The sequence below is a fragment of the Conger conger genome, chromosome 1 (assembly GCF_963514075.1).
Source record: "Conger conger chromosome 1, fConCon1.1, whole genome shotgun sequence".
NCBI lineage: Eukaryota > Metazoa > Chordata > Actinopteri > Anguilliformes > Congridae > Conger > Conger conger.
This window is the reverse complement of record NC_083760.1, coordinates 32,167,336-32,239,424: the sequence shown is the minus strand read 5'-3', so window position 1 is coordinate 32,239,424 and position 72,089 is coordinate 32,167,336. Positions and strand designations below refer to the sequence as shown.

At 41.3% G+C, this 72,089-nt stretch overlaps 1 pseudogene; it reads left to right on the top strand.

The window, feature by feature from the left end:
• The first annotated feature begins 58,996 nt into the window (after nucleotides 1–58,996).
• Nucleotides 58,997–61,906, top strand: LOC133123359 (uncharacterized protein K02A2.6-like; annotated as a pseudogene).
• Nucleotides 61,907–72,089: the final 10,183 nt, after the last annotated feature.

Here is a 72,089-nt window from a genome sequence, read left to right as displayed (position 1 = left end):
CTAGCCACCCCCTAGCTGCACAATGTCAGCATTAGTGTGACTACCAACTTTTAATAATAGCTATTATTAGTAGGCTAGTAGCAAGCTGTAATATATGAAATGATACCCACCCAGCCTATACTTGTGCTAAAACCATTAATCAACCATTAGACTAAATAGAGTGCTATCACCCCAAATGAAAAACCTTTAGAAGTTGGCTATATTGAGCATGAATCCTGGGTGATTTATTTGTGTCATGCAAACACGGAGAAAAAAAAATAAAAATAAAAATGTTTGATATCAGCTTTCAGAATTTTGACATCAAATTTCAGGTTCCAGAATTTGATAACAATTTTCCCAAACTTGATATCAAATTTCATGAAACTTCATAAGCTGAATGAACTGGAAAATGAGTTTCTGTGAATATCAGTTGAAATGGGGGAAAATGTGCAAGCTTGGGTAATGTAAATGTTCTCATTAAAAGCAAAATGGTTTAATGTGTAAAACCCCACGCTAACCCAATGACGGAATCTAGCGGGGGCCGAAGGGGGTTTTGCGTGCTTGTCCTTCTGGCGTTGCTGGGAGAACCTCCGTACAAGAACAGAGCACAATTATGTTTAAGAATATACTGGGTCCGTTGTGGATTGACCTGCCCCATATCCCGCTTACAGCTGGCCAGAAACGGATCAGTATAATTCTTAATATTCTCCGTTCTCAAACGGGGCCGTATTGTACGCTTAGTGGTTACTATAGTTTTACTCGTTTATCTGACTCCATTTAAAATATAATTTAGAAATTTGGGTTTGCAACTTACGCGGACCTCGGGAGTGAGTACATTCGACTTGTACCTGCGCCACCATTACTCAATATATGCTCCCGGGATTAGCATTATTGCTGAAATCTCAGTTCGGTGGAGAATTCAGAGGCTGAGGGTCCAGTCAACACAATACATGCAAACCTGCTATGATAGTTGCGAGCCCAGGTCGGCGTAGCATTAACTGGGCTCCTTACAGCTAATTTGATTGGAACAGGCGCCGTAACACCCAGGGGTTCCCTTCGCATCAAATTACAAGAGCCGTGCGTCACCGATCCTTTAATGGGCAGGAACTTGCTGGCCTCACAGCTTAGAACTACCACAGGTGTACCAAGTCGCCGATCGGTCGGTCTTGAGCCACCATTTCCCCCTGAGTATTCAGTTGTAATTTAGGCTGAAAAAGGTACAAGATGAACTGAGAGTCATGGAGATCACGCAAGTTACAAACAAAATAGTTTATTCACAGGTAGGTTATTAGCTTCCTGATACTTACATACATGTACAATACGCTGTGTGGGAAGTCGAATACGATCTTCCCAGATTGGTCTGTCTCCCTTGCTTTTATGCCAAATCATACGTTTGAAACCAGGCGGCAGTGCCATAAATCAACCTGGAGGGGTGGTCAAATCTGGAATTTAGACCCCCACCCTTGGGGGTTGTTGAGTAGGGAAAATGAGATGATTACCAAGAGAGGACATGTAGGTTTTCCCTTGAGTTACTGAAACTATGGTTTATTAAACTCCATTTGGTATGAAATGTATCTCATCCGAATTCCTTGATTTTACCAGATCACATCCATACCAAACAGATTACCCTTATGTTTTATTATGTTGCAGTTATCATGAAACTTCCCTCCTGATTATCCATTTTACATGCAATCCCTGTTACCATTACATAAGACTTAATGCAATAATACAAGGATCACATGGGCAATGTTTAAGGTTTTACCGGGTCTATTTACTATCTTAATAGCAATTTTGAATATTTAATCTAGGAGAACAGTCACCAGTGTAATGGCAGCAGTGCCCAAATGAGGGCACTGTGGCATTGTCCGGAGTCTTCCCCCTTGGAAGTGACCAGGTACGGGGTCACAAGGAGGTCACCAATGTTCTGGAGGATTCTTTTCCCATGACCCAACTGCCCTTGGACCACTCATAAACCCCAGCTCTCAGGCCCCTCACAAATGGCAGCCCTTCCTGACCTTCCACAGGCCGCGCCAGATACAACTCAATAATTATCCTTGTAAAGCGCAGGTGTGCAAAGCACTTGAAACAGAGGAGTAAATAATTGTGAAATTGTGAAAAATCATGTTTAACAAAGACTTTTCTGCATTCATATTAAAAGAGCACTGTCACACTTAAAATCACCATCATTATAGCCATTTCCTAAATATGGGGCAAAACGTCTAAGGGCAAACCTTTAAGGGTGTTTGGCTTGAATCTCCAGCCTGTGTTTCCCAGAAGGTAACAGCCACCCATCCAGGCGATCACATGACACTCCCACAAAAATGCAGTAACGTTAGCATACAAATATCACATAACCTAACTCGGCTAGCCTGAGCAATATGACGGACTGCTCTGACTTCACCGACAAGCTTTTCTATTTTGATGAAGAAACACAACCTTACAGTTTCAAACCGGAATTTACAGAGGGAGAGGGAGAATTGCGTGAGTGAGACAGACAGCAGAGGACTAGGCAGCCGAAGCTAACAGATGTCTACCGAGACGGAAAGCCTTTGCTGCCACGAATGGGAGAGGGCAACAGGTGTTGACAGGGACACAGAGTTTGCATCACTGCCAGTAATAACTTTGAACCAGCAATAGGAGCATTAATTAGAAGTATCCACAACTAACATTTTGATACAGCTTGTCCTCTAACTCAGAGCAGTTCTCATACCATTCAGGTTAGCCAAGGTAGGTTCCATGATATCTGCATGCTAACTTTACTGTATTTTTGTGGGAGTGTCATGTGATCCATGACACGACACATGACATGGCTCAGGCAGTAAGAGCAGTCGTCTGGCAGTCGGAGGGTTGCCGGTTCGATCCCCCGCCCAGGCTGTGTCGAAGTGTCTGTGAGCAAGACACCTAACCCCCAAATGCTCCTGACGAGCTGGTTGGCGCCTTGGATGGCAGCCAATCGCCGTCGGTGTGTGAGTGCATGTATGAATGGGTGAATGAGATTCAAGCTAACATCACAGGACACGTTTGCTTAGAAGTTGCCACATATTTAGGAAATGGCTACACTAATGGTGTTTTTAGAATGGCCTACACACATAATTTTAGCATTTATTCCAAATAATCTCAATTGAAACAAGTGACAGTGCTCCTTTAAATAACACCATTTTCTTATTTTTTGACTGTAGCTCTAAAACGTGGCATTAAATAACAAATTAAATCAAATAATCATATCGTTTTCTATCAATTGGTCCATTGTTTATATGATAATTCTACAATAGGCTTTATTGAATTGTACTTTAACTGGTTAAATATAAGTGGGCAGAGTGCACACGGAACACTTTTGCTTGTGTGTCAGGCACCAGAACACTGACCCAATAGCAAGACCACAGGCGACAAAATCTTTTAGATTTTGGGCAGATCAGACAGGCAGAGGTCGATTTCCAGCAAACGGTAGTAATAGAGATAAGGCAGTTTGAAAACGAAAGTCCAGGCAAATGTTTGGTACATGGGCAAACAGGTACAACCGGGATAATCCGGAGAATAGTCGATATAAACACAGGGTTGGTAACACACGGGCAGTCCAAACAAAAACAGAATTCAAAATGAAAAACCGAGTCCAAACACAGAGGGTCAAAACAGAACAAGCGGGTATGGTGGTCAAAGACATAACTGGTCACAACAGGTATCAAACAGTCAGTAACACTGGAAAGTAAGGCTCATGACAATCTGGCAACAAACTTCTTCTTCTTCTTTTGGTTTTATGGCGGGTGGCAACCATTATTTATAAGGTGCATACCGCCACTTACTGTACCATTGTTTGTAGTATGGTATATTGCTCAGGACTACTTTATATCATTATCACTCACTAAATTTTATGGTATAATCTTATCTCCTTCAGATATTCTACAACCGCTTTCTGTGTGTCCTGTACCCCACTACCTGTTGTTCCCAGAATACCCACAAGATTCCATTCTCTTCCTGCCTTACCTATCTTTTGCGCTAGTCTTATCCTCTCTTCACTATATTTGACATTGCATGAGTACATGTTCTGCATTCTCTGTTCTTTTACCTATTAAATACAATGTTTTATTAATCCTGTGTCTAGTTATAACGGTTTCCTCCCTTCTACTTCCTCTAAACACAAACTGTTCATTGATGGTTTTCTGCACGCTATAATATTTCCTTCCGCTGTTGTCCCTGTACCATCTATCCTGCCATTTCTTCATTGTTTCTTTCTTTTCTCCTTTGCCAAAAGGTATATCAATGACATCTCTCATCCTGGTTGCTTTTTTGGCTATTTTATCTGCTCCTTCATTCCCTTTTATGCCCACATGAGCAGGTACCCAACAGAATCACACTTCTACCCCAAGATTATTTATTCTGAATAAACTTTGCTGGATTTCCAGCATTAAATCTTCCCCAGTGGATTTCATATTTTGTATACTGAAAAGTACTGCTACCGAATCAACACAGCATACCACTCTATCTGGTCTCACTTCCTCCACCCACTGTAGGCCTATGATAGCCGCCATCATTTCTGCTGTATAAACTGACATCTGATCTGGTATTCATTTCCCTATACTAACATTCATTGAGGGTATATATATTCCAATGCCTTCTTTATCCTTTTCATCTTTGGACCCGTCTGTATACATATCTAAGTAATTATAATATCTGCTTCTTATATAATGGCTTAGGCCATAGGTATAAACTTGAAACTTGAAGTGGCTCTTCCCATTCTCTTTTTATTTCAAGTATGTTTATTTCTATTTTGGGTCTTGGAAATAGCCAGGGGAGACGTTACTAAGAGGGGTAGGGCAGTTAAAACAAATATTTTCCAGTCTATTCTCCTCTGATTTAGCCAAATCAATTACCTTGGAATCTGCTGTATTCCCAACATTCTTGCATTATGCTCTTGGTAGAATTTCCATTGCCGCTCCCCCGTAGACGGCTCCAATACGTAAGCATAAGTTTCTCTCTTCTTAGATTTACGGGTACTTCTCCTAATTCTACCTGGATTGCCGTAGTTGGTGTTGATCTCATTGCACCGCACAAATTCTCAGTGCTTTTTTTATCACTCTATCAATTTGTTTAAGTGTATTTTGGCTGCCGCACCATATACAAAACAGCAGTAATCTATTGTCGACCTCATCAGAGCCCTATATACATACACCAGTGCTTGTTTGTCAGCTCCCCATTCTTGCCCAACTACCACTCTCAATACATTTGGCAACAAATTACACAAACAGAGGAGTTTTTATACACAGGTAATGAGAGGGAAATGACAATCAGGTGTGGGGAAAAAAATCAGGAAGTGGGAGACAGGTGAAACGAAAGACAGGGAATGAATGAACTGACAGACAGACTACGGTGTGCACAGAGGCTAAAAATAAATGGAAACCCAAAAGACTTAGACAGAACAGATAACAGAAAACAGATAGAGTGTTGCAGTCAAAATGCATCTTTTGTTGGTAAGCCAGTAAAAACAGTAGTTCCAGTGGGTTCCAGAATTATTGGAACCTTTGATGAATATGCACATAAAGTGCTGTAAACTAAAATATAATACAGTTATTGATATAAGCTTTATTTTCCAACATGCATAAAGCAGTGTGATGTATTAATGATTCAATAGAATCAATTAAAAAAACAGTTATTGGCACCCCTGGTTTAACCACTGGTTTTTCATGGGATTTAAATCTGGAGACGACCATTGCAGAACAGGTTGTTGTTTGTATTTAACCATTTCTGTGTGGATTTTTATGTATGCTTGGAGTCATTGTCATGTTGGACAATCTACCTATGACCAAGACTCAGCTTCCTAGCAGAGGCAACCAGACGTTCTACCAAGATTTCCTGGTACTTTGGTGAATTAATTCCCTCGACCACTGGCAGAAAAAAAATCTCCAAAACATCAATGACCCACTTTTTGACAGTAGGTATGAGGTGCTTCTCCTTGTATGCATTCAATTTTTCCACAAACATGTAGATGGTGTGTATAGCCAAAACATTCAATTTTGGTCTAATCTGACCTTAACACCTTTCCAAAGAGTTTGCTGGTATGGAGGTGCCATTTTGTATGTTTCTTTTAGACTTGGTGACTATTATTCCTTACTGTCCATGGGGATAATATGCACTTGCTCTCATTTTCCCATATGTTTGAACATAAAATATAGATTACTATCTGTTGTTTATTATATGCAGCCTTTTTTTCTACATTTTCATTAAGGGTGCCAATAATTATGGGGCCCACTATATATTTTAAACTAAATTATTTTGTCAGTAAGTGTAAGCCCCATCTACTGCTTAAATAATTTGCAATCCTGGCTTTTGCACTCCAAGCTAATACATTTTTACTTTGACATTATCCTCCCACGCACTATTAGCAGTTAATGCAGTTTGAGACTGGAATTGTTTTCCAGCTTGACATCTTGCTTCGTTTGGCTTTGTAAAAAAAAAATTATGTTAACCCATGCAACTGATGCAGTTTTATACAATTATGGAGTTGAAAGGAAATAGATTTATAAAAAGCTGCATTTAGTGGCATTGCAAGATTTGTATTGAACATGCATTTGGAATGAATTGGGCTTAGCACTGTATAAGGGCACACAGAGTTCCGCTGACATTATTTTCTCACTTTATTTGTTGTATGCATGAAAACTAACTATGGAGTGAAGAATTGCAATGACATCTCCAGAATTATGAAGCTGACCTACTTTACAGTGACAGGACTGAAACATGGATGGATTTTAAATGAACTGTGTTTTTGTTTTTCTCCAGGAATGGAGAAAATGTTCCCACATATTGTACATAATGCATGACTTTTTTGGAAGGCATAGGCCCCCACAAACTGAAGCTGAATCACTGTCCCCTCATTTTGGACAGCTGATAAAATATCCAATGTTTCCTAAGCACTGGGACCTTTTCTGGGACTTATTTTCTGTCTGCAGAGAGATTGAATTTTCTATGATCCCGTGTCTAGTTTCAATGCTTTATTGAAAACATCTCATTTAGGTCAACCACAGCTTTTTCTTGGAGCTCTACTGACAATTTCACCTGGAAACCAAACAATACTTTACTACATCATTGCATGGCAATTAGAAAACTGGGGGTTTTGATTAAATTTGGACCATACACTTTGAAGCTAAACATAGCTTCATAAAGCTCTGTGGTATACCACTTAAATATCTGGTTAACTGTGGCATTTAGACCCAAACAATGCTGTATCATAGTTTTCCATCAGAAATACAATGTAATTTTTAGTTACATGGGAGGGAGCTTCTACGACAATCTTCAGCAGTGCTCGAAGTACACTGAAATGTTTTACCCCATTTTTGGTTAAGATTGAGCTACCTCGTTATAGATCTGGGAAGACTGTAATTGTGCTGCCCTCAGTTTGGATTAGAAATCCAATATTTTCTGCCAGATTCCATTATGCCAATTATTTGCAAGAGTGCTGCTCCAGTAGTAAATCAGGGAGGAGGTGGAACCAGAGGGAGGCAGCCCAGAGAGCACTTGAACATAGAGACATGGTTGGCCAGGTGTAAAAGGGAAGGGCTGGGCTAGGATCAGGGCTAGGTTTATGTGTAGTTGATTTTTAGTGTAGGCTGCGGAAGTCTTTGTTTTCCCAGTTTCTTATTTCCAGGTCTGAGAGTTTTTTTGTTTTTTTTTCCCGCAGGGTTTAGTTATGCATTATTGTGTCTGCTTACACTATCAATTCTTGTTACTTTTTTGTGAACTCCTTAGTCTTAGTCAGGGTGTGCTGCTGGGGTTATTGCTCAACTCTGGGTCTTTAAGTTGTGACATGTAACACTGTTCTAGTAGCTATACAGCCATAAATTAATCCTGCCGGGGCTATTTTTTTGTAATCCCCAATTGTGCCCCTGTTACTCCCAATTGCTCTCTTCCCTAACAGCCATCTCAATTTCTCCCTCTCCGTACTGCTGGCAAGGCTCTTTAGCTCAGGTAAATTCGGTCGTCTGACAGTCAGAGAGTTACCAGTATTCCCCATCCTGTGTGTGTCGAAGTGTCCCTGAGCAAAACACCTGACCCCCAATTGCTCCCAACAAGCTGATTGGTGTCTTATATGGCAGCCTTTCGCTGTTGGTGTGTGTGTGAATGGGTGAATGAGAGTCACCCATTCACTTTCCCATTAAATTTATTGTAAATTGCTTTGGATAAAAGCACAATATAAATTCAGTCCATTTACCCAAATCCCGAGAGTTGTCATCTGGACTATCCCACTGTTGCTGTCTATCCTCCCCTTTGTCGCCCCTGCCTTCCTCCGTCGTCTGTTGCTCCTCACCATCGCTGCCTGGCCCCACTCACCATCTGAGCCACCACCTCAGGACTGTCACCGAGCTGCGGATAATTTAATTAATGTGAACATTGACAGTGACAGTTCAACTGGCAAATATGATCATTAAAATCCACACCCTGAGCCGGCCAGAAGAGGATCGGCTCTCCGCTTGAGTAGGGTTCCTCATCCCCAAGGATTCTTCCTATATGCCACCACAGAATTTTTCCTGGCCATTGTTTCCCTACTGTTTCCCCACTCACTTTCTCTTGTGTGGGGTTTAGGCCAGGGTTTTCTGTGCTGTGGCAATTGTTTGTAATATGCACGATACAAATACATTTTGATTGATTGTTTAATCTAAATGGCAATGTATGTCTACACAGACATGTCTACAGGGACAGATTTCAGGGAATGGTATTGATATTAATGATATTCTGTTTGCAACTATGCAATTCCAGATTTGTGGGTTCTTGGACCTTTTGTTTGGCTAACCAGGTTTTTATAGTACATTTCAGAATTTATAGGTAGTTATTTATGTATATATTATTTAACCAGGAAAAAAATGTTTTTTTTTTTTTTTTTTTCTGCTCCTAGCTCCACCTATCGGGAGAGGCTACGAAAAGAGGTGAGAAAAATAAGTGAAGATGAGAACATGAATTAGGCAAATGGAATGTACTTGCTCCTTCAAATGGCAGTTGGAAGCCGTGTCAGTTACAAATATGTGACGCTTTCCGAAAACAAAGGGCTTCCGCAAAGGATGCGTTCATGTTTCCTTGCTCAAAGGAAAGTTTGAGAGTTTCTAACTTTTACCTCTAGCTCCTAGAAGGAGCATTTAATGGGTTGGAATGTCCTCAAATACACAGATTTCAGTGTCCCTGGTGTACTAGTTTCATGGGTGATGGTGAAATATTGTTCAAAATTAGTTGTGTTGGAATGGCCCTCAATCGATTTCTGGGTCAGTAGGAAAAGGGGTGAGAAATATGATTGGAAAGAGCCCATGGACTTCAAGGGTTAAGGACTGCTGGGTTTCCACCCTCCGTTCACCTTGGACTCAGGTGTGAAGGCAATCTGGCCAATCCAGCCAATAGTTAATCACCTAGAAAAAAATAAAACCAGGGCCGGTTTTTGATTCAAGGTTCAGATTTGAGTATCCATGATCAATGGTATTATATTTCTACATTTTGTGGTTTATCATCAAAGTATAATGATGTATGCTGGTTCAGCTTTTTGCCAGAATGCTTAGCATTGTGCAGTATGAGCAAAACAATTCAACTGAATATTAATAAGCACTTAAAACATTTACATCAATGCTCCTATGAAAGGGCTGTTTCAGTGGAAGCACCATGGCTATATTTGCTATTTTTCAGTTGTACAGTAGCTGTACCAGCAAATTCCCTTCAAGCTTTGATAAATGTACACAGCCAAATTGATTAAATATAGTGTGATTAATAATTTCATAAAGATTGTTATGCATTTAGACTGTCAAAGAGATGACATTGTTAAATCAAGTCAACTGCAGCAGGTGCTCCAATATATGAGAGCCTTGTTGGGTTTTTGTATTTGATGACACTACAGGGACAGGCCTGTGCAGCAGCTTTCTAGGACACCTGGCAAAAGGACGTTACAGATGGTATTCGAACAGTCCTATGACGATGGAAATTACATATAGGGAGGTAGACAAGAAAAAAAAGAAAAAAGTAGCATTGCACTCAAGGCCAATCAATGCCATATGTGTTCTATAGAACAGTTCTACGCACAAGCTATTTAATGCTAATGCTGCAAAATCAATAGGACATTTTGGGCTCAAGTAAAAGGCACCCACCCCGATGTTACCACACCACCGCCATCCATAATCACATACTGTTCATAACATGGGACCTGTTTAAATTGTACTGAAACACATTATTCCATAAAGAAACCACAGATTTGATGTAGTAATGCAAGTCAGTGGAAGTAATGCAGTTAGTCAGTGCTCAGTTGTTTTGACCAATTACATTAGATCAGTGGTTTCTTTGAGAAAGAAGGTTAGGAAGGATGCAATTTAATGACATTTAAGCAGATTATACCTTTTCAGTATTTATACTTCCTAAGTGTGGCATGGCTCTACAGATTGTATCACCTCTGTCTACAATATCAATTCACACAGACATCACATAGACCTTAGTCTTCAATCTTCAGGAATAACAAAACATAAAACACATGCAATAAATAATTGAAATGAATAAAAAGGAATAAATTGGCCTATGTAAAGAAAACATCTTGCACGCCCACACACACGCACATAATGTAAACACACTCATATATTTGTTACATCTATGCGTATGGCTGAAAAACTGATCCAGGGCAAGGGAGGTGAGAAGTATTTTGCCTTTCATTGGAGACAGGTGTATTTGCCTCTTCCAGCAGTGTCTGTGCTGCTTCTTATTTCCCCAATCAAAATTGATTGAATGATCGACTGAAACTTTTACAATAATACACTTTTAAACATCACATTTTTAGAAAACTGGCTATAAAGAAAACGGGGTGACTAATCACAAAACTATGCAAAACGTAACTACCTGCTTCAGAAATTCATTTCTAATTTGTAAATTGTGCATGACGGAGATAACATTGTTTTAATGAAAATTTGACTTGCTTGCTTGAAATTGCAGCGTGAAGTCCTACTGACTTACTTCATAGCTTTTTGACAGATATATAAAAAGTAAGTAATTGTTGTTTAAGACAGTGCCTAACTGAGTGATATCATCATGGGGCTGGGGATGGGTGCTTTTCAGTAGTTGTACCATTTGGAGGGCAGAGTACGTTTTTAATTGATAAGGTGTATTTCTTTGTGGATACTACTTTACATTTCCCTCTATATTAGATAGAATTCCAATAACAAATAAAGAAAAAATAAAATACAATTAACATTAGCCAAAAAAGGGCATTTTTTGACTCTGAGGGCAAAAGAGCAGTGGCTCAAGCCCCACTTGGACCCTATCTGTGCACGTGCCTGCTTTTGTTCAGCGTGGACCAAGCTGGAACATTCCCGTAAATGTCCATTTTCTGTTCCATTAGTGGACATTGCACGAACAGTATCAGCTTCAATGGAGATACAAAGATAGAGATGAAGACATAAAAATAGCAATAAAGCACATATTGCTAGAGGAGTTGCAGGAAAAAAGCATTTGTTGATGGAGGGTGGGGGGCAGGGGGGTGGGCAGCACTATGCCATTCAGACTTTTCACTTTTTTGGCATGTGACTGCTCATGAGAATACCTGTCACTGTCATATCAGGGAAGCAATGCTTTTCCACCTTGAAACTGATGAAGACATTTTAACGTCAAAAGTGTCACAAATGTTGCTGACAGGTTTGTCACAGATATCAACTGCTAAACTCTTGACATGGAAGTTATCAGGTTTTGACTAAGTAAAATTTCATTGGTTAACACTTGGAATAAGTTATATTTTAGAAAGTATAACTTTTACAATTGATAATTTAACCCCGTCCACTCTGCCTACTTTATATATGTGCCACTTGTACACATATGTAAAGTCGTTCTGGGTCCTTGACGTAGAGATTCCGTGCTAAACTATAAAAACAAGGCACTTTGTAATTTTTTATTTTAGTGTAACTTTTGTGTACACTGTATATACATGCCTTGACATAAATTTCTGAATGGTACACACATCTTCTTTAATTAATTTTTTCAACCATGTGTGTGCAGTGAATCGTTTTTGCGATATAGACACTTTTATAGGACTAATGCAAAATAGGTGGGAATTGCTCTCTGGGGGGGGGGGGGGGGGGTGAGTGGAAAGGGTTAAATGTTTTGAATTAACACCATTGCCACATTTTGATAGTTTTATATATAAATTTTTTGTTGTTCATTTTCAACAAGATGCAAAGAATACTGTTGCTGGTGTGCATTGATTTCAACTGCCAAATATGACAGCCATCAGTCTTTCCCTATCACTTGTGATGAAGTTAAAGAACACATTTGGAGGTTTTTTATTTTTACCATTCCGCCTTGCAAAACCTTTCTACATTAGATCAGTGATATCCTTGGGTTCGCTCCTCTTCAGTTCAGACGACAGGTTTTTGATGGGATTTAAGTCCCATCAATGGCCATTGCAGAACATGGATTTTTTTTCCATCCAAGGGAACAGTGCACACTTGTGTCCTCTTCCTGGCAAGTTTGCAATCATTCCATATGTTAATTTTTGTTTTTTTACTATTGCCCTTACATTGATAAGTGGTATGTTTAACCGTTTACATATTATTTGTACCCATTGCCATACATGATTGTCAATTCCCATTTTGAATTGACAGTTCTTTGGCTTTTCCCATGCTGATGGATGACAAAGGGATTTTGCATGCTAGTAAAATAGGAGGTGATGGAAAGACACGATATGGTTCCTTTAGACTGAGATGAACAAAATTAACTAACCACATTTTGTTTGTTTGGGGTGCCAATCATTTTGACACCTACAGCGGGGTCCAAAATTCTGAGACCACTTTGAAAATCTAGGTTTTGTTTTCATGTAATCCTGGAAATAAACAGAAAGGGTTAGGATTTTGAAAGAATTAAAACAAATGAAAGTTACTTCAGAGCTTTGCAGTCACCTGACCTCAACCCCATTGAACATTTATGGGGGCACTTGAAGACTGACAAACGCCAAGCATTCAGTAACATCACAAGATGCTCTTTGGAACATTGTCAAATAATGCTGGGATTACATGAATCATCATGGTTTTATCAAATTTGTGGAGTCCATGCCAGCTTGAGTGCCATGTTGCCATTAAAGCATAGAAATTCAGAAATTTTAATTTTAACTTTTTCACTCAAATTGTTATGCTGACAATATTAGTAGTAATTAAAAAAGTTTGTATTAAATTAGAAAAGAATGCAAAATAGAAGCATTTTCACCAGAATTTTGTACCCCACTGGATCTGTGGCAAGGGTGTGGTTTGCGGGAAGGAAGCAGGGAAATTCGAGGACCACACACCAGTAGGCACATACCTGGACTACACTGGGAATTAGTCCAGGCTTTTAAAATGTGTGCTTCTTTCCGCAGTAGGTAGCTGAGACTGGGGAACCTCAGTCTGTGAGAGCTGTTTTCATGAGAGCTGCAAGTGAAGCTTTACTTTACCTTTATTATTTTAGGCATTTTATTTTCATTGGGATCTTGTGACTTGAAGGCAGAAGACGTTTTGTTGATTTACTTACTTGTTTATTTACTCTCTCTCTAACAAAATAAAATGCCAGTGCAATCCGGACTTTCCATAAATCCCTTAGTCCAGCTCATCTGTCCTCTCAGCTGTGTCACAGCATGTGATACTATGATTTTCAGAAAAATTAGATTACTTTATAAAGGTATATAGTTTTCTCTTTTTTTTTCTTTTTTTACAACAAATCATGACAAGACAATAATACAGGTTACACACGAACAAAAACAGAGCGTACAGATACAGAGACGCGCAGTGCTGGTGTAACATTTACTTTGAACACTTTGAGTCAGGTCCACTGAATATGGCAGAAAGGGCTGCCATACAGTGAAGAATTTCGGAGTAGACCCTCGCACAGTATACTTCATTTTTTCTCATTTAAAAAAATGCATGATGTTACAAATCCATCTCTCAGAGGCAGTTCAGCAGAAGTAAGTGTCTCACAAGGAGAGAGTCATAGGCCAAACAATCTGACTGGGGTTTAGCAACATTCGCTGGCACCGTTACACCAAAAAATCAGTGGTGTAGGGTCAATTGAAATGGTTATTATTTTGGAAAATTCTTCAAATATAGATGCGCATAATGAGGTTAGTGGTGGAGTGTCCACCACAGACCAAGGTAGAATGAATCTGATTCAGTATCTTCAGGGTTACAATCCAGAATTAAATCAAGTGAAGTCTTAGGTGGTATGGAGATAAAATGACTGAGCACAAAATGTCTAACCTGTCTAACCGAAAGGAATGGGATGTGGGTAAAGGAAGTTTTGCTTGATCAAATGACATGAAAATGCCATCCTTATATAGAGAACTGGTATTCAAAATGCCATTTTTGTACCATTGGTTAAATGTATTATCTGTAAGGGAAGAATTATTGGCTACAGGGGCAAACATAGACTAGGAGGCAAGTCCAAAGCATTTTCTGAACTGGGACCAAATCATTCAAGAATGCAACACAGCCGGATTTTGACAAGACTGCGGGATATGCAAAGGAAGAGAGGGGCACAAGGGCCATAAAGCCACAAAACCTTAATTCAATGTGTAACCAGTCAGGGGTGTCAGGAGACATCCCTGCGCCAGTAAAGTAAACTTAATATTCGCAGCCCAGTAATATATTTGGAAATTTGAAAGTGCCATTCCATCAAATGGCTTTAGTCTTTGTAAAAAGGCCCTATGGATGCAAGGTATTTTGTTACTACAAATAAAATAAGAAATAAGGCTATATTTTTTAAAATTGCTTTGGTGATAAAATACACTGAAAAAGATACAAAAACTTTGGTAGAATATTAATCTTAACAGAGTTAATTTGTCCTGCCAATGACAAGGGGACCAATGGTAAAATCTTGACGAATAGAAATGTAATTTGTAATTTGTAAATAGTTGTGAGTGGAATTTTGTGACTGATACTCCATGATAAGTAAATTGTTTTGCATTATTTTGAAAGGTAACATGTGAAAAGGGGCCTGGGTATCACATTTATTGATGGATGGAATATGAGGCAAGAAGAACATCATATGCATATAATGATATTTTGTTTTCCCGCTTTGCTCTAGTTATACCTTTAATGTCTTGGTTTTGCCTAATGGCAAATGCAAGGGGTTCCATCACCAAGGCAAAGAGCAGTGGGAACAGCGGACAACCCTGTCTTGTTCCATGCTCAAGTGAAAAGTATGGTGAAAATGCATTGTTTGTTCTAAGTGAAGCAAGGCGAGAAGAGTATAATAATTTAACCCAATAGATGTAGGAAGACTCAAAACCAAATCTGTGTAAAACATAAAACAAATAGTTCCACTCTACTTAGTCAAATGCTTTCTCAGCATCCAGAGAGAGAAGTACCTCTGGACACCTGGAAGACTAAGCTGTGTACAGGATGTTAAATAGCCTCAGATAACAAATTTTATTTATTTTTCAGATAAAACCAGTCTAATCTGGGGTAATAAGTGTGCATAACACAGATTCAAGGCAGAATGCTAATCAGGCAAAAGGCTTATCAGGTAAAATGGTGAACAAGTTAGGGGGTCTTTCACTTTTTAAAGGCAGGGATATAGAAGTCTGTGAGTAATGGAGAAGGTTTGGGAGAGAATGTCTTATGAAAATCAGTTGTAAAATCATCTGGGCCTGGGAGTTTCCCACTTTGCATGGATGTGTGCTGAGGTTATTACCTCAGGAGTGATGGGGTCATCTATGAGTGCTTTGGAGTCATCAGCCACCGGTGGAGACCATAAAAAAAAATGTCCATCAGAGGCAAAACTGGGACACATTTAGATGTGTAAAGAGTAGAATATAAACCAGTAAATTGCTTGTTTACATCCATTTGGTTGGATAGAGTCAATTTGATAAATCAGATGACTGACTGGTTTCTTAGTTGACGCGCCAGAGCTGTGCTTGGTTTGTCATTATATTTTTACATCTTGTGCCTTGCCTTTAATAAAGCCTATTCAGCCTGTCCAGTGGAGAGTAAGTCATATTATGACACATCATTCGCTTATTATCTAGCTCTGGAGTGAGGTTTCTACAATGTGATCTGTCAATTTCTGAGATAAGCTTTGACAGATCTGATAATCTTGACAAACGTGATTTGTAGATGAAGGCATTATAAGAAATAATCTGACCCCGCACATGTGCTTTTAATGTTTCCAAGAGTAGAGATGGGGAGGTTTCAGTATGTGAATTAGTTTGAAGGAAAATCTATTTTAGCATTAATAAAAGCAACAAATGATGTAACCGACAACAAAATTGAGTTGAATCTCCAATGTCCTCGGTCAGGTCTGCTATTGGGAAAAGATAAAACCAATATGAGGGGGGCATGGTCCGAAGTACATGACTATACAATGAAGAGCATCTCTTTATGTAAAAAAAAAAGAAGTAATTGCCTGTTTTCCCATATGTTTGAACATAGCATATACACTCAGTGAGCATTAGCAGTGAGTATTTTTAAACCTTTTTTTTTTTTTACTTATTCTGCTGCTGTAGCCTATCCACTTTGCGGTTTGATTCATTGTGTGTTGAGATGCTCTTCTGCATAGCACTGTTGTAATGTGTGGTTATTTGCATTACTGTCTCCTTCCTGTCAGCTTATTGCCCTTCTCCCCTGACCTTTCTCATTGACAATGCCCACAGAGCTGCTGCTGACTGGATGTTTTTTATTTTTCACACCAGTTTCAAGACTGTTGACTCTAGACTCTATAGACTGTTGCGCGTGAAAATCGCAGGAGATCGGCAGTTACAAAAATACTCAAACCATCCTGTCTGGCATCAACAATCATTCCACAGTCAAAGTCACTTCAATGACATCTCTTCCCCATTCTGACATTTGGCCTGAAAAATTCAATTTTATTTGTATAGCGCTTTTTACAAAGGGCCTTTGTCGCAAAGCAGCTTTACAGAATTAGAAACCGGGCCCCAAGAGTACGCCTCGGGCAACAGTGGCAAGGAAAAACTCCCTGGAAACAGGAAGAAACCTTGAGCAGAACCTGACTCAGTAGGGGAACCCATCTGGTTGACACCGGTTTGTAGAAACAATGGTTTTAAACAGAAAACCAGATTAAATAAAAGTACATAAATGTCCAATAACTTGAAGCACAGATGGCAGGAACACCAATTGGTGGCACTGTCAGGCAAGGGGACAGCCTTGGTGCTACAGCTGAATCAGCAGTGGCAGGAGGGAGTTGTGCGGCTGGTCTTGGGCTGGAGCTCCAGGCCAGGAGGGGGTGCACAGGAAAGTTGGGCTAGCGCTCCGGGCAGGTGCCCAGAGCGGTTAGAAGAGGAAAGTAACATTGTTAAAAAAAAAAAACAGCTGATGCTTTTATGCATTTAGTTGCTGCCACATGAATTGCTGATTAAATATTTGCATTAACAAGCTGGTGTACAGGTCTATCTAATAAAGTGATCTAATGAAGTGTGTATATTATTGTCTGTGTTGTTTATTATGCATAGCCTTTTTTCTTCAATTTTCTCAAGGGTGCCAATACTTTTGGAGCTGACTGTATTTCATGTTATATGTTACATTTAATGTTTCAGCCTTTTTTTAAAAGATATTTTTCAGGCCTTTTTCAGCTTTATTGGTCAGTATATAGTATAGAGAGACAGGAAGAATGGGAGCGAGAGAGGGGAAGACATGCGACAAATGTCGGACGGTCGGATTCGAACCGCCGACGTCGCGGCTCGCAATGAGCATGCGGTCAGTGCTCTACAGGCTGCGCCACCGAGACACCCTGTTTCAGCCATTTTGCTTTTGAAGATGAAATGATATGCACACTGCAAACTACCTCTGGTATACCATTGGTGGAGAGTGTATTGAGAATGCAATGCATTTTTGCTTGGAGGCAACTCCATATTAGCTCGAGGCACCAGATTCACAGCACCTGCGTGTGACAAGGATGATGTTAGTTGACATTCATCACATTGACAGTGGCCTTGTTTAAATCCATTACTTTCTGTTTACAGAGTGCAGTACCATTTCACTGTTGGTGTACTTTCCTGAGACAGTGTATTAACTGGACCATTTGCTATTGCGTTGGCTCTCAGTTTTTCACTGTCTGCTAAACTGTGATAGACTACCACTAACTTTTTTTAAACTTATTTTTTCCTTGTTTTTCTCCATTCCCCTGTTTTTTACAAATGCAACCAAAGTCAGGTAGGCATACACTACGACCTCAAGTGCACCTAGCCAGGCTTTATATTCTGCACTCCACAGCTGTGTGGTTACAGCACTGGAGAACTGCACCATCTATGCAGCAGGTTACAGCCAGACTGCAGTTACCAGATTGCCCAGATCAGTCACTGATCTGAGTTCTGTGAGCAAGGCGATCTGCGCTGACATGAACTGCAAGCCTCTCCATAGACAATGAATGGAATGCATTGTTTACATGAATGTGTAAATACAATAAAATTGGTGAACGCGCCAAGTTCTCTTAAATCGTATGAGTGATTTAAGCTCAAATCTGTTCGTACAAGTGGTTCTTGCATGTGGCTCAATCATCCCAAATATACTGCTAAAGCAACAAAGCAGTTTTTCTAACTCAAAACCTGGAAACCTGATGTGATTCCAACTGAACATGAGTTCCCTATGCTGAAACTAAACCTTAAATCAACCAGCCCCAAAACAGGTGATGAAAATGGCTGCAGTACAGGCCTTGCAGAGGATCAGCAGAAAAGGTACTTGGTGATGCTTATGGTTCACAGACCTTCATTGTATGCAACTGATATTCGACAAAGAACTTAACATGACTACATTCAAATAAAAAAGTTAATAATATCATAATACACTTTTTTTTCATACATGAAATATAGCTCAAAAGCTGAGAATGTGCACTTTCTCCACATGGGAATTCTTTGATTGCCAAATCAAGAAAAAAAATGTATTTGCCCAGAAAATAGAGCTCACTGCAGTTCTACTGTTCATGGTAATTTATAGTTATATAAGGCCAGCTAAATGCCATGCAGTTTTGTCCATTTTAATTGAAGTGCCCCATGTGCAAAAAAAGTATGTACAGTGAATATTGCATTCCAAAAATGTAAATCTCATGTCTGATGTGTAGGTGCTAAACAGGGGACATTCTAAAGCTGCCTCAACATATTTCATGTACAGCTCAGAATCAGATCTTTTTTACCTTAAAGGACAAGGAAGGGCATACCTAATATACCTTTAATTGTTATATAAATACAGATCAAACGTATACAGTTTAAAACACATTGGTCACATGCCGTGACACACCCCTGGAAGGACAGATGTGCAGGTCACAGGGAGGTATGGAAATTCCGGATTGCACCACCATTTTATTTCAAAGCAGCCGAAGCTGGAGAGAGAGATCGGACACCCAAACGGAAAGTAAACAAAGATACCCTTCACCCTCAGGGGATTCCGGCTCAAAATAATAGACTGAAATAACAGACGCAAAGAAAAGAACCTGACCTACAACGTAGATAGGCGTAGCTGTGGTCCTCGGATTGCCCCGCTTCCTTCCCGTAAACTGAGCCACCTTGCCACAACATTGTTAAATGACCATTAGGAAGTATTAATATGTTTGTAGGTCTCTTACAGTAGGGAGTGCTACAGAATACCTAATGGAGGACAGACCCTTCAATTTCTGTAGCAGCTGATTTGCAGGCCAAGACCAACATAATGAAGATTTGTGGTTGCCATTTCCCTGGGCTGGTTTTCAGTCTGAATGCTTTTTCACAAAGACGTAATCATGGTGAGTAGACACTTGAGGGCAGTATAAGACAAGCAGTGCAATCTGTCTTCTAGCTACAGCCACAGATCAATACAAGCGCCAATGGCACTGTATATGTTTCTTTTATCGTCGGAAGGTGGGGGTTAAGAGGATGTGAATACACCTGTGTGTTTACTTTCTGCAGAAATAATAGCTGGGGATGCTAGTGATGGATTTAGGTGGTTACATGATTGATAGCCATTGGGACTAGGAAAAAATATGAAGTTCTAAAGCATGTTCTAGCGAGGGCTGGCAGAGGCATGCACCCTTAAGACTACTGGCATAGGTAGTGGTATAATTACACAGATGGTGTTGTAGGTGTTGGCTTGCTGTCACATTTCTTCAAAAGAGAAAAAAAACAAAACAAAACTGTCAACCTTATAACTTCATTAGCTGTGGATGACTCAGACTTATGTTGGTGCCCACAAGGCCTCATTAAATCCAACTCCTGGAGAAGCAGACAAGGCAATGATGTTTCATTAAAATGTGGCATCACTCATTGTCATGAAAAAATGTAATCTTAAACAGCCAGACTGTCAGTTTAAAGAACTTACTAAGAAGCAGAACTATTTTTGGCAAAGCCTGTAGCTACAAATGCATGCTAAGTTCACAGTTCTAACGATTCCCAAATTCACCAAGCTTTCACAAATCAACTAGGGGGTCAGTTGAAAGTTAAGAAAACTAATTTCACCTGCCTCGTCTCTTATACACTGATATGCTTACATGAAGACATCTAGAGAGAAACATAATTATCTTTAATCATACAGTACTTATCTTTCTTTTCATTATATGATACGTGCACTTAGATAATCATAAGTGAATTGCATTCAAAGGTGTAATTTTGAAATGAAAATGGAAATCTTGTAAGCTCATTGGGAGGGGGGGACGCATTGTTTTGTTATTTAAATATCTTGGTACGCACTGGTGTTCATGATCACATCTATCTTAACAAGTGCTCCAGGACCTGTAGAATTGTTCATATTTAAAAAAATAATAAAGACCCCCGCCATATTTCAAAATGCTTGGGATCTATTCATACAAAAATTCTCATTTCAAAATTAAAATTTTGAATGCAATTAACTTATAATTATCTGCTTATATACGTACACATATCATATTATGTAATAGTAAGTGTTTATTGACAAGTTTGGACAGTTTAAAGCATTTTTAATCATTAAAAAACAGGTTTACACAGGTGGTTTTAATGTGGCTGATCGGTGTATAAAAACAGCATATTATACATTATACAGCAGCAGTCATATTAATAAATAATATGGACTGTGCAAGACAGTAATATAGAGTCAGACACTGAGGGGAGAGTGAGAGAGTTCTCAGTCTCTCTTTCTTTCTGCATTTTTTTCACAGTCTGTCTTGAACTCCCTCCTCGTCTGTTTTAACATGCGGTCTCTGCTTCTCTTTCTCTCTATCAGCCTTTCCTTCCCCTTCTCACCTACTGTACGCTCAGTTTCTTTCTGTCTTTCTCCTCGAAAGTCCTCTTTTATATCCCACCCCAGCGCGCTGTCACACATTCCTCCCTTCACCGTCACACACTCACACACAGTTTGGATGTTTTGTGTTGACACAACCCTTTTTGTTCTTGTTTTTAACAAGGTTTGATCCTCCATTCCCCTGCTTGACACGTCTCAGTCGAGCGACGCGAGTGCAAGCCGGGCATATCTTTCCGCGGTCGTCTTTGTCACATTTCACGTCACATTTTATTCGGTGGAGACAGTTGAGTTTCATGCCAAGCTGAGGGAGGGCGAATCATGTAATCGCCGTCAATATGCAAGACAGGCATCGGGAGGCAGTTTTTCTGCTTCTGCTAACCGAGAAGGGGAGTTATTTCCACCCCTTAAACAAGTCCTGGGGCTATTCTGTGAATTAAACTAATATGATTTGGCAGTGCCCTCATATTTCTGATGCTGATATTGTTCGTGGTGGGGTAGCAGGGTATATTCACCTAACTGCCCAAACACATTCATAATACCAAGGAATGGGCAAGTGTTACATTCATTTTATGATTCCTACACAAGCCTTTTTGTTACTGAGTGCTGAACTCAAAATGCCCTGTTTACATGTCTTATAATGTTAGAGTCATGCCATGACACAACATTATATTGGGCAATTTAATTATCATCAAAGAAAATACAACTATCTGTAACCATGTCACAACTGTAATTTTATTAGAATAATTAAATTTACATTATGAAGGTTGGCTCTGTAAAATCTCATTTACATCATAATTAAAATGGGAAAGTATTTCAGATATCAGATTTAACTTAATATCAAACTTAATTTGTACTGACAAGGTTGCTTATGCAGTCAGTCAAAACTTATTTTGGAATTGATACATTTCAGCTAGAAATTTTTAGTAGAGTGGGTTAGGGGTTTGAATAGTGTATGATGCCCAAATACTAACTCATTAAATGATTAATTTCATATCCAGCTGTAAAAACAGACAATTGGTAAAAATGCGTGCATTGCCATGTAAAAGTAAAAATATCTTCCTACTGTTTTTGGCCATGACTAAATCAAGACCGGGGAAGTCAAATGGGCCATGAAGTTACATCACTGGCAGCCAAAGAAAACGAAATAGAACAAAATCAAAGTAAATCGGCAAGATATAAAGTGGGTAAGCACAACATCACAGAAGAATGCTTTTCCTGTTTGGCAAAAATCTGTGAACTTGGACGTGACAGAGTGCTCTGTCTCTCACAACAGGCCGAATTTGCCATGCAGACGCTCATATACCTCAGTGAAATCTGCAGCAAACTGTTTTAAAAGCCACATCAGAATCCCTCATTCCCTCATCCCTCAGTTCTCCAACTTGGGTGCGGTACACCAGTGGGTGAGGGGAACTCATTTATGGACTGTCTTATGCTCTAGTTTGAAATCTGGCTATACTAACTGAAGCATTACTCATTAATTCTGCATGCAGTCACCTTTACCTTTATCAGTGTGAATATTTTCAGAACATCTGGATGGACTTCATTTCAGAGTTCACTCTGCTAATATGGCTGAACCTCTTAAACTTCTGTTACATCTCACAACATACTGGCCTAGCCTGTAGTCTGTTAAAATCTTTAAAAAATAATATTTTCACAAAACTACTCATGTGCTTCCTGTACTGAGTGGAGATAATCATATTATGATGCTGTCAAGCCAACCAGTGTTGACTTCCTTACCTAATACCTGCTTTCATCTGATATGACAGGCAAGCTCTACCTTCAGCTCTGCAGTAGGATATGAAGCCTCACCCTCCCAGTTTTAACCCAGTCAGCTAGTGTCCCCATTAATATTGTAAACCTTGAAAGTGCTTGATTTTGAATGGAAACTACAAACCCTGTAGTAAAAATTCAATATATATTTTTCTAAACATAAAAATCTGAGTATAAGCCTTGGTAATGTTTTACTTCAGTCTATTGACTGTGTGTGTGTGTGTGTGTGTGTGTGTGTGTGTGTGTGTGTGTGTGTGCGCACGTGCGTGAATGTGACTGTGTTGTGTGTTAACTGGAGTAGCCATCATTTTTAGTTTTGTTCCGCTGCCTTTAAAAGCAAAAAGTGTTGTGAATAGGGAATTCAATTTTGTTTCTGTGGTTTGGCAAGCAATTGGCAAGAAACAGTTTGGTTTTACATTTTTTTAAAATATGCTTGCATACACCCCTGCTCAGTGCTCAGTTTTCAAGCAGCCTGTGTGATGTTGGCAACAACAGGCTCTTTTACAAGAGGAATAAGTAATTTAATTGATGCTTGGGGTACAATATGTCCCTGTTTGTTGATCCCCCCCAGACAGGGAGAGACAAATCAATAGGGGTGGAAAACGTGGAGGGATGCCAAAAACCAAAATCGCAGAAGAGAACATGTACAATAGTAATAAGTAACAAGGAAACAGGTGTTAGACATTGCAAATAATTTGCAAAGGGATTATCTGGATTCTCCTCTATTCTTGTTTTGAAAACTGAGAAAGCTTAAAAAGATATGGATGCCTGCCAAGCAACATGTATTTCAAATACTTAGTATGCCATTTGTATTACTTATATTGTTCTGTGAACGAATACATAGCCTTGGCAGTCTTAAGCATCAGGTAATATTAATCTGTGTATAATTGTGTTCCTTAACAAACTACAAAACACTTTAAATAAAGAATTTTTGTTGGTTTTCTGTCTCAGGCCACCATGTAGTTAAAACCCAAAGTGTTTAACATTATTGAAGTTTAAGGAAATGTATTATGTTTACATTCAACAGTGGCTGAAATTATTTCTAAAAATAGCATGAGAAATGAAAAGCCGTGTCAATTTAATCAAAAGCACAATGTACTTAAATTAAAAAGAAGCCCGGGTCATTGGAAGATCTCGCTGTAATTCCCAGAGGGCTGAATAATCTGGAAGCTCCCACATACAGTGGTCATGTTCTGTCCCATAATTATCAGTTCTATTAACAATCAATTTCCAGTGCATTGCATATGTAAAATAAATACTAGTGCCGACTTGGGAATGAATGTGCACTGGTCATGATATATTTAATACAATTTCATTTCATTTCTGGAAAGTGTTGATTTGGTAATTGGCATTATTAGCTTCACAAAAAGGAAAAGAGTTCAAAGACTGTTCATTTGCAAAATAATTGTGGAAAATGTACTTTTAAAGTGTAAAACCTTTATTATTAAAATATTTTTGGCTGCAAATTGCGTGTTGAGAGAAGACAATTTAATTAGGGGTTCAAGCACTGCAGGTGCATTGGTGCATAACTGTTTGCTTTTTTATTATTCCACCACTCTTTCCAGACAAAACAACCTCTTCTGTTTTTAGGGAAATTAGCACATTGATAGAGGGGTACTAACTGATTTTGGCATATTATACTATACCAGTCAATTGAAATTTCAGTCTAAGGGCCATATTTTCCGGAATCAACATTGTACAGAGCATTGGCGCAGTCACCTGGAGAGGTGCCTGCCGTACTGGGCATCGTTATTGAATGTTGCTATTTTCCAAAGCAAGGCGAGCACAGATCAAGGTGTGTGGTGCGGTGGAAAATGGGCTGGATTACGCTCACAAAATTATCAGTGGGTGTGGTGCACCTTGATTCGTTGAAATCCAATCAAATAAACTCTTTTCATTACCATTAAGATCCATGCAAGTTGGATTGGCAATGTCTGGCAATGTCTCTACAAATACAATGAAAGATGAGGATAAGACAGATGTTTCTCCCACAAAGTTATTATGCGGCAGGTGCAGACTTCCACTGATTTTATTTTCTCAAAAATGTACTTCCAAAGAATCTCATAAATAAGAGAAATCTATTTGGAATTCTTTTTTTTTCTGTCAGAATTTCAATAAGCATTGCCTAAAGATTTATTTTGGGCTAGTTTTAATTCCCCAGTAAACCTGTAGCTCAATACTTTAAACACTATTCTATAACTAAGACATGTTTTTACAAGTTTTACAAAACAAAATAAATCCAGGGAAGATCATAACACAGGCTATCAAGCCGCTGGCATCCGTGAATGAGTTGGTATGAACTGCTGCTCAAACAAAATAAAAAAAATATTGTGCAATTAATTCATATACACATGAATGATATGGCTTACTAAACTGAACTGAGCAATTTTCGTTCAAGTGGAAAACAGTCGTTTGGGGTTTACACATGTCGCGTCTGCAACTTTCTCCTCTGAGATTTTAACTTGAACTATTTTAGGCTCCCTATCAATGCATCCAGACTCCAGACAAAAAATAATAACATCACATATTGTTAGTCGGACTCTTTGACATTAAGCATGATGATATTAGCGAGGAAGATATGCTAGGAGATAACTAATGCACTAAATGCCACATCATGGTAGGTGTAATTGTTGTTGTTTAAAACAAAAAGTAATTATGTCTTCACACATAATTGATATTACATTTATTACGTATTACTTATTATGCCAAGAGAGAAATTGTTGCAAAATATCTGATTAATCATCAAATAAAGTTTTATCTGTAATTTGTGCCAGTAACTACTGTAGCTATCATTTTATCTACTGTCACATAATTAAAATGATTCAAATGGAAGTTGTGTTGTACCATTCTTCTCATTACAAATGAATGAAATATCATACCTGAAGGATCAGTCTACAACAACAATAGCCACAAACAATTAAAAACAGAATACCAGAATTTGTCATGTCCTGTGTCATTATTCATGTCCAGTTTTTTTTTTTTGTTTTTTTGTTTTTTTGTTTTATGTATTTGGATTCCGCTTCATGTTTTCTGTCTTCCCTATTATGTGTCCACGCTTCCTGCACCATATTTGGATTTCCTCTGTTGTAATTGTCTCACCTGTTCCGTGTTGTCTCGTCAGCAGTCCTGCAGTCCTGCAGCTCACCTGTTTCTCCGTTCTGTGCCAGATTGTCTTGTTCCTGCCTTGTGCTTGCAGTCATTACTTTCCAGCGGTTATCGCTTTCCTGTCCCGTACCTGTTCCGAGTTCCCGTCTCCAGCCCCGTGTCATCCCGTCCTGCCTCTGTTCTCCTGCCTGCCTTGGCTGTCTGTGTCCAGTCCTGCTCCAGCCCACTTGCCTGTCCTCCCCTCCTCATCTAAGCCCTGCTCCAGCCCTTCGCCTCCCTGCTCTCCAGCCCCGCTGATTGATCTCCCGATTCTGACTCCTGCCTGGCTCTGCACTTAACCTTGCCTTCTCCGTATCTCTCTGTTTGCTTGGACTTTGACCCCTGCATGGACTTGGTTATGATTCTGCCTGACCAGCACTATTATTATTGCTGGAGACTGACCTGTTTCCATGAACAATGAATAAAGCCTGCCATTTACTACATCCTGCTGTCTGTGTTTGGTTCCGAACAGTTCCCTAACAGGGATTAATATTATAAAGAAGAAAAAAAACACTTAACTATAAATACAATGTAACCAATGCATTTTCCTGCTTGTGCGATTTAGCTATATCAAAGACAATCTAAACCGCATACTGTCCACAAAAACTGATAATTACTGAAACCTGTGCCTGGTAGGTGGCAAAAGGGTAAAATGCGGACCGGTCTGACTGGAAAATGGCAATAAGCTACCATAAATTGCCGATGAGTTGCTCACGGTTGACTGACAGACCCCGAGCACTGACTCTCCTCCCACTTTGATGTGCCGCGAGTCCCGAAATTGGCAGAGGCATCTGGATCACCCTGAAAATCGAATGCAAAATCAACAGCACACCAGCTTGCAACACAGCAGACATCAGCCAGAAAAGATGGCCCTAAAAATGATTATAGCTACCCGATCTGACCAAAGGACTTGAAACAAATATCAATAGATGGTAAGCCCACGTTCAGAAAGTAAAAGTTCCAATCACCTGGAATTGCTAAATAGCACAGTTTTTAGCCAGGAGGTAGAACTAATTAGAGAAATCAGCAGGCTGCATTCATGGGTGGAAGAAACACAGGGCATAATTTTTACTTTCTGACCCCTGGGCTTTCCAGCTCTGCCAATATCACTAGCTCCCCCTTCTGAGGAACATATTTGCCTCAAGAACCCAGATGGCTTGCCAAACAAATTTCAGCTTTTTTTTTACAATGCTGAAATTCTGTCTTCTCCAAGTCAACTTTTACCAATTTCCACAAACATTAGTCAATTTCATTTCTGGAACAAGATCAAGAATTTGAACAATATACAGTCCGGCCTGTCAAATGTTGGCAGAAAACTCTGCATCTGCACATTTGCAACTTATTCTGTTCCTAATAAACTTCCAGGAAGGCAGCATTTTTAAAACTGTAGATAAAACAGGCTATATCTGAGTATGATCTCCCTAGCTTCTAACTTATTTGCACAGGCAGTGTTATCTATAAAAACGTTTTAACATTAGGCCATATTGTTCAGAGTGGTCCTGTGACTTGGAATGTACTTACTGTCAGAAAATAAAGTGAATAGATTATTTTGAGTGTTAAAAAACAGCGTTGATGGGCCAAACTTATTTGTTTCAACCCGTTTTCAATAATTTATAAAAACTGTGTAAAAGATTGTCAAGTTTGTACATTTTGAATGAAGAAAGCTGAGCTACCTGATGAACTTGATTTGTTCAACAAAATTCAGTTGGATGATATCCTGAGGTTTTTAACCAAGCAGCCGGTGTTTTAGTTTTACTTTCTTTTGCCTTTTTTTATTTTAACTTATTGTGTTAGTTTATTATTTTTGCCTGGAATCTGTCAGGGGGAAGGGTGAAGACTTTTTATTATTTATTCCACATTGGTGCGGGGACTCTCTCTCTGTCGGTCAGATATCTGGAAGTGCCGGATCTCCCTCCCAGGGGATTCACATGGCGTGTAACAGACACTTTGAAGTGGATCGCTTAATCAAGCACTATCAACTTGTCAATTCTGGAAACAAGTCACAGACCAAAAATCTCTTATTACGCGCTGTAGCATGCCACTCTGTCCATTCCTCGGTCTACTAGGAGACCTCTCAATAATCAACCGACCAATCCAAAATACCAAACCTATACTCATTGCTCTGCCTATCGCCAAGAAAACCATCCTCTAAAACTGGAAAACAAGACAATAAACATCACACAACGATTGCACTTCTCAAAGAACACATATCCATGGAAATAATCTGACCCCGGAACCAAAGCTCACACGTTGCAAACATTTGGGGTCCTTTCATAAAATAATTTAATTGGCCTGTTGATTAATACCCCTCACAACCCCCACACTCAACAACATATACTCACATACCCTGAATCCAGAAACACTCTCCATGCAATATGAGACGGGTGCGTGGGGGTTGAACCCAAAATGCACGACTCAGAAACAATAGTAGAATAAAGTCCCGTCAGGGCTTTATTCGGGACGAATCCCAGGAGCGTAGTCAAAACAAGCAAAGTCCATACACGTAGATCCAGCCAATAAAACAATAAATAATCAAAAAACACGGTGCTGAGGGAAGAGGCAAACTTGTAGTCGGTAGACGTGCAGGGAGGTCCGGTAGCAGGAGAGCCGTCAGCGGGGCAGAAGTACAGGCGGGCGGCAGGCAGGGTCGTAGTCGAGGGCGATGCGGAAGTCGAAACCATAAACAAAACAGCGAGGCAAAGGTACAACAGTAGGCGAGGACGTAGGTCAAAAGCAAGCGATGGCCAACGAAACAGAAATCAATAAACGGTGGTCGATAAACAGGCTTGGCTCAAAACGTGAAATCAATGGTAGCAATGCTCAAGAGTTGCTTTGACGGACAAGAGGCAGACAATTTCGCAATGCGGGTGTAGACAGGTGTAGACAATTAGTTAGAGAGCAGCAAGGGAATGGAAAACAGGTGCAATGGATGACAAGTTTAACAAGGTAATTAGTAATCGTTAGTAATAAACCTATCCTGCCCTAGCATTAGTAAATTAGTAAATGACACGATGAAGTCCTTGATGAGCGAATTGTCCAGAATGAGACTGGGAGTGACCCAGGAACGCTCCTCAGGACTATAGCCCTCCCAGTCAACCAAGTATTGCACCCCACGGCCCCTCTTACGAATGTTCAAGAGTTTTTTTTAACAGTGAATGCATGCAGGGTGGTTGTCAATAATGCGGGGGGGAGGTGGTGGGGGATCCAGGGGACATATAGGGTGAGAGGATACAGGCTTAATACAAGAAACATGGAATGTGGGGTGAATCTTAAGGGAAGCAGGGAGTGACAATTTAACAGAGGAAGGATTGATGATGCTGTGGATTTTAAAGGGACCAATAAAACGGGGTTGCAGTTTGTGAGAGGTGGCTTGGAGGGGAATGTCCTTAGTGGACAGCCAGATGGAGTCACCTGGTTTGTAGGCAGGAGCTGGTGTGCGGTGGCGATCAGCAAAACGTCGATTACGGTCTGCCGTGCTTAAAAGCGCGGCCTTGGCATCCCTCCAAACCTTGGCGCACCATTTCATGTGGATGGCAAGGGAGGGAACAGCGATTTCGGCTTCCTAGTCAGGGAACAGTGGAGGTTGGTAGCCCAGGGAGACCTCAAACGGCGATTTCCCGGTGGCGGCGCAGGGTAAGGTGTTGTGTGCGTATTCAACCCAGGTAAGCATCTTGCTCCAAGCGGCCGGATTCTTGGCCGATATGCAGCGTAGAGCGGCCCCCAGGTCCTGATTGGCCCTCTCAGTTTGTCCGTTGGACTGAGGGTGGTAGCCCGAAGAGAGCCTGGCTGTGGCCCCGAGGGCCACGCAGAACGCTTTCCAAACTTGAGAGATAAATTGAGGTCCGCGGTCCGAAACAATTTCCGAGGGAAGTCCGTGAATGCGGAATACTTCTCTCACCAGAACGTCAGCTGTCTCTTGGGCGGTGGGCAATCCAGCCAGAGGGATGAAGTGTGCCGCTTTGCTGAATCGATCCACCACCGTCAGGATGGTGGTGTTACCCTCGGAAAGGGGAAGTCCGGTCACGAAATCCACTCCAATGTGGCTCCAGGGTCGGCTGGGCACCGGCAATGGTTGAAGCAGTCCAGCAGGGGCCTGGTGAGATGCTTTGCTTCTGGCACATGTGGTGCAAGCCTTGATGAAGTGTCTGGTGTCGGGGATCATGGAAACCCACCAGAATCTTCGCTTAAGCACCGCCAAGGTGCGGGTAAAGCTGGGATGGCAGGAAAGGAGGGATGAATGGGCCCATTGCAGCACCTGTGTCCGAGCGGCTGAGGGAACGTATAGGCGTAATTTGGGGTTGGGCCTGGGATCGGGTTCCTCCCGTAGAGCCCTCTGGATCACTGACTCAATTCTCCATGTGACAGACCCAATGGTGCAGGAGGCAGGAAGGATGTTCTCGGGAACCTCACACTCAGAACAGGTGTTGAATTGACGGGACAGGGCGTCGGGCTTAACGTTTTTCGAACCCGGGCGGTAGGTTAGTGAAAAAAGTTAACCTCCCGAAGAACAGTGCCCATAGCCTGTCGAGAATTCAGCCTCTTGGCTGTCTGGAGGTATGCCAGGTTCTTGTGGTCGGTCCAAACGATGAACGGCTTCTCGGCCCCCTCCAGCCAATGTCTCCACTCCTCCAGCGCCAGTTTGACTGCCAGCAGTTCTTGGTTTCCAACGTCATAGTTCTTCTCCGCGGGGACAGCTTCTTGGAGAAGAAGGTGCAGGGGTGTAGTCAGTTGTCCGCGGCCGCCACCTGAGAGAGCACCGCTCCCACCCCCGTGTGGGAAGCATCCGTCTCAACCACAAACTGGCGGGTGGGGTCGGGGTGTACCAGGATGGGAGCGGAAGGGAACAGTCTCTTGACCTTGGTGAAGGCCGTCTCAGCTTCAGGGCTCCACCGGAATGGCACCGCAGGGGACGTGAGCTTGGTTAGAGGAGAGACTACTTAACTAAAGGATCGGATGAACCTTCGGTAAAAATTGGCGAATCCCAAGAAGCGTTGGAGTTGCTTACGTGAGGTGGGTGTGGGCCAGTCGGTGACCGCCAGAATCTTCTTGGGATCTGCCCTGATCCGTCCCCTCTCAAGGATGAACCCAAGGAACTCAACTGTGTCGGAGTGGAAGACGCACTTCTCTGTCTTGACAAAAAATTTGTTCTCTAGAAGTGTTATGTTCCACGTATGTATGTCTGTCTGTTTCCCCCCCTTAAACTCTACAGATGAAGCCATCAACCATTTCCATTCACTGTCCCTGCTGTCCATCATCATTGCCCTGGTCCCGCCTCCACCAATCACATCCCTCTGCTTATATAAACTGTGTTGGCTGCCCTATAGGGGGCCATGCTTGACTTGGCTATTCATTCACTTGATAACCCTGTTGTGTGCATGTGTGTTCCTCCGTTCTCCTACTCCTGTGAATGTGGTTGTCCGTATGTAGGCCCTGGGGCAGGTAAGACAGAGGCCTCTATACACTGTTGCTGCAAGTAGGGTGAACCATTGTTCAGACACCTTAGGAAAGGGGTGATTGCCACCTATGTACTTTTGATTATAGAGTAGAGATATATTATTTTGTTCAGTGAACAGTTAGTATGTATTTTGTTTTTAGCTCTCTTTGGTTTTGTTAATTTAATTGATTTGGCAACACCCAGGTCCCTTGGCCTCGTACCCCATGTGTCTTTGTCTTGTGAGTTTTTGTTTGAAAACTGTAAATAGTACCGCCACTGTAAATTTTTGTAAATACACTTATTGCACCTCAAACCTGGTTTGTTCGATCATTTTCACTCCAATAGCGCTCAAATACATCCTCCCGGTCATTTTTATTTCATTATAATTTTGTTGCGTACTCCCTCCTACCCCTGGATGCCTGAGAACGTAACAAGAAGTCTCTGTAGAACTTGCCTGAAGTGGTTTTCATGATCCTTGGCATTAGGAGTAGATCAAGATGTCATCCAGGTAGACAAACACATGGCAGGCCAACAAGTCCCGAAGAACATCATTCACCAGGGCCTGGAACACAGCAGGAGCATTGGTGAGGCCGAATGGCATGACCAGGTATTCAAAGTGTCTGAGAGAGGTGTTGAAAGCGGTCTTCCATTCATCGCCCTCACGGATCCGGACCAGGTGGTAAGCATTGCGAAGATCCAACTTGGTGAAGATGGTGGCCTCGTGAAGTGGGTGGAACGCGGAGTCCATCAAGGGCAGAGGATATTTGTTCCTCACCGTGATGTGGTTAAGCTCCCTGTAGTCGATGCACGGGCGTAATGAGCCATCCTTCTTCTGGACGAAGAAAAACCCTGCACCAATGGGAGAGGAAGATGGGCGAATTAGTCCGTTAGCCAGGCAGTCTCGGATGTACTTCTCCATAGCCTCCCTTTCAGGTCTGGAGACGTTGTATAGACGACTTGAGGGGAGTGACGAACCGGGAAGGAGCTTGATGGCACAGTCGTTGGGTCGATGAGGCGGCAGTGACTGAGCTTGTGTCTTGGAGAACACCATACCCAGGTCATGGTAAGGAGTGGGAACCCTCTCCAGGGAGGGCTTGGGAATCTGTGGTGGAGCTGGTGCTCCCTCTGCTGGTGGTGGAGCGGAACGCAAGCAGGACAGATGGCATTTAGAATTCCAGGCTTGAACTTGGTTAGAACTCCAGTTGATCGTGGGGTTGTGTTTCTGGAGCCAGGGTAATCCCAAGATGAGTTGGTCATTGGGGGACTGGATGACGCGGAACTGGATCATCTCCCGATGGTTTCCAGAAATGACTAGTTGTATGGGAATGGTGATGTGCGTCATGCGACAGAAAGTCCTTCCATCCAGTCACCGCACTTTCTCAGGGTGGGGTAGGGGGAGGGTGGGGATGTTCAGTTCAGAAACCAAAACTTTGTCAATGAGGTTGGCGTCCGCTCCAGAATCCACCAACGCATTAACCCGGGTTGTTCCGTCGGGTAGAATTAACAGGGTGGTGAGCGTGGGACGATAGTTGTCTCTATTAGAACCCTCATGTCTGTCGAATGCTCTCACCTCCACAGGTCTCTTGGTCTTGAAGGAGCACCAAGCCTGGGTGTGACCTGGCCTCCCACAGTAGAAGCACAAGCCGGTGGTTCTGCGGCGTGCTCGTTCCTCAACAGAGATCCTCGTACCGGCCCGGGACAGGTCCATGGGTTTGGATCCCTCAAACTGCTGCTCCTCCAGTTGAGTCTCTCAGACCGGCGTTGTCTGGCACGGTTGTCCAGGTGGATCGCGGTGCGCACGAGTTGGTCGAACTGGGTGATGGGGTCCAGTCGCGCCAACACGTCCTGGAGTGTCTGACTTAGGCTGGCCAGGAATAGATTAGCCAATGCCGCATCGTTCCAATTAGTGGCCGCCGCGAGGGTGCGGAAGTCGATGGAGTGGTCTGCTGCGGTCTTCCGTCCCTGGTGCAGAGTAATCAGTCTCTGGGATGGCTCCTGGTCGCTGGATGCGTGTTGGAACCTTCCGAATCTCCTCGACGAAGACCGGGTAACGAGGAGGGAATGAACCCCCGGACCACAACGCAGTAGCCCAGTCCAACACCTTCCCCTTGAGCAGTCCTGTTAGGAAGCCTGACCAGAGTGGCAAGAAGTTTGGTAGGAGGCAGGCGACAGAGACTTGTCCCGGCATCACAAAAGGTGGTTTATTTACAAAAACAAGTGGCACCGCTACATGTGCAACCAAAAATATATATATAAAACAAAAAAAAAGAAATGAACAAGTAACTTGGCTTAACTGAACAAAACTTCAAATCATAATAACAGAACTTAACAACGTCACGTGTACCCAGCTACATACTGACGTCCCACCTTCCCAGCAGCTAAACAGCAACTCTTTAAATAGGCCTTCAATCAACCCCAAACCCAGACAATCTAGGTTATACCAATCCCGCAGGTGTCTCTCCTGAACACAGGTAAGTGATACAATTATTAACCATTCCTTGTCCTCATTTAGCCCAACCGAAACCGTTCACATGGCTTACTATATAACATATATCTGTAATCACATAAACAAATCACAATCAATATACATACATAACTTACTAAACATTTCCTACCCCCCCATACTTGGTCTGGTCCTGTGACATCACTCATGATGTCACCTAGGATACAAATACAGGAAGTGTTTGGCTGCTTCCTCCTTTTGCCTCTGGACCACATGGTGAGTATGTTAGGATTGGAAACAAAGAAGACTGTAATTAACTTATGAAACATAGAACTAACCCAATAAACAATTAACTAAACTTATAATACTTGTCAGTATTTTCCTTTACCCAGAGATGCTGATGTTATGTGAACTGTAATGAAACATAATGCAAATAAGTGATGGAATTATGGCTAGCAAACAATTCAAATGAATAAACAATATGGCAATGATGATGGCAATGGGGACAAATGGTACTTTGTCACAAGTCCCATCACATAGCCAATCCGACGGTCATCGCTGTTGTAGGTCTGGGGCTGTTGCTTGAATACGAAGTAACATTGGAGTAGGAAAGCCTTGCATCTCTCAGGTTCTCCACCGAACCTCTCCGGGGGGGGGGGGGGTTGTTGTTGGGGCTCCCGGAATTGCCAGGTTCCCATGAGGTTGAACACTGGGGATGCGGGTGGGTGGGTAGGCTCCTCCCGTGGTTGTGGCAGGACCGCGACGGCGAGCCTCTTCATCTCCTCACACACTTCATGAATCTCCAGGTGAAGCTCGGAGATTCCTTGTGAATGCTGCCGGACGATGGTTCCTTGTTCCAGGAGGGCGTGGAACATGGTGGTAGAGTCAGCAGGGTCCATAGGGGCGAAATTGTTCTTGGACGGGTGCATGGGGGTTGGACCCAAAATGCACGACAAAGAAACAATAGTAAAATAAAGTCCCGTCAGGGCTTTATTCGGGACGAATCCCAGGAGCGTAGTCAAAACAAGCAAAGTCCATACACGTAGATCCAGCCAATAAAACAATAAATAATCAGAAAACACGGTGCCGAGGGAAGAGGCAAACTCGTAGTCGGTAGACGTGCAGGGAGGTCCGGTAGCAGGAGAGCTGTCAGCGGGGCAGAAGTACAGGCGGGAGGCAGGCAGGGTCGTAGTCAAGGGCGATGCGGAAGTCGAAACCATAATCAAAACAGCGAGGCAAAGGTACAAAAACAGTAGGCGAGGACGTAGTCAAAAGCAAGCGATGGTCAACGAAACAGAAATCAATAAACGGTGGTCGATAAACAGGCTTGGATCAAAACGTGAAATCAATGGTAGTAATGCTCAAGCGTTACTTTGACGGACAAGAGGCAGACAATTTCGCAACGAACAGAAGTGCGACTGGGCTATAAATGCGGGTGTAGACAGTGTTGTTGAAATTATATTCATGTGATTATATAATTATTAGTTGCTCATCATATTATTAATTGCTTATCCTTTACTAATTTCTTATACTGTTATTGATTGCCTATACTGGAGTGATCCAGAGCATACACACTTATTAAAGTATGTATAACTTGCTTTGTATTAATGGAAACTATTTTCTGTAAACTGTGTGAGTTGAGATGTCTCTTTCCTTTCTCTGCCCTGCGGGCCTTGGAGGCCACAAGGCACCACGAGGCATGGAACAGCATGGTATCTGTTTATTTGAGAAGGAGCTGGTGCCTGTGATTCTCGCAGATCATCAACATTCTACGTCGACAGAGTGTTGATCTGGGGAGTATCTCTCCCTGGAGACTGGGAGTATCTCTCCCTGGAGACAGGGAGTTTAAAACAAGATAAGCGAGGGCCCTTCAGAATGTTCCCAAAACATACATTCACGTGGACAGATACCTCAAGGGAGGAGAAAGTTAAGAAACATCTGTTGCAAGGAGAAGAGGGGTGGATTGTCCTTCAATATTGATTATTGGAAATACGCACGAATACCAATGAAGGGGCGTACATTTGTTGCGCTCTGTACCTACATATATCCAGACAAAGGTCCTGGAACCTTGGTCCTTGTTTTTGCATGTAACTTGGACCCTATGCATAGTAAAGATTGAATTATTTTACTGTCTTAGTGTTTTCTTACAGAAATACATTTAAAATTCCTACAACAGACAGGTGTAGACAATTAGTTAGAGAGCAGCAAGGGAATGGAAAACAGGTGCAATGGATGACAAATTTAACAAGGTAATTAGCAATCGTTAGTAATAAACCTATCCTGCCCTAGCATTAGTAAATTAGTAAATGACATGCACGAGAAACATAAGGTAACATGAACACATGATTAGTCTGTTAGTATTACCCAATCCTGATCTAGCATTAGTAGTTTTAGTAAATAGACAAACGAAACAATTAGGGTGTGAGTGACAGAAAGAGAGAGAGAAAGCCGGAATGCAAGGTTTGCGGAAAGACATGTAAAAGTGTATCTTTAAACAACGACCAGTTAGCGTAACAATAAACATAAATCAAAACATAACACTAAACGAACTAAGACAATAACCACTCAACATAACAAGTTAAAATACAAGGAAAACATAACTAGACATGACAAGAAAATAAATCGTAACAAGAAATAAACTAAACAGCATGACGAACCTAGACTAACATAATACATGATAAGACAATATGTGACTAAGACAAAATGAATAAACATAAAACATGGCAAGACAGACCTGAAACGTGACACAATACCATATCCCAATCCAGCCTATCCACAATCTGCATATTTTCCTTTTATTATAATTTTCTTTTATTTTTTCTGTATTTAGGAATGTATTATTCATATTCTTTTTGTTTTGTATTTCTCTCATTTTTTCATACTAACCAGTCAAGGTATCCAGTCAACAATTCTGACCATCTTGTCCATCTGTCTGTTTGTCTGTTCATCCACCTGTCTATCTGTCTGTCTGCGTGTTCTGTCTGTGCAGAAATGTCTAGGCACCTTTTTTCCCCGTTTTATTTAGGCTGCTTGTTTTTCAATGTTTTCATTTATTGTTATCTTTAGTTACATTTTTGTCTGTTTCATTTTACCCCGCTCTCAAAGGCTTCATAAAAAAAAAAAGGGGAGAGGCAGTACGCATTATAGCAGGAGCGCAGGAAGGGAGAAACATGCTGGATTCTTTGTGACTGAAGAAATTACTTTAAGATATTGCACTTTGTATTTCTTTAGTTACATTTTCCAAGTTGTGTTTTGTCTTGTTTTGCACATTTTACTGCTTTTCTCAGTGTGCCTTTTCCCATCGCCTTTATTACATTTACATTTACATTTACCTTTTAGTCATTTGGCTTTTAATCCAAAGCGATTTACAAGTGCATAGGTTCTACCATAAGTCAAAGCATCACATCCAGAAACTAGCAAAATACACAGGAAATGCTGTTCTAAACATAGTTGTCATTAGAAGTGCCTTTTTTTTTTCTTTTTTTTTTTAGGGGGGGGGGGGGTTAGACAAGGATAGGGATATCAGAAAGGAGGGGCAGGGGAAATCAGGAGGGAGGACTAAGGTAGAGTTTGAAAAGGTGGGTTTTGAGTCTGCGTCGAAATAGGGGGAGGGATTCTGCTGTTCTGACAGTGGTAGGCAAGTCATTCCACCACTGAGAAACCAGAACGGAAAACAGGCGTGAACGTGCAGCTCGACCGCCAGGTGCACGTAGAGAGGGAACCGTAAGGCGACCAGAGCTGACAGACCGGAGTGGTCTAGCTGGGGAGTAGGGAGTGATCAGGGATTGTATGTAAGGTGGGGCAGTCCCCTTAGCAGCCTGAAATGCCAACACTAGGGCCTTGAAACGGATGCGTGCGGCAATAGGAAGCCAGTGGAGGCCAATGAGAAGCGGGGTGACATGAGCCGACCTGGGCTGACTGGTGATTAGGCGGGCTGCAGCATTCTGGACCAGCTGGAGGGGCTTGATGGCACATGCTGGGAGACCGGCTAGGAGGGAGTTGCAGTAATCCAGGCGGGAAATGACGAGCGCCTGGACTAGGAGCTGGGTGGCTTTCTCAGTCAGGAGATGACGGATACGGCGTATATTATACAGAAAGAACCTGCAGGTTCTAGCAGTGGATACTTGCGGAGCCAGGGTGAGGCAGTTATCAAGAGTCACCCCAAGATTCTTTGCCGTACGGGAGGAGGAAACTACAAAGTCCTCAACAGTCAATGAGAGGTCGATTGACGGAGAGGACTTTGTAGTTTCCTCCTCCCGTACGGCAGGGATGTAGAGAAGCTCAGTTTTGGCAAGGTTGAGCTTCAGGTGATGGGAAGTCATCCACGCAGAGATATCAGCCAAGCAGGCAGAGATCCGTGTGGTGATTTGGGTGTCGGGGGGGAAGGAAATGAAGAGTTGGGTGTCATCAGCGTAGGAATCATAAGAAAAGCGAAAAGAGATAACAGAAACAAGAGACATGGTGTATAGCGATAAGAGGAGAGGCCCAAGAACCGAGCCCTGCGGGACTCCAGTTCGTAGGGGTTGAGGGTCGGAGACTGAGCCCCTCCAAGTCACCTGGTAGGAGCGACCAGAGAGGTAGGAGGAAAGCCAAGCGAGTGCAGAACCTGTGACACCCATCCCAGACTCATCTCAACTCATCCCAGAATCTCATGGTTGACTGTATCGAAGGCGGCCGACAGGTCGAGGAAGATGAGGACAGAGGAGAGGGATTTTGCTTTAGCAGAGTGGAGTGCCTCAGTGACCGCGAGCAGGGCGGTTTCCGTGGAGTGGCCACTCTTGAAGCCAGACTGGTTGGGGTCATGGAGATTGTTCTGGAGAAGATAAGTGGACAGTTGGGAGCAGAACGCCCGTTCCAGAGTTTTAGCGAGAAAGGGAAGAAGAGAGATCAGGGCAGAGGGGTCAAAAGTAGGTTTTTTGAGCAGGGGAGTGACTCTGGCCCTCTTCAGGGAAGAGGGCATTGTGCTGGAAGAGAGGGAGGTGTTGATTAGAGAGGAGAGAAAAGGGAGAATGTCATCAGATATAGATTGTAGGAGGGGAGAGGGGATGGGGTCAAGAGGACAGGTGGTTGGGCGGTGGGAAGTAAGGAGTTTCAGTGTGTCGGCGTCAGAGAGGGGAGAAAAGGAGGTTAGGGAGTTGGGGAGGGTAGGAGGGTCAGCAGGGGTGGAGGGTTGGGAGAAGGAATTGCGAATAGCATCTACCTTCTTTTCAAAGAAGGAGACAAAGTCATCAGGTGTGAGTGATGAGGGGGGTGGGGGGGGAGGGGGGGCCAGAAGAGAGGAGAAAGTTGAAAACAGTTTGCGGGGATTAGAGGCGGCCGCGTTAATTTTCGAGTGAAAGAAGAAAGATTTAGCTAGAGAGACAGAGGAATGGAAAGATGATAAGTGGGCATGGAAGGAAGCTATATCACTGGGGAGACAGGACCTTTTCCATTTTCTCTCCGCCGCCCGCAGTTCGGTTCGGACAGCTCGTAGAGCATCAGAAAGCCAAGGACTGGGGGGGAGGCCCGAGCTAGTTTGGTGGTGAGGGGACACAGAGAGTCAAAGGAAGATGAGAGGGAGGACATGAGAGTTGTAGCCGCATCATCGGGAGACAGTCGAGAGAAAGATTCCGCGGATGGTAGGGAGGAGAGGATTGTAGATGAGAGGGTGGAGGAAGACAGATGGCGTAGGTTCCGTCGACAAAACGTCTATAATATAGAAATAAAAATATTTAAATGGATTCAGTTGTGTCCTTTATTTCAACAAAATAATTTAGCGACATTTGGTTTTCTAATCTTTATGAAATTATGTTGCTGTGCAGGACAAGTCTGACATGCCTAGATAGGGAAAAAAGGGCTTTCTAGTGTTAAATGGGTACAATAAAAACAGAATGTAGAAAAGTCTGTGCCAAGTTTGACTTGCTGTCCCCCTAGGCTAAACATCAGGTTTTCAGTGGGCATGGTCATCTGGGTAAAATCTACATCCCTAAGAACTGTGAAAACCTTTCTACTTGTAATTCATCCACAGAGATTCCAGAAGTAAAGTTTGAAAGATTTAATAACAAAATGTGTTCTACAATAGAAAAGTTTTGGCGATTATTCCGTCACTTAAAATGGCACCTCGCAGCGATAAGCCATCCCCCTTAAAGGAAAGGCCATCAGGTCAGTGGGTGAATGGCAATTTCAAGGGACCGACCCGGGACAGAGGCAAAAGCTGGTGGTGGTGAGAGGTGGTGGTTGATATGACGCTCTGAAAAGCAGATAGAAGCAGAGAAAGGACATGACGGGAGGTAGATTTCAAAGCATCTCTGAAGGCTTATCAGCTTTGCAATGTGTGATGCCGTTTTGCCGACTTGACTAATCAGAAACAAATACTTTTCATCCCCAACAATGCAGGGACTATGTATAAAAGGAATGTTATTCCCACATTGATCACCCAATATGGATGTAAATACGCTCACATTAAAGGTGACCATCTGCACTTGTGTCATTTCAAATACTACATACTGGAGTACAGAGCCAAAAGAACAGAAACTATACCACTGTTAAAAAACTTATGGACTGCCCTGATACATACAGTATATAGATAGTCAACTCAAGAATTAAAGACACCCTTGATAAAGGGAAAAGGCTGCCTATAAACCCAGATTATAATCTATATTTTATAGTTCAATAAAAATTGAACTATAGGCGCTGAAATGTTTTTCTCTTCTTACCATTGCACAATAAATAAACAAGTTGTGTGTGTGATAGGGAGAGATAGCAACTGCAATTGCAATCTAGCTAGCCTATGACCAACAGCCGATATGATATAATGGTTTGCCAACGTTACTTGCATTAATAGACTGTACTAAGACTTAAAATTTCTGTTCTAAATCAGAGTAGTCAACAGCACCTTGTGTGCTTCAATGGGTTGAGGGACTGGGGAGCTAACCTAGTCAAGTAGTTCATCAACTCTAGTTTTTAAAAACACTTGTTTGGTCACTGTGCAATGTATTGAGGACGTTTCAGTTTGAGTCCGAGATGGAATTTGAACCTGAACTTTGGTCAGCTAAAGGAGAAATCCCGTCGGACTTGACACGGTAACCTGCTATGAACCTTCACTTTCCTGCACTTCACTGTGCTTTACGGGCAAACTAGCTAAGCTAAACCTGCTACACAGTGAGGATCAACAGTCTTGAGGAGTAAGCAATATACATGACACCATGATCAAGAGCATTTATCACATCCAGCTGAAGGCAGCCAAAGTAATTAAATTGATGTCTTTATCGCAAGAGATTGGGATGGGATATGAGGTGAAACACAAGAAATAGAGGAAATGAACTATAGAGCCTACCAGTTTACAGTGATGGAGTAGCTAGCCATGGTCATTGTGAAGGAAGCCGGGACACCAGAAATACATACACCGTACAATGCTGGAAAATGTGTTGGTTTGTGCACAGTAACTAATTGTTGTTCGCACAACCACCACCAGGTAGCATATGTGAGTACTCTAATCCCCAGCGATCTGAAATACTTGCAGATTCCAACAGTATGGGGGTAGCAGGGCCCTTTTTCATCACAAGGAGCTTGCTTTATCATAAAAAGTCTGTTTCTGGAAGTAAATACAGAAGCAAAATACACGCATACATGACATGACAGGGAAGCAGACATTTGAATCATGGTTATGTTTGTCTCTATACACAACTCAGATAAAAATATTTAACCCTTTAAGTATTACAGCTTAACACAAAAGTTAGTTGTTTAGGGACCTTGAAGGGACACTAGAGTTTTGAAATTCAACTGCTCCCTTAAGGAATGTTTTGCAACTACCAAATTATTTAAGGGAACATGTAACTGAATACTTCCACCTCACGCTCACGACTACTGTCTATTCTGGCTCCACGGTGGTGGAACGAACTCCCCGTTGAGGTCAGAACTGTAGAATCTCTCCCCACCTTCAAGCGCAAGCTGAAGACACACCTCTTAAGTTAAGTTTGGTCACTTTTGCTCTGTTGTTTGTTTGTTTCTTTGTTCAAAAAAAAAAAAAAAAAAAAATTGGCCCTCGTCCTTATCTTTGTTGTACAGGTAGCAGTTGAAATTGTACTTCCCTCTAGGGTCTTTCAGCGAACTTATCCCTGGTTATGGGTATGCACTTTGTTGTACGTCGCTCTGGATAAGAGCGTCTGCCAAATGCCAATAATGTAATGTAATGTACCTGAGGGGCAGTAAATATATAACGTACATGTAAATAAATACTTCAGTAGGGAGGTGCAACTCGCTTAAAGTTAAGGGTATTTTAAGGGACAATTAAAGTGGAAAATGTAGCTATTTTATACAACCAGCCACAGAAAATCAATAATCCTTTTGACTGTAAGGTGTTCCTCCAGTGACCCTGGCTAAAAGGAAGGGTTACAATGCCGGAAAATGTGTTGATTTGTGAACAGTAACTCATTGTTGTTCACACAACCACCACCAGGTGGCATATGTGAGCACTCTAATCCCCAGTGGTCTGAAATACTTTCAGATTCTGACAGTAGGGGGGGGGGGGCAGCAGGGCCCTTTTTTATCAAAAGGGGCTTGCTTTACATAATGGAGCTGAAAAGAAGTAAATACAGAACCAAAATACACCCTTAAAGTTAAGGGTATTTTATGGGACAAGTAAAGTGGAAAATGTAGCTATTTTATGCTACCAGCCACAGAAAATCAATAATCCCTTTGACTATAAGGTGTTCCTCTAGTGACCCTGGCTAAAAGGAAGGGTTAGCCATACTGTAACATGTTGCTATACTGATACCCACTGAAAACCCTGCATTGTGTTCTGTGCCATATATGTGGCTGTACTACACACGCCACACGCCTACAGTAAGCCAGTGCTCTTCACAGTAGCTAGCACCATGTCTCTCTTTATGAAATACATGTAATCTTGAAATGCTATGTTCTTTCCTTTTTGGAAAATCTGACACTGTTCTCACTGAGGAAAAAGTCTCTGAAAAGGCTCCAAGAAAAAGTGTCTCATCAAAATTTATGACCGTCGCAAACATGCACATGAATCTCCTGAAATTGATTGTTTAACAGCCAACATAAGTAATGGAGACATTCCCACAAGTACTGATGGTGAGAAATTGTTAAACTATCTCCCAAGTCAGCTACAGACTGCCCCTTTGTAACTCTCAGCGGCAATATCCCAAACTGAAACATGTATAAGCATATGATAGCTTCATATTAGAGATGGGCATTTAATAAAAATTTTTGTCGTTTCTTGCAGCAAGATTCAGAAACTTCACTGTTAAGGGTGCTGTCTTAATGAGAGGTGGATTCAGCAGTCGATATTATTATGAACTTGATCAAGCAATTCCATCAATTTATGTTGTTCCCGAACTACTGCGAAAAAATAAGTAAACAGGGTCTCTGTGCCAGCTTCCTTTTTTCTTGAGTGGAAGCTTGTGACTTAGGTCCCTGTCACATCATGATGTATTTGAAAAATCAGTTTCCATCAGTTTCCATCACACCACCCGTGTTTGCGTGGGTTTCCTCCGGGTACTCCGGTTTCCTCCCACAGTCCAAAGACATGCAGGTTAGGCTGATTGGAGAGTCTAAATTGCCCGTAGGTATGAGTGTGTGAGTGAATGGTGTGTGTGCCCTGCGATGGACTGGGGACCTGTCCAGGGTGTATTCCTGCCTTTCGCCTAATGTATGCTGGGATAGGCTCCAGCCCCCTCCCCCCCGGTGACCCTGTTCTGGATAAGCGGGTTAAGATGATGGATGGATGGATGGACAGAAGGGAACCTGACCTCTAAATGGTTCAACATGACACATTCCTTCACATTTTAAAGAAGTATTACTTACAGCAATTTTTTTTTAAGAAATATGATTTACATTTTTTTGTTTCAAAATAATAAAAAAGGTCCTGTCAGTTAGTGCTTTGTAACTTCTCCTTGAGAAACTACAGTATAGCAGCTTGTAAACACTTCCTGTAGCCAGCTAAGTCTTTCAATTCTTGCCTTCCAATTTTTATATTATTTGGCCTCCTTTTATGTATGGCATGCTCTCCACAGATTTTAAATAATTTTCAAGTCTGGGGCCTGTGGTGGCCATTCCAAAACCTTCATCCGTCTTTCTTGGAGGTACTTCATGGTTGATTTTGAGGTAAGCTTTGGATCATTGTCTTGCTGGAATACCCAACCTCTCTTCAGCTTCAATGCCTGGATAGACCTTTGAACATTAGCCTCTAGAATTTCTTAATATTTGGTGAAATCCATATTTATAATGGATCCACCTCCATGCTCCACAGTTGGCACAGTTTACAGCTTGTTATATTGTTGTCCTGTGAACAGATTGTCCAGTGTTTGCTACTCTTTTTTGCAGCTATTTTGCAGTGATGTGTGGCTTCTTCTGAGCATTTCTCATCACAATTCTATCTAAAATCTTTCTTGGTCTTCCAGACCTTGCCTTGACTTCAACTGTTCGATTTATCTTCCATTTTCTAATAATGTTTCTGACTGTATAAATCGGTAGAAATTGAGAAAATTTATGTAGCCTTGTCCTTTTTGCCATCTTCATACTGAAATCCTTGGACAACTGTTTAGAGGAACCTGTAAACACTAGACAGAGCAGCCACTGCAGTTGGATATTTCAGAAGGCATGGAGTTACTTCAGAATAAAAAGTTCAGCCCTGGAATTATACTCACCTGACTCATTGAAACCCAAACGAGTAAATCACCTGGGTCTGCACAGGGCCCTTTTCATAAAATAATAATAATTATAAACAGAATGAATAAATGTAAATAAAAAGCAATCTTGCTTTAAAATTTGCAGAAAGGTTTCATGTTCAACTCTGTACCATTTAGAATTCAGCTTTGCTTTTGATCACATACAGATTCAATGTAACAGACAGTTAAACCAGGGGTGCTGAATTTTTTGCACCCCACTGCAATACTGGATGCCAGTAAAAACTGTTTTCTGAATAATGCATAATAAAGTTGCCCATGTGTTTTTCTCCTCATTTGTTTGGTTTAGTTCATGTAAGTCTTGAGTCTGATTGTTAGTGTATGCAATGTACCTTACTCAATGGCATGTAGGACACAATCGTAACAAAAGTAACAAAGTTGGAACCTTAAAAAAGTTGCAACCTTAAGAAAGCTGTACAATTTGTTCTTAATACTACAATACTATGGCTTCACCATAGCGATTAAATCCAATGATTTTATTAGATATTAATTTCAAATAGGCTTCATATTATTAAGCCTGAACATTTTCTTGGGATTTCCACAGGCAATATGAATATTTCCCCAGAGAAGCAATTTGTCACTGCCTGCCTGTTCATTCAAAGGAATAAATCATTTAGGATAAGTGATTCTGTACATGCAGTTTACTTGACAGATTTGTTCAAATATTTTCCATTCACATACTGCACATCACTAATATGTTCATAACATAGCTATGAATGTGAGGTATTAGAAACCTTCTGCAATTGAAAAATGTATTGCATTTGCAAACACATTTTTTGGCATAATTAAAATGTCAATAATATTATGTCAAATATATCTAATATGCAAAGTATAATGTGGATTTGAACATTATTTGTGTGACTTAACTGATAATTTCTTATCTTTAATTTGCAGGCTTGTTAATCATAAAACATGTTCAGGACAGTTATTGGTTTGATAGCATGCTCTCGGTTTCACATATTTTTTGCTTAAAGCCTGCCAGCGGTTGTGACCTGGTTGCAAAATGCAATGAGATCTGTTTCTGCAGATGACTTTCTGTCCCAGGGGATGAGGCATTTGTCAAGAGAGCTTTTCTCTCAGTCGTTGACGGCCATTGCTCTCTGTGACTTTGTAGTGTAATTTATTCAATGTCTTAGTGATGGGTAATTGTGCACCACTAAAGCCATCTAAATCCTTTCTTTCTTCTCTCTGGATATATATATATTTTTCAGAGGCATTTCATGCTGGTGGTGTCATTTAGAGGCCAGCTATTTAAAGAAAAGAAAGCCTGTCTCATAAGTCATGCTCAGGAGAGAAGTCTGTGTAATTCCTATCTCTCTCCATAGTTAAATAGGATCTTTCAGTCTGTGGCACTGTAAATCCTAACACTTTGAAGTCTGCCAGCTTCACAAAGACAGGCAAATGACTAAGGGGGAAGAGTGGAAAAAAGGGTAGGAGAAATGTTGTCTGTATATTGCGTAAGAATGCAATGCAGTTTCACCCCTCACACAAAGACACTGCAGACACTGTAACTGACTGTGAAAAAACTCCCCAAAAACATGGATGTCTGGATAATGCAAAGTGCGAGAATGACAGTTTCTTTGAGAATAGTTCTTATAGGCTGACCTAACTTTCTCGAGATCGTGGCATGCTGTGATCATGTCATCAGAGAGGGCATTGACTAGATTGGAGAAGCCTTCATAAAAACAATAACAATAACAAATATTCACTGTTGTTCTACAGCCCCAATAGAGGGAAAACATCACAATCCACCATTCTGCATTCACATAAAACAGGTCATTATTAAAATACGAAATATGTGACGCAACACGATAAAGGGCATATATTTGCGCAAGTGTCATGTTTCTTTTTTAATTTAATGTGAAACTAGAAGGTCATAGCTACACAATGTGGTATCACTTGTCGAGATTGGCCAATCTGTTTTGGAGATATGGCTTATTAAAATATGTGTCTGACAGAAGTGGCTTTGTGAAATCAGCCTTCAAAGTTTTTTGAACGGCTGTCACAGTGTCTCACCTAGAAGTGACCGAGGTGTAAAAACTGGCCCTGCTTTGGAGGGCCTGAAGAGATTGAGGGCAGGACATAGGTCTGAGGGTGCTGTGGGTTATTAGCGGGTTAGTAATGTCTAGTCTCATTAAAGGGCTAAGGAACGCGGATAGCGGGGCTCCAGTTATATTAATACACTGGTAACTGGCTACATGGAGTGTTTGTGTTTTTAAACTGTCTTGTACCCGCCTTTTCCCTGGGATTCCATATTTATTCCTAGTTTTAATATTCATACTACTGACAAACCAACTGTTGATCGAGTTGGGGCTTTGGGGTGGCTTACTTGTTACGGTGCAGTGCGTGGTTTTGGATCTGGTTGGCGTGGGGGTCGCTACGGCACCGTCAGAAGTGGTGTCGTTCTTTTCACTGCATGTTATACCATGTGTGTAGAAGTAGAATATTTGTATCTCACCGCTTTACAGTGTGTGTGTATATATGTCTGCTGGCACCTTCACGAGTGAGTGACCTTTCGGTTCCACTTCCGGTAAGTCCTCCACCCTCCACTGACCCGTACCTAGCGGCTGGGAAGACCTACCGGCTAATTTGGTATTTTGGGGGATCCTGTGGGTTCTATTTCGTTTTTAGGATTATAATGAATAAACTCTGTTTTTATTATCGAATCCACGTCTCAGCTTGATCATTTAGTTGAATGTACCTATGTGGGGATTGATGACCAATCCTCGATTCTTACAAACTATTTATTTGGGCGTAATTCCCAAGGTGGCGTAATCGGGTGGTGTTATGCCAGGTCACACATTCAAAACCCGGAAATCACCAGACTCGTCGTTTCGCCGTTCTGGGACCCATATACATGAAAAATATTTTGTTAAGGCAAATCCGCTATTCCAATTAATCTCATACAAATCTCATATTTTATTAAAAATATCAGTGAAGATATTAGCATTTTTGTAAGACTTTTTTTGCACTCTTCTACAAACTTTTTCAAGCATAGTTTCTCACCCAATTAGAACATGTCCTACTTTTAAAGCCCCTCTGAAAATGAACAATGAAAAGTTAGCCAGTGACTCTATAATGTAAGGCATGGTGGAACTGCAAGCCAGAACATACGATTATACATTGCCAGAGCAATATGGAGCCAAAATGGCAGAGCGGCAAATTAGCATGAAGGTACTAACAAGAAAGTCAATGTTGGAACATAAAAAAAAGTTTGATTTTTAAGTTTCAAAAAACACATTGGATACAGTTGCCTGTAAAGACAGGAACCTGACATTACGGTTCGCCTCGAGACACTAAATAATATGTAACCAGCAACATTGGTTCAAAATCTATACAAACATAACAACTAGCCTACTGTAATCCCAGAATCCCAATGTGTACGATCTGAACATTGTGGACTTTAACAGTTTTATGTTCTTGGCTATTGTCAGTGGCATCTCACATACACTAATACACCCACTTCCCTATTTTAAGTTGCCACATTTGTTTGTCGGATATGACCCAGAAAATGATAATAACAACACAAAAATGTGGGTAAATATTTTTGCATGGACTGCTTGGGGGAAGTTCCCTACCATGTCCGCTTTCTGAATCTGGCCAGATTTTATGGGTTGGGTTTCCATAGTAGCCTATTCGGGTGTGAGCATGATGAAGCCACCTAGAAATGTCACACGAATGCAAAAAATGCAGATTGAAATTTATCTTGCGTTCCAAACAAGCAGATATTTTGAGGTATTTTTTTTTTGTATTAAAAGGTGCTCATTTGAGAAGCTACAGCAACTGCGACTGACCCTGTGGAAATAATTGCTGCCAGACAGACAGACACACATACACACACACAGACTGACACTGTGGAAATAACTGAATGTGTTTCTAAGCATGTGTTGTAGTTAATATCATAATATTTACATGGTGCAGGAGGGGTCATCCCTATGTTCCCACAGCCCTATGTTCCCACATTTCTAAGATAACATTTTTTTTCAAAATTAAATGTTTATTATTGATCGTGTAAACTGAACTTTATATATTTAGATGTCAAAATAGTCCTCAAAGGACAGCACTTGCAGATGCCTGTTCCTGGCACATAAAAGGTTGAAAAGTACTGATGTAGAGCCCTTTCCAGTTTTAAGTGAACTGCATAAATAGTGTTTTTTTTTTTTCTTATTTCGCTTGTTTGCTTGTTCATTAAAAACTTGAACGTGTACTGTGTCTAAATTGCACAAACATACACTGGATTTCTTCAGGTCCCATGCAAGCAGCCTGCTGAGTGTGAAGTCAACTGAACATAGAGCTGTGGGAACATAGGGCTGTGGGAACATAGAGCTGTGGGAACATAGACACGCTCCCGTCCAGGATAGCAACTTATAGAAAGTAAAGTGCATGCATCTCGTTCATCTCTTCTATTTTTGCGCTAGCTTAGTGACCTAGCTAACTAGTTAGTTTAAAACAAACGTTAGAAAATGGTAGCAAGTTCAGCCATCACAATGCTTCTGGACAATTACCATTACTTCAACTATTTCATTTTTGACTTGGTCAGGAAAAGGTGGAAAAGAATGTGGTTCAAGCGGTTCAAGGCTTGTTGGCTACTTTATTGAAGCTCTTGCTGCTGTGACGTTCATGTCTCCATTATGTATTTCATAGGTAACTATGAAAATAAACTACTGATGGTTCTCTTTTCTTTTTAAATGGTCAAATACAAATTATATTAGTCAATAATAGTTCAAGTTAGTATGGCAAAATTCACATCAACCATCAGAAGGGGGAAAAAAGGTGATCTAAGTGACCGTGGAATAATTGTTGGTGGCAGACAGGGTGGTTTGAGTATTTCAAAAACTGCTGATCTCCTGCGATTTCCATGCACACTAGTCTCTAGAGTTTGCAAAGAATAGTGCAAAAAAACAAAACAAAAAATCCAGTGAGCAGCAGTTCTGGAGACTGAAACGCCTTGTTAATGAGAGACGTCAAAGGAGAATGGCCAGACTGGTCAAAACTGACAGGAAGGTAAGGCAAATAACTACACATTACTACAGTATGCATCATAACTTTTAAGTGGATAGACTACAGCAGTAGAAGTCTAAAAATGAGTCTAATAAATACATAATAAAGTGCTCGTGAGTTTATATATGTTGTGGGAGGCAGAGACATGCAACAAGGAGAAAGAGCCACAGAAAGCACATAGAAAATGGGCAAACAAAGAAAAAGGGCACATGGAACGTGACATGAAATGCCTTTTAAAAGAAGTGGGTCACTGTCACTATATCAAATATTGCTGACATAAATGCTTACCCCCACTTCCCCTTGTGTGCTGCAAATCAAACTGACATATTTACTTGCAGGAAATAATGTACTAATGTATAACTACAGCTCCAAGAACATTTACAATTTAACTATATATTTTACTTTGGTGCAATACAAGTCATTTTGTGGAGCTTACCCTTTTTTATTTGTACAGTGTGAATCAGCTGTCCCTGCCAAAACAAACAAAACAAAAAAAATGTGTGTAGAAGTTTGTAAAAAAATGTCTAAAAAAATGTATGTGTGTACAAAGATTTACAACCAAATATATTGCAAAATAAATTTCTGTCAGGTTCTGTGTTTTCTGTGGTCTGGTTTCTGTGTAAGTTTTCTGTGGTCTGGTTTCTGTGTAAATACACGTTTTCGTGTATTTGTACACTCTGTGCTTACTGTAGTCTATTTCCTGTTCATTTCATTCATTCATTTGTTTTGTCTGTGTCTCATTTCGTGTCTCCACCTCCCCAGTCCTTATATTTACTTCCTTTCTGTCTCCTGTCATTTATTCCAGATGTTTCTTGTTTTGTTCTAGTTTAGTAAGTGTATTTAAACCCCTTTGTTTGTTCAGTTCATAGCCAGATTATCATGAGCCTTTGCCATACTTTCCAGTATTATATTTGGTTTGATATCTGTTAGGACCTGTTTTGTTTTCGACCACTGCCTCTTGGAATACCCTCTTGTTCTGTTTTGACCCGTTGTGTTTAGACCCTCTTTGGATATTCGTTTTTTTTTATTTGGATTCTGTTTCTGTTTGGACTATCCGTGTGTTTTCGACCCTTTGCTTGTGACATTGATTACCCTTTGGATTATCCCTGCCGTACCTGTTTGTCAGTATACCAAACCTTTGCCTGGACTTTCGTTTTCAAACTGCCTAATCTCAACCCCAGCCTGTCTGATCTGCCCAAAATCTAATAAAGACTTACTTGGATTTTGTTGCCTGTGGTCTTGCTATTGGGTTCAGTGTTCTGGTGCCTGACAGATTTCACTTGGTTTTTTTGGCATGAGTAACTTTTGAAAATCCCCACTGTAAATGATAATTCATTCATCTGATAATTTAATATCTGTTCCTAAAAAACTAAATACAAGTCATAATACAAACAAATCTTTGCATGCAAAATATAAAATGTTATTTTGATGGGAGGAAAGGATTTTTCTTCCTAATAACCTGTGGTATTTTAATTACATATTCATTGTCCTGCTCCAAAATCAGCTTTTAATTTGTTTATAATTGAACAATAATGTTCTTCTTTAAATCTGACCTCATATTAATAACCACAGTGAATAATTAGGAACTAGGATTAGAAGTGCCTCTTTTGCAATAATGCTGGGGTCTGATATCTGGTTAACTAATTTATTACAGCATCCTGCTGGTTGTGCTGTTTATGTTTCAAATAATCCACAGCTTGCCTAAATTGCACCACCAATACCATTGTTTCTACAATCGTAGCCCACATCGGATGTTTGTCGGCATGGTTCATGCAAAACGCATGTGAACTATATAGCATAGAGAGGTGTTTGGCCACTTTCTGGACAAGCACCTCCAGCTTCTTGCTAAATGTAGGCATTTTTTTGCCTCCACCATCTCTGTCACTGGTACATATCTGCTGCTGGCGCAGGCACTAAAGCAGCAAAAAGCTGGTGCACCAGTCATGCCATGTTAAATTATTGTATTCATATTTCGTTGATTGGGGCGGCACGGATGGTGCAGTGGGTAGCACTGCCGCCTCACAGCAAGGAGGTCCTGGGTTCGAATCCCCGTCGGCCGGGGCCTCTCTGTGCGGAGTTTGCATGTTCTCCCCGTGTCTGCGTGGGTTTCCTCCGGGAACTCCGGTTTCCTCCCACAGTCCAAAGACATGCAGGTTAGGCGGATTGGAGAGTCTAAATTGCCCATAGGTATGAATGTGTGAGTGAATGGTGTGTGTGCCCTGTGATGGACTGGCGACCTGTCCAGGGTGTATTCCTGCCTTTCGCCCAATGTATGCTGGGATAGGCTCCAGCCCCCCTGCGACCCTGTTCAGGATAAGCAGGTTAAGATAATGGATGGATGGATATTTCGTTGATTTCCACATAATTAAAGCCCACATAATTTTAATCCTATTTCCCCACATTTGTGCATTCAAAATATAAAATGAACGGAGATAAAATCCCATCCATTTCTGAAGTGGTTTCTGGATTCATAATATAAATGATTCATTCACCAATTATTGTGACACACAAACCTTCCACAGGGAGAACCAGGAGATGCATCAAGTTGAAATATGGGCTGTGAATAAAGACATAATCATAGTATTTTTTTTACTTCAGCATGATCTGGAGACACTGGGAATGCAGTGTAAATTGAATTCCAGTACCACCCGTGTCCACCCGTGGGTGTGTGCTTAAACTGAGCAAATTATCCATTTTCCATTGTGTGTAATGAAGCGCTTCACCACTACAGTAAGTCTGAATGGGGCACTATTTGAGCATTTACACAGCTGGTTGTTTAGGAAACAATCAAGTTTGATAGTCTCGCTCAAGGCAATCAGCAGTACAGTGCCTGGGATCAGGGGTGTAGCTAGGAATTCCAGACCTCCTGAAAGAAGATTGCTATATACTCAGTGACCACTTTATTTTAATTTTTTTTAAACTTATTCAGTCTTCTGCTATAGCCTGTCCCCTTAAAGGTTTGAGGTACTGTGTGTTCAGAGATGCTCTTCTGAATACAACTGTTGTAATGTGTAGTTATTTGCATTACTGTCACCTTCCTGTCAGCTTTGACCAGTCTGGCCCTTCTCCACTGATCTCTTTCATTAACAAGGTGTTTATGCCTGCAGAAATGCTGCTCACTGGATTTTTCTTGTTTTTTTGCCTTCCTCTGCAAACTCTAGAGACTGTTGTGCCTGAAAATCCTAACCACCCTGTCTGGCACCAACAATCATTCTACGGTTCCTATGCTATCCAAACACAAATTGCTATTGAACCACAAATGTGACAAGCTGTGTATGCTAGCACGCTTAAATAAGACTAGGTATCTGGCTTGCTATTTTAATATATGTATGTCTAACAATGGCAGTTTGTTTGCTGACCAGCTGGCTAGGTCTGCAAATGTTGGGAGTAATGTTAACTCTGCAAAATTTGATCAGAAGCTCAAAGCTGAGCAGGCTATGCATGTATTTTGTTCATAGCTAGCCAGTTAGTTTAGATAGCTATGAACAAAATAAATGCATAGCCTACTTTAGCTTTAGGCTTCCGATAAAATTATACATCTAGTTAAATTTGACCAATTTTACCGGAACCATTGCAAAACTGGAAGATGGATTGGAGGAAAACAGCGGTTCAGGCGTTCTGTCGAATTCTTTTCCTCTCTGAATCGTGTTCCCCATAATGCCCCATGCATAGAGGCGTGTGTTAATCTGTCATGAAGACGTACAGATTATGAAAGCCCAAATATTTCTCCAGGAATATCGGATTAATTTGGACAGTTTGCAGCCAAAAAAGCAACTTATGTGACTGTGTAACCGTTGACAAGCAGAAAATTCCCGTATTGGAAATGAACAAATCACTGCAAATGCCAAAATATTCATATACATCACTTTCCGTGGCATATATGACAATTCCTTTTTGGGAACAAGCTGATTCCAAAACGTGTTTTATGTTATTTCTCTGGAATCATTGTAGCAAGTCTAGGCGGAACATGATTTGATGGGGGAGCAGTGTTCAACACACCTGATTTTGCCAAGCTAGCTCAGTAATCCTACTTTATGATGTACCCCACGGACAACTGGTTGCAAATAACTGGAATTATTGTGAAATTGGTCAGATTCAGCTAAAATATACAGCTGGCTAGCTATGAAGAAAATAAATGCATAAGCTGTATAGGTCATTGTACCGTCTTGTGACTCTTTATTTGATCATCTGTTGTTCCTGTTAACCCTGGGTATAAAGAGGGAAACATGGAATGATTCATACATTCTGGAAGCCTTGTCCGCACAAGTCCTCACCTGGGCCCACACCTCCCGTCTGGCTTGTCACCCTGGAACCACTCACACCCTGGGCCTTCTATACTGTAGATACTGGTGGGCCACCATGTGGAGGAATACTGCGGAATTTGTTGCTGCTTGCAACACATGTGCCTGCGCCAAAGCGGGTAATCAATATCCCAGTCGTCTCCTCCAACTCCTGGATGTTTATCATCTGGTCCTGTAATGCCTTGGATTACGTCATGGGACTACCAGCTTTGGGGGGGAACACGTTGGTTATGACGATTGTGGACTGCTTTTCAAAGGCCAAACATTTTGTGGCATTGTCTAAACTCCCCGCCACCAAGGAAAAAGTGGAGCTCTTGGTGCTACACCTATTCCGGCTCCACGGCCTTCCCCAGGGGACCTTTGTTCGGCAGCAGATTCTTGTGGACCTTCTGCTTGCTCATTGGAGCCTGACAGCACCTTTCTTCCAGGTTCCACCCAGAGACAAACAGACAGACAGAGCGTGTTATTAGAGCATGTAAATTAGATCAACATTCGGCAAAGGATTGAGCTTAATGTGTTTGACATACAGTAAAAAAAGGACCAGGAGAGAATTTGCTGTTGGGTGGAAGTGAGACATGTGTGAATAATTCAAAATCCAGCAATGATTATGTCATACTGATGCAATGTAACTTTCACTTTACATTGGTGTTCATCCACAAGAGTGCCAATCTTGTTGCCAATGTCACTGTAAGGATTTGTTTCTGATTTAGCTATTTTACAAGTTTCTGAGTTAATGTTCCGAGTTCCAATTATGATTATGACTTGAAACTGAAAGTAGTACTTAATTGAATAAAATTAGTGTATTTTAACATCACTTCCAGAGTGATGTTTCCGAACAACTGTCACTGTTCCGATGTGTTTGACTCTCTTGCACTAAACATAATTACCATGTTTTGCATTACATTAATCCCATACATTTAGGCAACCCCCTCTTAAATCCACTCCACTGACCACACCCGTGTAGGCCTGAGAGCTCCCATTCATTAGCCACCCTAAATCTCCAGCTTTGTTTCTTTTCCATGGGGGGAAAAATTGCTGGTGCTTCCTACACAACCGTCCACCTCTCTGCGTGTACCTGTGTCATGAATGCAGGTATTCATTAATTTCACCTCCAATCAGGGCTCAACAATGTGGTCAAATCTGAGATGTTCTTGTGTGGCGGGTGCTAGGGGGGAGGAGCTATAGCTGAAAGCAGGCCTTGTTGGCACCTCCTGCTCATGTGGCCATGGCAACACAGTATGGCATACAAGGCACAATTTGTGGACAAATATGAGGCTCGATGTCAATGCCCAGACCTGGACATTACTGTCCGAAAGAGGGGGGAACGGAACATGAAATTGGGCACGTGTTATTTGCTCATGGTGAAACCAAAGTGCCGATAATAAAATACCATCAATAACAAATACCCATCAATAAAACTTCAGACTGCCCACTTTAACAACATTGAATTGTGGAGTACAGAGCCAAATCAAGAAAAAATATGTATATTTCTCCAAAACATTATGGAGCTCACTGTAGAAATCTGTTGTAGAAACTTACTTATTTAAAGGACATGACAGGTTTAAAAATACCTACAAAAAGAAGTCATTGCTGTAACACTCTACTAGAGCTGATCAATCGCAAATATGGCCTCAGGGTAATAAGTCACTCTGATTTCATGCTCTTGCACTATGGGCAGACATCAGTCTATCAATGTGAAGTAGAGGAGATCAGTTTTTTTTCCCGTTTCTCCGAGGATAGTTAAAATATTACTATTAATCATGCTTTAGCTCGACATGCCATCCAGAATGAATTAGAATGACTCATGATATACTCTCAGTGATCACTTTATTAGGTAGACCTGTACACCAGTTTGTTAATGCAAATATTTAATCAGTCAATCATGTATCAGCAACTAAATGCATAAAAGCATGCAGATGTGGTCAAGAGGTTCAGCTGCAGCTACAGCAGCTGAAGACTTAATAAGTCTAAAATTTAATAAATACCTAATAAAGAGCTCACTGAGTGTAATTACATGTCAGAACAGAACAGGAATATGGAACAATCAAGTAAAATAAGGTTTGCACTAATCATATAGAAAAGCAATTCCTATACAATGCAATCACAAAGTAAATCGGGGGGAAAAACATTTTCATAAAAGGTAGGTGCACTCACCCGGTCTCCAATGTGGTGTCAGTCATTGCTAAGTTAATCAATACATTTTCATGACAAGAGAAATTACTTTCTGCCAAGTTCAATACTGCATGTCTGAATTTCATCAGAGCGCATCGGCATTAGCATTCAGGCCACAATTCTATCAGGAAAGAGGGGCCTTATTAAACGTAACTTCATGCCAATAAACCACGGACCAAACTCCCGTCAGGGTGACTATTGTTGCCCTCAACAGGGCTAGGCCATCTTTAGACACAGTCTTAAAACATTCGCTTACAGCAAAAATCAATCATGCAATCCTGCAAGACATGCAAGTCACCTTGGTTGCCTTAAATGAAAAAAAACTTGTCTGGCAATAAATCGATAAAACTTGTCCTTACATGAACTGTAATTAATGGGGTAAATAAGGGGAATTTCTACAATAGAGTAAAAACAACTATGTTATATTTATGACATAATTAATAATACATTGCAGATTTTTCGTCTAGCATTAATGCATAATGAGTAAATATTATATTGAATAGGTCCTGTTGTTTCCACATTCCTGAAATCCCAATGGATACATACACTTTGTTAGGTTATGAATACCATCCCACTTGTGCATATTGTAACCTTTTATGAAGCCAGGCCTGGCAACCCTGGTTTCTCTTTTAACCCTATAAACACTTCCCCCTTGTGGTTGAGTCATTGACATCCCAAATTATTGTTGCATTCATATTTCTATAGTAATATGAACTACAACGTAATAAAACCTCAAAATGGCGATGCTAGATTGCTTAGAAGACTCTCTGCTTGCGAGAACAGTAGTTCAGATCTTTATCCACCTATGTCACAGAAAATCAAGCAAAAACCATTATCTTATCATGAGAACATCCCATTCAGCCCTGCAGTGCTCGCCTTTTCCTACCCCTAAGTGTACCTACTGCTTTGTTTGCCTAAAAGCTAAATAGTATCTAGCACTGTATCAAGCGTGGTCTTGAAAACCTCCAGTGTTCCTGCCTCCACTACATGTCCTGGCAAGCTAGTCCAAACAGTGACCACTCGCAATGTGAAAAAATACTAATTTCTGCTTTGCTAATTTCCATTTGTGCCCTCTCGTTCTGCTAACCTAATTCACGCTGAATAATCGCATATCGTTCACTTTCTTAATCCCTTTAATGAATTTAAAAGCCTTAATCAAATCCCCTAAGTCTCATTTTACTCAACTTAAAGAGATTAAGCATCTTAAGTCTATCCTCATACCTCTTATCTTTTATACATGGAATCAATCTGGTTGCTCTTCTCTGAACCTTTTCCAGCACATCTTTCTCATAGTGCGGTCACCGGAACTGCACACAGTACTCCCAAGTGTGGTCTAACAAGAGTATTGTATGAGGTGAGTATTATACTCAATAATGTATTCTAGCATCCTGTTGGCCTTTTTTTTTATTGCTGCCACACATTGACTAGAACCTGATAGGCTTTGGTCAACTATTACCCCCAAGTCTTTTTCCAACTTGCACTTTGTACTTTGTACTATCCATTCAGTAATCATGCCTGTGTTTTTATTCCCCACTTGTAGAACTTTACATTTAGTTTTAGTGAATTTCACTTTCCAGGTTTCCACCCACTTCTGGATTTTGTTCAAATCTTCCTGGATTACTTTAGATTATAAACTGTTCACTAAACCTCCTAGTTTTGTATAAGTAGAAAATCTAACTAAAGATTAAATGCCTCTGTCAAGGTCATTTATATAGATGAGGAAGAGCAGTGGCCCCAGCACCGAACCCTGTGGGACTCCACTTCCCACAATACCCTGCTCAGATAAGGTCCCTCCAACTACTATGCTCTGCGTTCTATCCCGTAGCCAGTTCTGAACTCACTCTGAATTGGCTCCTGTAATTCCTACAGTCCTCATTTTGATTATAAATTTGTCATGCGGTACTTTATCACATGCTTTTTAAAAATCTAAATGTACAATATCATAAGCCCTAGAGGCTAACTGTTATGTCTTGAATTGCACACATTGTTATTTTGGACTATGTGAGTTACCATAGTTATGTTGAAGCTAAGCCTTATGGGTAATCCAGTTTTGTTTTACGGCAGACTGCCGAAGGATGCCTGTGGATAACATGAGCAACTGATCAGTAAACTCCTCCGTTCTTTGATAACGTATTTCTCCGCCTCAGTCTCGGTTATTTATTAGTATTACTCGTCTATGAAGAGTATAGACATAACAAAATAACTGGCGACGAGGATTGACGAACTTATGCAGCGTTTTTCCCCCGGGAAGCTGGTGATTGATGTTGCCGTTCTGACTGCAGCTTGCAGTGAGGTGCGCGGAATGTAAATAAAAAAATAATAATAAAAAAATAAATAATGAAAAGTGGCGGATTTTGGAAGAGGGGGGAGGAGTGACAACAGTGAAATGAAAAGCTGGAAAGTGCATGTAAGTGAAGCTACCTAGGAAAAGGAAAATAAGCATTGAAACAGTGACAGTTGAAAGAGAAATCATTAGCAAGGAAAAACGATATTTGCATATTAAAGGAACAGTTCAAGCAAAGTGAGAAAATGCCTTTGACTGGAACATTTGGACCGTTTGATGAAACGGTGGAGACTTGGAGTGCTTACACCGAACGGTTCGATTTTTTTGTTGTAGCTAATGACATAAGAAATGAGAAGCTGGTGGCAACTTTCCTTAGTGTGGTAGGAGCTAAAACATTTGGCTTACTAAGGGACCTTCTGCAGCCAGACAAGCCAGGCGATTATTTCTTCAAGGACATTGTGAAAACGTTGGATGGATATTTTAGCCCAAAGCCTCTAGTCATCGCAGAGCGGTTCAGGTTCCACAAAATGGAAATCGATACTGGAGCAGCTGTGTCACTAATGTCCACACTCCACTGACTCCGGCAAAGCTTGTTTTAAAAACATATACGGGTGAGACCGTCCCTATGGCTGGGAAGGCAGAGGTCCTAGTGGAACTGAAGGGACAAAAAGCCAAGCTTCCCATCTACGTGGTCAAAGGGGACTATCCAACGCTGATGGGCAGACCATGGCTGGAGATGATGTGTCTGGACTGGAGAAAAGTGAATACAGTGTCAGCTGATAAAACAGGGCTATCAGCAGTGTTACAGCGACACGCAGCTGTGTTCAAGGACGAGCTGGGGAGCATGAAAGGAATCACAGTCAAGCTGAAGGTCAAACCTGATTCCAAACCACGATTCATGAAAGCCAGAAATGTCCCCTACGCACTAAGGCCAAAAGTAGACGCTGACATACAGAGATTGGTGAAGATTGGGGTCATTGAGCCAGTACCACACAGCGACTGGGCCACCCCAGTGGTCCCTGTAATAAAGAGAGATGGATCAGTTCGCCTGTGTGGTGACTTCAAGGTAACTATAAACCCTGTGCTGACTGCTGAACAATACACTCTTCCTGTGATTGAGGACCTGTTTGCTGGGTTGGCTGGTGGTAAGAAATTCAGTAAAATCGATCTTAACCAGGCTTACCTCCAGATGCACATCGACGAAGACTCACAGGAGCTCCTCACCATCACCACCCACAAGGGTCTCTATAGATACCGCCGGCTGCCATTTGGTATCACCTCAGCACCGGCAGTGTTCCAGAGGGCCCTGGCTCAGGTCCTGTGTGGTCTCTCTGGTGTGCAGTGCTATATAGATGATATCCTGGTAACAGGGAAGGACGACGAAGAACATCTGCTAAACCTGGACAGGACTCTGGAAAGACTTGAAAACTATGGCTTACGTATTCGCCAGGAGAAATGTGAGTTTTTCAAGTCAGCGGTGGAGTACCTAGGTCACGTAATCGACGCAGACGGGCTCCACACAGCGCCATCTAAAGTGACTGCCGTTTCAGAGGCTCCCGCTCCTGAGAATGTGAGCCAGTTGAGGTCTTTTCTTGGGTTTATCAATTACTATGGCAAGTTCATTCCACAACTGGCTACACTGCTGAAGCCCCTGCACAAGCTTCTGGGAGAGAGCAAACCATGGTCATGGTCAGAAGAGTGTGACACTGCCTTTCAAGCGGCAAAAGCAGTGTTGACTGATGAGAAGGTGTTGACGCACTTTGACCCCTCCTTGCCTCTCCAACTCGCATGTGACGCGTCTCCATATGAAGTAGGGGCCGTTGTGTCACATATCACACCGGCTGGGGAAGAGAAACCCATCGCCTTTGCCTCACGGACACTGAGCAAAGCAGAAAGGAACTATCCACAGATAGAGAAAGAAGCGTTGGGCGTTATCTTTGGAATCAAAAAGTTCCACACGTTCCTGTTCGGACATAGGTTCACCTTGCTGACGGACCATCAGCCCCTGACGTCCATCTTTGGTCCCTATGCAGGGATACCAACCCTGGCAGCAAGCCGAATGCAGCGCTGGGCGCTACTCCTTAGTGCTCACAACTATGACATAAAATACCGGCGATCAGGGGCACACGCCAATGCAGATGGTCTGTCACGCCTCCCACTTCCTGATCACCCTAAGAGCAAAGGGCAAACTATCTTCTACTTTGACATGGTGGAGGACGCCCCAGTGACAGCTCATCGGGTCACGAAGGAGACAAAGAGGGACCCCATCCTCTCCAGGGTGTTCGACCGCGTCATGAGAGGCGATATGTCACGTGCTGCTGACGCACCATCTGATCTCCAACCTTACCTTTCGCAGGGGAAGGAGTTGACTGTGACTGCTGGATGCCTGCTTTGGGGCATGCGTGTCATAATTCCACCAAAGTTGAGAGAACCAGTCCTGACAGAACTACACTCGGGCCATTGTGGCATAGTCAGGATGAAGGAGCTAGCACGTAGCTATTTCTGGTGGCCTGGGCTAGACCAGGACATTCAATCCAAAGCCAGATCATGCCCATCATGTCAAGTCATTTGAAACACGCCAAGCCCGGCCCCACTACATCCCTGTGACTGGCAGCGTGTTCATCTGGATTTTGCAGGTCCAGTTGATGGAGCTATGCTGCTGGTGGCGGTGGACGCACACTCAAAGTGGCCTGAGGTGGCTGTCATGTCCACCATCACCTCTGAAAAGACCATTCAGACATTGAGGGAGATGTTTGGTCGATTTGGACTGCCTGAGCAGATTGTCACTGACAATGGGCCATCGTTTGTGTCCAAGGAGATGGAGGATTTCCTACAGAGCAATGGAATCAAGCACATCCTCTCAAGCCCATACCATCCATCTAGCAACGGATTGGCTGAGAGAATGGTGCAAACTGTGAAACATGCCGTCAAAGCATCCAAAAGTGAGGCACCCCTGAAGCAACGCCTTGATGCTTTTCTTCACAAGTATCATAATACACCTCACGCAACAACGGGAGCCTCGCCAGCTTACCTTCTGATGAAGAGACAGCTCCGGACACGTCTTGATCTGCTACGACCTACCTCTATGGAAACATCAGTCCATGAAAAACAGCAAGAACAAGTCAATCAGCGAGCCAAGCGGTCTAAAGACAGACAGTTCTCTGTTGGGGACCCAGTCCTAGCACGCAACTACACCACCAAAGAGAAGTGGACCCCTGCCACGGTCCTCCAAAAGACTGGGCCCGTTTCCTATCACGTTCAAACCCGAGACAATCAAACATGGCGTAGGCATGTGGACCAGTTGTTGCCTAGAGAGACTGCATTGATCATCCCCACATCCGATGCACCAGACTCCATGTCCACCAGCGACCTGACACCACACCTGAGCATGTCAGCACCAGCCTCAACTATGCCATCGCCGCCTGCAATGGAGCCAACACCTCCAGATCCCCCAGTGGTCGAGCCGGAACCTGAGCCTGCTCCTGTGCCGAGGCGCAACCCCCCCAAGAGACAGAAACCCTCCTGGGCGTTATAAGTAGCCTAGTGCTAACCCTGGAAACAAGGGACAGAATAATTCCCTTTGGGTTAAGCGGGATGTTGAGGCAGGCTACCCTCTCTCCCTAGTTTAGGTTTAATGTTGATTATTATGCTAATGTGGACATTATCATTTAAGAGGGGAGGAAATATGTTATGTCTTGAATTACACACATTGTTATTTTGGACTATGTGAGTTACCATAGTTATGTTGAAGCTAAGCCTTATGGCGTTTTGTTTTACGGCAGACTGCCGAAGGATGCCTGTGGATAACGTGAGCAACTGATCAGTAAACTCCTCTGTTCTTTGATAACGTATTTCTCCGCCTCTGTCTCGGTTATTTATTAGTATTACACGTCTATGAAGAGTATAGACATAACACTAACATCAAAACACTTGGTAGCTTCCTCAAAGAATGCCAAAAGATTTGTCAGGCATGACCTACCCTTATGAAAACCATGCTGGCTATCGCCTGGAATGTTATTATTTTCAAGAAATCATTCCAGTTTGATTCCAGTATTTTAGATGTGATGCAAGCTAGACTGACAGGCCTGTAGTTTCCTAGATCAGTACGGTCCCCTTTCTTATATATTGGTATCATATTACCTTATTTCCAGTCATCCGGTATTTCTCCAGTTTCTCCAGTCTAAAAATACTTGCCAAAAAAAATTTACTTACTTAACTCTTTGAGTACCCTTGGGAATATGCCATTGTGTCTGCTGCCTTATTTGTCTTTAGTTCATGCCGTTTATTTCGCATTTCTTTATCCTCTATCTCAATGCTGCTTATGAAATTAACGGAGCTGCTGACATAGCATAACTTTTGGCAACTGATAAACAATGCGCAAAAAAGTTTTGTTGTCATATCCAGATCGGATCAAGTTCACACAAAGGTCTCTTGACATGCAGGAACCAAGGAGGAACTGTTAACTTCATGTCTGCAGCCAATGTAAAAAATAAATAAATCGGCAATAAAGCCAATTCTCCAATCACGGATAATGAATCCAATTACTCGTAAAACACTCATATTCAGGCAGTTCCTAATAAACTGCCTAGATTATCTGCCTATATCTTTTTTGGTGATATTGTCATCACATTTAAAAGGCGATTTGCCTGTGTTGTAGCTGTGGCTCCATTATGTCTCTAAGCACACTAGCCAAAGCCACGGTAATCTGTATCCACTCAAAAACAGAAAATATTTTCAGGGAGAAAAAAAGCTTCCACTTTCACTGTGTTTGAGTGGATGACTCTTGGAAAACAAACCATAAAGGCTAACTTTCAGAAGAAACCAGGATTATGCCTGTAGTCAAAATGGTTCAAGAATAGTAACCATTCTATTTTGGGTATATCATTTTCAAGCTTGTGCCATGAAAAAGGGCAATACTTAAGGGCAGTGGCAGTTTTAAGTGCTTCAGGAAACATGCCTGTAAAAAGGGAGTGATTACCTGGAGTAAACTACCAGTTCCTCTGATAGACAGTCAAAGAAATGTTTCAAAATGTGCTTGGGATGGGAACTAGGGGGCAAGTGGTGGGTTTATATTAATCCTAATGGTTATGATCTTATCTCCGATGCATGCTGAGCATTCCTCACTCTGAGTTTTCGATAAAAAAAGTCACAGGGGCTACTGTGGTAAATTGTGGTAAACTGTGGAATTGTTCATGTTTTATATATATGATATGCGAAAAGTGTTCGCGCCTGTCTTTTACGCCTTTATTATATTTGACTCCTAGTATGTCATAGTGAACTTACAGTTTTGTTTTAGACCATCTTCTCTCATCCTTGTCACAATTTATTTTTTGTTCGTTTAAGGTGGCATTTCTCCATGGAGGCTTTCGATTCAGGGGGACCTATTTTACTTTGATGGGGGCAATAGGGTCAAGTATTGACCTTCATTTTGTCATAAAATCATTTGCCAGGTCGTCTACAGATGAGAGTTGAGTGGAGAAGGGCAAGTTCTTTCAGCATGTAATAAAATTCTCAGCCACTTAAAGTGTCAGATTTTACAGTCTTTTTACAGTGTGTTCATTGTTGCGCTCTTATACATACAGTGAACTCAATCAACTAGTGCAACATCTGTAAGTGATTAATACTGAGTAATACACCAGTGATTTATTATCTGATCATAGTTTGTACTGGCAATAGACAGTAGTTCAGAGAATTTGTTTAAAAGGTTTGGGCATTTTTTCGGTGCTGTATAGACCGTTATGACTAGCAGGGGCGACTTAAATTTTGATATAGCAACATAACACTCAAAAGTGCTAAAGACATCAAGAGAAGCTCCTGCAATCTAAAGCACCATTTATTACAGATGCCATCCCCCGACCCTTTTTTCCCTGTCTTGTGGAATAAAAAGAGACATAATTTGGGGGGCATGTTTCGATAAAAACCACAGGAGCATCCAAATAAAGCCAATCCATGTGGTGCTCAGTGATAAGATTCTGAAGTGTATAGTGCCGGAAGAAGCTGGCTTGAATCGGTTCGTGGGATTAAAGCCAGATTACTCGCAAATCATCAGATCTGAATCCAATTGAATTTACATTTTAAATGCTGAAGACAAAAAGTCTCTGGAACAAGCAGGAACTAAAGATGGCTACAGTTCAGGCCTGGCAGATCATAACCAGGGAATATACCCAGTGTCTGGTGATGTCTATGTGTCACAGACATTCATACTAAAAGTGCTCGGGTACAGAAGCAAAATAAGAAAAAATGTGCCACTGTCCAATTAATTAACATTTATATGTTTATTTAACTTTGAAACGACGTTGAATCGCTCTCTGGAATTCATTTAGGTCAATATACTTATGTAATAATATGCCATTAAAATGATGTTCATGTTTCAATGATTTCTACCTGCTATTGGTAGTCATGACCCTCTCTCTGGTTTATTGAATTCAGTATTTTTTCACATTATAGTCTACCCCTGGGCAAATGGATATATAATTTCTACAGTTGAAGTAAAGTCATTTCAGAAAGGACCTGGTTGGAAGTAATGCTTTTAATAACTGCTGCTACAAAAAAGGTCACTTTGAAATACAGGCGTACGTGTCACACGGCACTCACAGAAAAGCCGCTTTGTGCACACTCAACACAGTCCGCATGTTCTCACAGCCAGAATGAGGCATGCTGGAAGATTTCCAAGGTTATAAGGAAGAAATATACACTCAGTGAGCACTTTATTAGGTATTATTACTTATTTTTTCATATTTCGACTGCTGTAGCCTATCCACTTAGAGGTATGATGCGTTGTGTGTTCAGAGATGCTCTTCTGCATACCACTGTTGTAATGTGTGGTTATTTGCGTTACTGTCACCTTCCTGTCAGCTTTGACCAGTCTCCTCTGACATCTCTCATTAACAAGGCATTTATGTCTCCAGAACTGCTGCTCGCTGGATTTTTAAAAGTTTTTTGCACCATTCTTTGCAAACTCTAGAGACTAGTGTGCATGAAAATCCCAGGAGATCAGCAGTGTCTGAGATACTCAAACCACCCTGTCTGCCACCAACAATCATTCCATGGTCAAAGTCACTGAGATCACATTTTTTCCCCATTCTGATGGTTGACGTGAACATTAACTGAAGCTCCTAACCCATATCTATATGATTGTATGCATTGCACTGCTGCCACACAATTGGCTGATTTGATACTCGCATGAATAAGTAGGTGTAATAATGTAAAAATGTTCCTAATAAAGTGCTTGGTGAGTGTATGTGTGTCATAGTAATTATTAAGGGTGGAATTCAATGCAAGGTATAATGATACAGTCAAAGCTACAAATTGGGATGATCTATAACAGTGAGAGATGCTCTGTAATAGAGCATCTGATTGGACCATTGTTCTTGTTTTGATATGAATGTCATGCATTATTCTTAACTGTATAAGATAGGTGGTAATATTTGACATTACTGTCGTGAAGAATGTGTTTTGGAAGCAATGTGAAGGGTGGAAACGTGGAATTCTTAAGACATCTCGGCCAATTTGTCTGTGAAAAGAATTACCACAAATATTCTAAACTGTTTGACAGGATATTCAGTTTCAGTTCACTATGCACTTCCTTATATACAGTAGGAGGAATTTTGTACTATTTGTGTTGCAATTCTGTTGCCTTTTATTGAGTCTATGGTGAGGTGAGCGTTGTGAACTATGAGCATGGTGTGGGGGGCAAGAGTTCTATTGCACTGCTTTACAAATATGAGGCTGATAAACATATAAACTGCTGTCTTTGCTAGTGGAGAGCCTTTTTAACAATCTGGCATCACCATTTTGCAGTTTTATTATGTCCGTTTTTTGAATGATATAAATATGAACGCTGTCACATCTGTACCCTTCTGCCATCTGTGTTTCTCCGTCATCTGTTTCATGTCTAAGTCCTCAGCGTTTTTCGCCTTTCGTTACCCTCTGTGCTTTCCGTAGTCTGTATATCTCCCCATTCATTCCCATTCATTCGTTTTACCTGTTTTCACTTCCTTGTTATCATGCACATCTGTTCCCTACCTTAGTTCTAGCCTCCTCTTCCCCGTGCCTTTGCACCTAATATATTCTGTCTGGTTTTGCTCTGTTTTTGGATTTTTATGATTTTGATCTCTGCCTGGTTTTTGACTCTATGTTTTGGATCACTTGTTTGGACTTCCCTCTGCCTGTGTTTTAGTTTATGATCTGTTTGCCCCATATATACCTGCTTGCCTGGATTTCGACCATTGCCTGTTTGTGGATTATGTTTTGGATTTGCCATTCGATTTCTTATTAAAGCCTGCCCTTTTCACGTTGTCCCCGAGTCTGCTGTTGCGTCCCCCAGATTCCTGACAGACACAACAATAATTTCAGATTTCGATGACTCAACCACAAGGGGGCAAAGTGGATAGGTTTGAGAACAAACCATCCTCCTCACAATCATTTCTCTCTTCACAAACATATTTATCCCATACAAAGTATAATGTTGATAGCCAAGCAACAATGCTCACAGTATTTTCACAGATATTGTCACAGACAGCCCTCTTACAATCGTACAGCTTCTTCAGTTTCTGATACACACATTAAATACAGTAGGTTTGATTAAGCCTTATCAGCCCACAACTGATATTGGGCCAGCTTGACCTAGATTTACTGCAGGCTCAGTAATTGTGTGATTTCTCTGCCTCTGCAGTTCTGATGCCCTGGGATGTTTCTGAGGACTCAGCATTCCTATTGGAATTCACACCCTGTTCAACAGGGACTACCATATCAGAGAACTTCCTGAAAATGAAGACATCAAATTTGTTCCCTCATTTTGAGGGTGCTTTGAATGGTTCTATACATGCAAATGAGTTTGGATTCACGTAATGTGCCAAGCATTTTATAAGAAAACATTTAAAGGGACCATTGATTGGGGTGAGCTTGGTACATTATTATTGGTGTGACTGTGATTCATAGATCAGAAGAAGCCATTTACAAGTATGTCACATATTTACTTTGAATACTAATTTAAAGCTGTATTGTGCTATCAGCTTTCTTCCAGACATACATCTAGGTAATAATATGCAAACCAGAAGAGCAGTGTCAACCTTTTTTCAAGTTTAGTTAAAACCAATTTGCCGGATGTGGTCCAGGTAGAATATTTGCTGCATCTACTCTTGTGCATTTCCCAAAAGTATATCACAGTAAAATAATTCTTGATAAGAGGGAGAATGTATAATTAGGGAAGAATCGTTAGGTTAATGAAGCAATTTAGAACCAATAATGGTGTAAAAACCGCCATGCACACTCGTTTTCCCAGTTTAATTGTCCCACATGAGAAGATTACATGTAATAATGTCTTGTTGGAGTCCTTTGTGGGTGTGTGGGTGTGTGTGGGCGCATGTGTGCGTGCATGTGCGTGCATGTGTGTTTTTATGTGCGTGTGCACATTTGTGTTTGTGTGTGTGTGTTTGTGTGGATGTGAACATTCACATGTGTATTTGACAGGGGAAGTTTAAAAATAAACATTAAAACATTCATTTTGGTAGGTCACATTAAGGATACTAATCAGAAGCATATTTTGGATATAAAACACTGTCAACTGCCATTACATCTAGATGACATTGGTTTGGTATTTCTGTGCATTTGTCTATTGGATAACTATAACAGTGAATTTGTGATGTAGCACAACCGGCAATAAATCCTACCTTGTTCCATACTTTGATATCCCAGACCACCAATCATTCAGCTTTCAAAATAATACTTCACATGATAGATAAAATTGTAATTAAATTCCCTATTGAGATTGGATGAAAAATGGCTCAATTAATTGATTTGGAATGTTGAATGCTGTTTTTACTATCTGGTTTTAGTAATAATGACTTCAGTTCAGCTGGCTAAAGTGCGTCATCAGGAAAAAAATAGTAATCTAGCGATTGACAAGGTATGGGGGAATATTGTTCAGTGGTTTTCGTGTTTCCTTCTGCGATAAATAATACTTGCGAGGTTGTGAAAATAGGGGGCAGCCGCATTGCATCTCTGGGTGACTCGCCACATACAAAGGCACACTTAGCTCTGGTTTGGAGATATAATTCTACCATCTTATTTATTTATTTTTTTGCCAGTAACAGGCTGAGCAGTCATTTGTAGCAAGATTATCCATAATCCTTTGGTTGTTTTTCACAGAACCACCACCTGGTGGCACTCCAGAGCAATAGTAGGATAAAGTCCCATCCGGGCTTTATTCTGGATGAATCCCAGGAGTGTAGTCAAAACAAGCAAAGTCCATACACGTAGATCCAGCCAAACAAACGATAAACAAACAAAAAGCATGGTGCCGATGGAAGAGGCAAACTCGTAGTCGGTAGACGTGCAGGGAGGTCCGGTAGCAGGAGAGCTGTCAGCAAGGCAGAAGTACAGGCGGATGGCAGGCAGGGTCGTAGTCGAGGGCGATGCAGAAGTCAAAACCATAAAACAATCAGCGAGGCAAAGGTACAAAATCGGTAGGCGAGGACGTGGTCAAAAACAAACGATGGTCAACAACACAGAAATCAATAATCGATGGTCGGTAAACAGGCTTGGATCGTAACGTGTAATCTATGACAGTAAATGCTCAAGAGTTGCTTTGACGAACAAGAGGCAAGACAATTTCACGGAGAACAGTAGCGCGACTGGGATATAAATGCAGGTGTAGACAGGTGTAGACAATTAGTTTAGAGAGCGGCAAGGAAATGAAAAACAGGTGCGATAGATGACAAGTTTAACAAGGTAATTAGTAATTGTTAGTAATAAACCTATCCTGCCCTAGCATTAGTAAATTAGTAAATGACATGCACGAGAAACATAAGGTAACATGAACACATAATTAGTTTGTTAGTTCTACCCAATCCTGAACTAGCGTTAGTAGTTTTAGTAAATAGACAAATGGAAACAATTAGGGTGTGAATGACAGAAAGAGAGAGAGAGAAAAGGTGGAACGCAAGGTTTGCGGAAAGACATGTAAAAGTGTATGTTTAAACAGTAACCAGTCTACGTAACAATAAACATAAATCAAAACATAATACAAAACAAAACTAAGACGATAACCACTCAACATAACAAGGTAATATAATCATAACGAAACATAACTAGACATGACGAGAAAATAAATCGTAACAAGAAACAAACTAAACAACATGACGAACCTAGACTAACATAATACATGATAAGACAATTCGTGACTAAGACAAAATGAAATAAACATAAAACATGGCAAGACAGACCTGAAACGTTTATTTATTATTTTGCCAAGGTTAGCACAAATGCATGGAATTAAAGTTTTTTAAAATAAATATAGGCGTATTTTTGTTGGAATCTACATACATGCAAAAATGCAACGTATAAAGTATATAAAGTAGCTAAACATTAAAATCAGTTAATGTTAGCTCCTAAACCAGGGGTCGGCAACCCTGGTCCTGGAGAGCCGCAGGGTGTGCTGGCTTTCATTGTTGCTTGGCATTAATTGATCAATGAAAGCCGTTGATTACACGGTTAACTCACCTCACTTGGTTTCTTGGGTCTGAGTCACTTGCTTATTTTAAGGTGGAGACGAAAGCCAGCACACCCTGCGGCTCTCCAGGACCAGGGTTGCCGACCCCTGTCCTAAACTAATATTCTACTGCCAGTCGGTAAAAGGCAATCTTTTCAGGTTTTTAAATAACTTGAAATAATTAGGCATGCTTTCTTGTAGCTATTGCTAGTAGTGCGATGAATATGGTGACATTAGGCTACAGTATCATTAAACATCCCGTAAATATAACAATATTACCGACACAGTTATGAAATGACAGCACTGGAAATCCACTGTACAATATTCCCTCAAACACCCTAAAACATACCGCCCATTTTACTCCCCTCTCCACTGTTCAGTCTGCTACAGAATAGCGGGCCAGACACATTCCCACATAACAGGGCTATCAACACCTATTGCCAATTTTTTTAAATACATTTATTTCAGATTTTTTCCCTTTTTCTCCCAATTTGGTAGCCAATTGTACCCTATCTAATCCAATTAATGTTAACTGGGGATACACCGCTTACAACCCCATCCCTCGGCGACACAAGTAGTGATCCTGAGAACAACACGCCTTCTTCAAGTCATTTCGTCTCATAGCCCGTGACCGTGATTTCAAGGCGAACGGGGCTCACCCCCTGCCGAGTCCCTCCTTCAGAGCAGCGAGCCAATTATTATTTTGGCAGGACCAGGTCCTCGGCGTGCAACTGTAACAAACTGATGCCTGCATCAAGGTCCGTTACTTTAGCTGTGTCCCGCGGCGGCCCCTCCCTATTGACTATTGTGTGGTGGTGAGGGAGTTACAGTAGATTTTCTCATCCTGCATAAACATTAGACTGGTTAATCAGCATAAGACTCGGCTCTCATAGCATAGTTGATGGCTGCTCATTTTCTAATTATCTAAATCAGGAAAATGAAGAACTTTTTGAAATTCTTTGGTTGCCAACCTTAAAAAGATGGCAACTTGTTTTATTATTATTGATACTTTTACACTGCATATGCATAGCCATTACAGAACAGTTGGCTAAAGAAAAATGCTGCTGTCGGGGATGAATGCTATTAGTTATGTGTGTGGGTCATTTTGTGGAGAGGTTGCAGGGGTGAAGGTCAGGCCTGCGTTGTATACAGCTAGCTACTTCAACAATTGCTTTTTCAGTCCAACAAATATAACCTAGTTAGCCACGCTATTTAATGACTACTGGACTACAGTCCAAAAAACGACAGGCAGTGCCACAAGCACAGAGGAATAATAATGGACACTAAACTGCATTCAGTGCACTGATATTCTCTCTAAAATACTTATAGCATAATAATTGAGATGCATGGGCCGCAGCAGAATGGCTAGACAGTCTGAAAACAAAAAGAAAACAAGGGGGAAAGTGGCATGAACACCTGAATGAGGAACAGGTCAAACAGCTAGAGTAGTCAACTGTAAAACTGCTGAAAAAAAGAGACGCTGAGGTTTTTCTATGCTCAGGTCAAAATGAGAAGGGCCAGCGATACACCATTCAGTTGCATGGCACTGAAGTCTGGAAAACAGCCTCAAATTTCAATAAATTGCGTAACGTTTTTTACGGTTCCCTTGCCATTCCATTTCTTAGGGCCTTGTAATCTTCAAAATTGCAAATGATATTTGTTCTATTTATAGCAAATAAATATCAATTGCAATTTTGCAGTAGGAAAAGCCCATAAAAAGAGTCATAAACAATCTGGGATGCTCACACATTCAGATTACAAATAGAAACAGTATTTTAAACGGGTCATTAATGTGCCGGTATATGCAACCGCAAAAGATCCGCAATACAGCTAATGTTTTTTGTGCTGCAGCCTCTCTCTCTCTGAGTTCAATGACCACATGCATTGCTGTACCTCAGCAAACTGTGTTTGTGGCGGGAAAAAATGCAGTACTTCCATGTATTTGTCAAAGATATGAACAGTTGTTGATTAACTCAAAGCCACAGTGTGGTCAGTTCAGAAACTGCAGAAATAACATGATAAACTGGTGCCTGTAAAGAAAAAAAAACAGTAAAGATTTATAGGATGGATTCAGATGAGCAATTGCAGTAATTTTGAGTCACGGTAAAATTCACCTTTGTATTTTGTCTTTGAAAAGGGTTGCTATTTTGTCACTAGCCTGTCAGTCATGGTCATATCGTTTCAAATCTGACTGTGCACTTCCAGCACAGCAAGGGCCCCACGCCTC